The sequence below is a fragment of the Diadema setosum genome, chromosome 3 (genome assembly GCF_964275005.1).
Source record: "Diadema setosum chromosome 3, eeDiaSeto1, whole genome shotgun sequence".
In the NCBI taxonomy this organism is placed as follows: domain Eukaryota; kingdom Metazoa; phylum Echinodermata; class Echinoidea; order Diadematoida; family Diadematidae; genus Diadema; species Diadema setosum.
Genome location: NC_092687.1, coordinates 16,624,744 through 16,696,832, shown reverse-complemented (window position 1 = coordinate 16,696,832; position 72,089 = coordinate 16,624,744). Strand labels below are relative to the sequence as shown.

The 72,089-nt window shown below is 38.3% G+C and overlaps 2 protein-coding genes across 2 annotated transcripts; one reads left to right on the top strand and one right to left on the bottom strand.

Annotated features, from left to right (window-relative positions):
• Nucleotides 1-10,464: 10,464 nt before the first annotated feature.
• On the bottom strand, nucleotides 10,465-28,453 carry LOC140226227 (uncharacterized). The gene is made up of 7 exons (XM_072306716.1): nucleotides 28,322-28,453; nucleotides 27,597-27,698; nucleotides 24,925-25,156; nucleotides 22,561-22,709; nucleotides 20,606-20,698; nucleotides 19,629-19,781; nucleotides 10,465-13,266 (listed from the first exon to the last, which is right to left on the bottom strand). Exons 1-7 carry the CDS (start codon nucleotides 28,451-28,453, stop codon nucleotides 12,739-12,741), a joined length of 1,389 nt encoding a protein of 462 aa, XP_072162817.1. The 3' UTR covers nucleotides 10,465-12,738.
• A 7,824-nt stretch (nucleotides 28,454-36,277) lies between these two features.
• LOC140246652 (glucoside xylosyltransferase 1-like) lies at nucleotides 36,278-59,138 on the top strand. The gene is made up of 9 exons (XM_072325992.1): nucleotides 36,278-36,497; nucleotides 40,797-40,849; nucleotides 43,872-43,996; nucleotides 53,431-53,572; nucleotides 54,326-54,460; nucleotides 55,272-55,423; nucleotides 56,023-56,213; nucleotides 57,903-58,072; nucleotides 58,971-59,138. Exons 1-9 carry the CDS (start codon nucleotides 36,278-36,280, stop codon nucleotides 59,136-59,138), a joined length of 1,356 nt encoding a protein of 451 aa, XP_072182093.1.
• Nucleotides 59,139-72,089: the final 12,951 nt, after the last annotated feature.

The window sequence follows — 72,089 nt, the reverse complement described above, 5'->3', positions numbered from 1 at the left end:
CTTCCCCCCCCCCCCCCCCCCGGAGATATTTTCGACGCCCCTGATCTTCCCTGGGTATACCCATAGATGTATCTTGACTGAATTATCAGTCACTGTCGTTCCTCATGAATGATTCAGGAAATGGAGGGGGTTCAATTATGGCAATATAGTTTTGTTATTGTTTGTTTGTTTGTTTTCGTACATATTTTGCAGATGGTCCCAAGTTACTCTCGTCTTAGCATGTTTACATGTAGGCCTACACTATTTGACGTTGTCAACGTCTGAGCCATACCTTACAGTGTATGTCCATGTCCACGAGCGAGCGAAGCGAGCGAGCGCTTGAGAAAATTATGCATTCGATTTCCTACAAGATAGAATACTTCAGCTCTGTTACCTGTCTGAAGGCCGGCGTACAAACGTCATGCAATATGCCAAAATTGATACAATCACATTTCTGCTTCCTCCAAATTTTTTTCTTCAAAATTCAGGGGGGATGATTGTACAGGCCATCCCCCCCCCCCCTCCTCCATTTCAGGGGGAGATATATCCCCCCCATCCCCCCGGGATTTACGCCCATGTTAGAATCACATTCTCTAACCCCGTAAAATCTTCCACATGGGATTCATAACATTAATCAACCTTTTCAATTTGTAACTGCAGCTGACCTTTAACCCGGATGGCGGCCATATTGGATTCCACCAATATGGCGGCCCCTAGGGTTGTTAGTCTTGGCGCCCATCAAAAATCGAAAGAGTATGGTACAAGGGACCTATGAGCCAAATTTGGTGCTTTTGGAAGAATCTGAACCCAACAACCCATTTTGAGCCCTTACATATAGGCCCCCAACTACAGCCCTTTCCAAAGCCCTTTCCAAAGCCTTACTATTAATGTGCCGCTTGTTTTCTAAGAAGGGACGGCGACAAGCAATTACCATCATAAAGACATATCTTCCTTTGAGAGTGACGAGTCATGATGCAATGCCACATGAATCAATTGTCTTCCTATCTGTGAGGCAGCTTAAGTTTAAACACATACTTCAAATATTTCTGAGTGGCGGCATGAGACATTGGCTGCGTTTATCAAATTTCCCCTGTTTAAACGGCTTTCCAAAGCCCTTTCCAAAGCCCTTTAGAAACGGCTTCCAAAACAGTTGCGTTTATCAACTCTCTTCACGAACACGACAACTGGCCTGTCACTACACAGCTGCACTGCGCAATTCGACCCGAGGAGAAGGGGTCATAAGGCGTGCATTGTTCGTAACTGCAGTACAATGCTACAAAGCCGTTTCAAAATAGCGTTGCGTTTATCAACTTCAAAAGGCTGTTACAATCAAGTTTCTGAAAACCTGTTTAGGAAACCTGTTTGGAAAGCCAAAAATTTGCGGCTTTCGAAAAGGCTTTCCGAAAGGGCTTTCAAAACAGCTTTGCGTTTATCAACTCGTAAAAATTCCTTGAAAGCTGTTGGGAAAACCTGTTTCTGCCGAGAAAAGGAGTTGATAAACGCACCCTATGATGTATGAGTAGATGAAGCTGTCTTTATCAAATGCCCTAAGCTTTGTTTGTTTGCTCGTATGTTTCAAATTCAGTGTAGGCCTATATTCTGGGCTATCGGGTCAAAGGCCAAAGGTTAAAGTCAAGTGAAAATATTAGTTCAGGATTATAAAGAATGATTATGACCGTGGTGTGATATATTTTTGTCAAGAACACACAGATTTACAGTTTTGTACCTTCACACACATGCACAGACAGATCCAAAGACACACACACACACACACACACACACACACACACACACACGTATATAACCTTCAAGATTTTATACCATCATTTATAAACATGCATTTATTTGTATTTTTTTAAATTTTCTTATAAAGTTATTAATTGGCACATATTTGTACACCTGTAGGCCTATACATTATATATACCTTATTAATACAATATTGACTCGTACAGATTTGTTTTCAATATTTTCGGTTTTCTCTGAAAGAGAATAGTGGTTTGTCTTTGTGTCACTTTTTGTGATTGGTACAATGAATGATTGTAAAGGTATAGCGTATAGCTTGTTGGTATATAAGTATTCTACTGTTCTATGGGCATGATTTTGATTGTTGGTCCAATGAGTGTAGCCGCAGTATGTATAGCAGTGTTAATTACAGCTAATTTAATGTTGATACTTTGTATTAGTTGCTTGCTCGTCAGTCCATACACGCTATTACAGACACTGTGTCTACGTATATAGGGATGGTGTATTTATCAATACCATCAAGTCATTGAGTGTTCGTAATTTGGTTCACCCATCAAAGTATTTAGTCGGAAGTTTGACTGGTTTAATTCTACACAAATTATTGGCATAGTGAATGTGAATGGTTATTCGACTGCCAAGGGCTTTCCTTTCTAATAATTTATGTGTTTATAGAAGAAGATAAAAAGAAGAAAAGTGATTGCGCCAGTGTATTATACTGCCCTCTTATGGCACGTGCATGGGCAGTGTTTGAGAAGAAGTACAGAGCTCACACTTGTATTATAATGGAATGTTCCTGACCGCATCACAAAATCGTACCAAAGACACTAAAATAAATGAAGAAAAATCCCGAATATCAATCTATTAGTAGTGATCACTTTAAATCACTGTATCTTTAAACTGGCGACACCTTCATCATTATTTGCTAATCGTCTTTTTTTATTCATCTCTTATGTTGTAAATATATTTCAAAATTCAGGGAAACAAATCATGTGATTATAGAACTGAAAATGAATTTGTTACCGCTGGATTTTGCAGACACTTGATGCCTTGATCCAGAACCCGGGCATGCCAGGCAGATGCATTTTTCCCCATGGTAAAGAAGGGGATTCATAAGGCCTGAATCTGAAAGGAAACAAATTTGGTTATTATTTGAACAGTTCATTTTAAACTAGTACAGCTTTTCAACTGAATGCAGCTTGTGTTTAAATGTCTCTGACACTTTCGGCTCTATAATTTTCATGATTTATTTAGAGTCATGAGTTGTCATATAACATGTACAGTTGTATATGTTTTGGGGTGATCCAGAATTTTCCACTGGATATTGTTAAAAGATGTAAAAGATTGCCCGGTGACTCCATATTTTTTTCCAGGTAAAAATTAAAGTGTCTTAAATGGCTTTAGATTCCAGCCATTGCATGGGTTTTGCAGAGTTCTGACCACTAGTCGAAATCAGTTTTGTTTGATGAATACATGTAGAGGTGTTTTGAACCCTGTGAAGGAGCAGTTATCACTATTATTATCAGGGAGGTGAGACTCTCACCTCCCTGATATTATTCATCGTTAACTAGAATCGTGCCTGACTTGCAGCAATGAAAGTGCTGAATTGCTCACAATTGTGCATAAAATGCATGACGCATACATATAAATGTAACGAAACTGTCTAATGCTTGAACTTCAAAAACAATCATGAAATTAAGATTCTCTCTACATATAGATAAAAATGCATAAAAATGTATATAAAATTCCAATACGTTGCTAGCAAAAAAAAAAAAAAAATGCCTCTCGGTTCATTTCCAACATCTGTTGAGGTGCTTTGGGCATGTCTGAATATAATGTGTAAAAATGCGGGTATGTGTATGTGAATGAAATGCACACACACATGAAAATTATGGTGTTGCGTGCTTGCAGCAATGAAATTGCTGAATTGGTCCCATTTGTTCATGAAGGACATGACACACATAAAAATACTATAAAATTGCTGTCTATTATTATACTACAAATATATCACGTATACAACAACAGCTACTTCACTGCACAAACAGAATAAAATTACTTGAAATAATACATAAAATTAAATTCTTACTTACGAAGAAATTACCTCTTCGTGTATTGCGAGTGTTCTGTTAAAATGCTTGCAGATGCGTACAGAATACATTTTTCGTATATGCCTGTGAGCACGTGTATGTGCGTGTGCGTGTGTTTGTGTGTGCATGCATGCTTGTGTGCGTTTCTGTGTATAATGAGTGAGCATTGTGTGTGTATGTGTGTGTGTGGTGTTTATGTATTAATAAAGTTTCTGTCATGAGAGCTGTGACAGCTAGCTCATACAATATATCACCGAGACAAAGGAATTGACATCTACACTCTACACCATAAAATCGTATCAGTAATAATATACACTTTTAACTTTTAATGTGCCATTGTGGAAACCCCCCCCCCCCCGTGTGCCACATTATTCTGAGACACCAACGTAGTCATAAGTTGAGAAAATAATCCGTTTTTCATATCAATATAACATTTTTATAAATTTCTGTTATAAATTGTATACGAAGTTAGCAAGGTTGTAAAGAAAATTTCTGAGCTATGAATTGATATTAATTCTATGACAAATTTATAATTGATTTTCTTTCAAATGCCCGGTAGATACATTACTGACAATGTATGACTTTTGCACACAAAGCTGTGACAGAAATTTAGATTTTGCTGGCAAATCCAGTATGAATCATTGCTTGTAAGTCATTCACCACATAAAATGCAAGCTATAGAATGATATAGATATCTATTTTAGGCCATTTGTGTTGGGGTTTTTTTCTTTTACATAGAGATATAAACAATTCTTCTACATGGTATAATTTCATATTATTATGCAGATGACATCACTGTTTAATCCAATCTGGAACTGAAAATTTGAAGAACAATATTCAGTTTGAGTTAGATAAAGTTAGTAAATGGTTTAAAAGTGATAAGTTTATTGTCAGTTTTGATAAACCTAGTTTTGTTATGTTTATAATGAATTTAGTAAGGTCATTGATTTATTATCATCATTTTTATTACTGTTCTTATATAGCGCATAAGTATTATTACCTTTGGCAAAATCTTTGGGCGCTTTAAAGAAGAAAAAAAAGAAACAGGAAACTGTAATTATAGAAAATATGAAATGATGCATAAATCATTATCTACAATCACTATGTTACTTTTGAATAGATCTTCATGATTTTAAAGACGTTTTGAACTTATTAATGGAACTTGCATGTTTAATATCACTTGGGATACTGTTCCAGAGTTCTGGGGCGGCATGCCTGAAACTATTCACTACAGAATATTGAAATTTCACTTGATTCACATTGAATAGAAAGTGTTATATTTATTAGTGTTTATATTGATAAACATTTACAACGGAATACACATGCAGAATATGAAATGGTTAAAGTTTCGAGGTGTGACGGTATACTGAATAAATCAAAATATTATTTGCCATTACGTACTCACATTATTTTGTATAATTCATTGATATTACCTTATAAAATGTAATACATTGAGTAGTTGTTTGGGGAAATTGCAGTCAGTCGAAATTAGATACAATGATAAAGCTGAAGAAGAAAGCAGTTCATATTTGCACTGGTAGTGATTATTTTGCTCATTTCTCATATCTAAAAAGTTGAATGATTTGAATTTTCATACTCTTTTATATGATACAGCAATAATTGGATTTCTGCACTTCCAGAATCTCTTACCTCTTAATATTTTCTTGTAAATGACACCATCAATCATTATAATACTCGGAAGAGTAATTTATTTCACACGTTTATAGTTAACACTTTCGCTGAAAAATCTGTAAGTTTTAAACCGTCTTAATCCGTTGGTTGTTTTTTTTTTTTGGGGGGGGGGGAATTCTTTATCAAATGATATACGCTGTCAAAAATATTTAAAGATGCTGACAAAAATCTCTAAAAAAGTACTTTCTTGACAAAATCAATACTGAACCCTATTCCTTTTTCTGCACATTTTCATATGATTGATCACCCTTATGTCTCTGTTTCTGTTGTTTTGTTGTCTCAAAATCTTAAATCAAGCAGCGTGCCTCCGTATTCTAGTGCTCATAAATATCTTAAAGAACTTATTTCATACAAGGCCTCAAGGCTTTTCTCTGGTGCTATTTTTCATTTCCAGCAATTTTGTTTTTGCATTTTGTCATTTATGTCATTTTGATTTACTGAGACGTGTGTGTGTGTGTGTGTGTGTGTGCGTGTGCGTGTGTTTTGTAACATGTAAAATACATGACTTCCTCTTCAGAGCAAGCTCTATCGCATCTCTGCGCATCACTGCGTATATCCCTCAGTAGAAACAGTTCCGGTAGTCGCAAAGTATACAAGGTGATGCGACGGACAAAATTCGCGGTAATGCGAGGTGTCGAGGTGTCCCCTGTAAAAACACGCTCTTGGAGAGCATAACGGATCTCGATGTCGTTGTCGAGCTCATCGTGCTATTCATCTCGGCATCCCCTGGACTTGTTTACCGAGCTCATACTGCTCTCCATCTGCAGTATCTTCACCAGTTTCGCTCATCGATATCGCCGTTCTACAGGGTTTCACTGACGGACATCATCACTGTGGGCCATCGTTGACGGGACGCCTCGATCGTGTTGAAGCCTAGCTTATCTGCGATCTCTTACTCATGTGGCGGCTCCCGATTTTTCGGGGGCCTGGTAAATCCTCCTAAATGATTGCCTTATTTGGCCCAGTGGAATTTAATTGACCATTTTCAGATTTAACTAAGTGGATTATAAAGCCTGAATTCTTTATTTGGAATAGCTACAATCCAGACGCTAACTAGAAATGTCTCTATTGTGACCGGTATGCCTCCGCCATAATGCATGATTCTCCTAATAAGTCTATAGTACATGTGGACAATGTGTAATTACATTTTCACAAAATTAGCAAAATAATAAAATGACGTGTTCATCACAAAGGTGATCAAAGTTCACCTTTCTTGACATAGGTTTAATTGGATGATAGGTCTCTACTTGGAGAGCATGTATTGGGGGATTTAAACCGTTGAGGACGAGTCCCGAGTATACTCGGGCAGGTGTCTATGGGAAATCTGTGTTGTAGCAAAATCAGTCCGTCCTCAGTGGGTAAAGGACTTTAACTTGACTTTGACCCTTTCATAAGTTTATCCATTGAGTAATTTTCAAGGTATGGAGAAAAAGTGCAATTTCTGTATTGAATAGTAAATTTCTACCATTTTCATCTGGCCTTTGACCCTAAATTTCATAAGAAAATCACTGTCGGGCAGAACATGCATAAATATGTACTGAGTTCAGTGTTGCCAGATGGTGATTTCGGGAACCAAAAAGGGTGAAATTTGGTGATTTTTGAAGTTGTTTGGTGACAAAATTTTAGCCTGGTAACCAAATCAAAATTTGGTGATTTTTGGTAACTTTTTGGTGATTTTTAGACCCATAAAAAATAATCACACTAATTGAAAACGAAAATGCATTTTGCCCAAAGTTTTCCCCTTATTTCCTGCAGAAACATAACATGTGCCCCCCTTTTTTTTGGGGGGGGGGGGGGTCACAGCGACACACACAAACACTCATAGTCATATATCCATACACATCGTACACATTTTGCACTTAGTGTGTGTGACTACGGTGCGCCGAAAATTGCACCGAGACTCGCGCAGTGTTTGATAAAGGTTTATTGATATAATTTTGTCTTGAAATTGAAGCTTTACCAACGCTTTTCCAAATTTGGTGAATTTTGATGGGTTTTGGTGATTTTTTACAAGCCTTTTGGTGATTTTGCTCTGTTGGGACCTGGCAACGCTGACTGAGTTTCGAGATAACTTGAGCCACTTCCAATATATGGAGGAAGAAGTAAGTTCAGCACTTTCACTTGATCTTTGACCTTTTGACCTTTGACACTTAAAAAAAAAAAAACGCTTCCCAGAGAATCTCTATTTCTTTATCCACGCATACACCAAGTTAAAATAAAAATCCTGCTGGCATTGCATTATATGAGGGAAATAGTAAAATTCTGAAGTGTTGCCTTTGACCTTGGACCTCATGAACCCCAAATTTCCTAGATAATCACTGCCAGTAAGTACATGCATATATACTGTGTTCCATGAGGATATCGAACAATTTCCAAAATACAGAGAAAAGAAGTGAAATCTTAACATTTTACTTGACCTTCTTCTTCTTCTTCTTCTATAATCTTCAAAGGGCTATAAAATGTAGCCTATCACGAAGATGAATACAACTTGTGTGCACGATGAGAGGAGGGGTGTGGGCTTAATCACAGGATGTGATTTTGAGGTGGGTCATTAAGAGCTCCTTGAACTGCTCAGGTGAGACTGCACAAACTACAGAGCTTGGAAGTTTGTTCCACTCAGGTATGGATCTCTGGGCAAATGCAAATTTGTCGATGTTGCCCCTGGGGCGGTATGTTTGGAAGCACATGTCATGATTTTTCCTGGTTTTGGACGAGTTGATTGTGAAGAATGTATCTGGATGAATTGCAACAGAGTCGTTCATGATTCTGTACACCATAGTTAATCTGCTCACAGTACGTCGTGAAGATAGGCTGGGCCATTTCAACGTATTAATCATACTGGTCACACTGCTCGTTCTTCTATAATCAGCTGTGACAAAGCGAGCTGCCTGGCGTTGAATCCTTTCCAGTTTTTGGATGTCCGAGGCCATGTGTGGATCCCAGACACTACAGCAATATTCTAGATGGGGTCGTACAAGGGACTTATAAGCTGCCTCCCTGAATGACTGAGGGAAGAACCATGTGTTACGCCGGATGAAACCAAGCTGTTGATTAGCTTTCATGGAGATTGCTGAGATATGTGATGACCACTTGAAGTCATTAGATAACGTGACACCAAGATATTTAACAGACTCACACTTTTGAAGAGCAGTGTTATGGATGTAGTAGCTGCAATTCATTGTGGATCGGGAGGGGCAAAATCTTACTACGAAACACTTGCTGGGGTTAAATGACATCAGCCAGGTGTTTTCCCACTGCTGCAGTGCATCAAGATCTTTCTGTAGCATCCGGGAGTCTGTGCTACTGCTGACTTCCCGGTATAACATGCAGTCATCTGCGAAAAGTCTGGTTGTGGATGAGGTTACTTCAGGCAGGTCATTTATGTAGAGAAGGAAAAGTGTAGGGCCCAAAACGGTACCCTGGGGAACACCCGAGGTGACGGATGAGGCCCTGGATGTGGCACCTTCAATGACTACGGACTGCTGACGGCTGGAGAGAAAGTCTTGTATCCACAGGAGGTTTTGGTTTTGGATTCCGTAATGTCTGAGTTTGAGTATAAGGCGTTTGTGTGGAACCTTGTCAAAGGCCTTTGAGAAATCTAACATGATCATATCAACTTGCTTCTTCTTCCTGTATGAATTGGCAAGATCATGTGATGTGAGTAGCAATTGCGTCTCGCAGGAATGTTTTCTTCGAAATCCATGCTGACAGGAAGAAAGGGTGGAGTAGGTGTCGAGATGTTTCATCACTGAAGAAACAACAATATGTTCTAAGGTTTTACAGGCAATGCTGGTTAAGGAAATGGGTCTGTAATTTTTAGCCTTCGTCCTATCCCCTTTCTTGAAGACCGGAACAACATGGGCCTTCTTCCAATCCTTGGGCAGCTCGCCCGATTTTAGTGATTGGTTGTAGATGTGGGTGAGAATAGGGCTGACTTCAGCGGCTACCTCCTTCAGAAGGATGGCTGGGATATTATCAGGGCCAGTTGATTTACTGGGGTCCAATCCTCTGAGGAGTTTTTTGACACCACTTGCTTTTGACCATTGACCTCATGACCCCAAACTTTCGCCAGAGAATCTTAATTGGGTAATACATGTACTGTATACACTAAATTTCATTCTTCAGGCATTGCATACATATGGGGGGAAATGGTGAAAATTGTCCTTGATCTTTTGACATTTTACCCTGAGCATTTGCACCCAAAAGTTGTGGGGCACAACTTCACCCCCTAATACACATATGCATGCCAAGTTTCATTAGGACACCTCAAAAGTTTTTTTTAGTTACGCTTTCCACAAAATTCATTATGGACGGACAGGACGGACGGAAGTACGGACGGAAGGACAGACGGAAGGATGGACAACCCAAAAACATAATGCCTCCGGCACCACTTCGTGGCGCAGGCATAAAAATTGGTGGCCCAACATCTATTTTTGGTGGCCGCGGGTCACCAATACAAAATGTAAAGTATTGTTCATTCATACAAGTACATACATACACACAGATTCGGAGGTAGAGGCACCATGGGTAGAGCAGTGATATTATTTGAGAGGGATGGTGATAGGTGGCTCATGATCATCCCAAACCCCCAGCTCATCCCTAGTGACTAGCAACAATCAGCAAGCAGTATCAACCACGCACATGGCGTCATTCAAAAAGGAGGGATCATCGCAAACTGGACTACTGTAAAAGTGGAAATTTTCACGGTGTTGAAATTTTTGCACATTTCACGCAACCAGAAACTAGCGTGAAAATAAAAGCACACAAATATTTTTGCTTGGCATATGTTCCTGTGCGTGATGATTTGACTCCGCGGATTTAAAAACACGCAAAACTTTTCTTATCCGGCCAAGCGCAAAAAATATCCACTTTTACAGTATCATATCAGTTCAGATAAAGTCTCCTCTTGCTGTAACCACAATGGTCCCAAACACTGGCGTTCCTGTCACACAGATTGATCGATTTGACAAATAGAACAATTACCATAACTATCTTTATTATGACAAAATACTTGCACACATGCACCTTAAGACACATACGATATACTGTAACAACAAAATTTAGCCTTTTGGAGCATCTCAAAGCGGTCCACTTTGGCTCGGTTCAGTTCGGTACATACACTGTAGGAGCATTCGAGCACTCCTCTGGCCTGGTGGAGGTTTGGTACGTTTCAGTTCACTTTAAGAGAGTGCTCGAAGACACCCGGAAGTCACTTACAACATGCATGACATATGAGTTCGCCCGAGGAAAGAAAGATTACAACAACCAGAAGGCCTTTCTCTCATGAAGTACTGTCCAGTGGAATCTCGTTATAATGAGGTCAGATATAACAAAACCCATTTCTAACAAGGTGACTTTGCAAAAGGCCCAAACTCTGTATACAATGTACTTGTATTTACTGCCTCTGCCTAGGAATGAGGAGGCTAAAAGGATTGTATAGTTTTGGTTGAGACTGTACTTCAGGTTTCTAACATTTTTTCGTGAGATAATGGGAAATCCCTTATAAAATCATGTGAAAGAGAATGTAATTCCAAGAGGAATTCAACGTTTATCTAATGAAAATTGGCTTTGAAATGGCTGAGATATCCAAATTAGAGCGATCCTAATGAAATAACGATCGCTTTGTTTTACTTTGTTTTGGATGTCTAAGCCAATCCAAAACCGATTTATATCAAATAAACTTTGAATCCCTCTTAGAATGGCATAAGTAATAAGTAATATTCATAAGTAATTCTTGGTATCTCGCAAAAATGTTAGAAGCCCAATCCTTATCTCTACCAATACTATACAATCCCTTTAAGTCTTCATCGCCGTTGGTTTGTCCGTTTGCAAAATAAATCAAAAAGTTGTGCACGGATTAAAATGAAACTGGCATAAAAAGTCCATATTGACACAAGGAACACCTTACTCAATTTTGGTAGTGATCCGGGAATTTTTATGGACTTTTAAAGGATTTTTCATCTTTTGGCATTTAAGGTCAACGAACTTGGGGTTCAAGCTGTGCATACTGGAGGTTTACATAGTACATGTACGCGCACTAAAGCACATGCTCAGCTCTGGCAAGGCAAGGCGCCATGCAGTGCAATGGTGTAAACAAAATGGTTCTATTTTGGGAAACTGCATGGGTGGACTTGATTTGCTGGCTTGGTGGAGGTCCGTGCTCTCCGAGCGCTTTTCTAGTTTATTTGTTTTTTTCTTTGACACAATGAAACATGTGGTTTCAGAATTATGTTTGTTTTATTTTAAGGTCCTCATAATAACAAGAGTGCCCTGTACATGCTGTTATACATTTAATACAATGATGCATGGATTGACTTCGTCTGGTAATGGTGAGGGGGTTTATCTAGATTTCAGGTGAACTGAACTGCAAGAAATACACTTCTGGGCTGCAATGAACTCCTTGACATTTAAGACATCAAGTCACATCTTACCAATAAGGGCTAGAATAACCACCTGAGATGGGTTCATATGAATCTATCTTTGTTTCAAGGATTGACAGCAGTTTTTTAACAAAATGAGACACAAAATTCTCCTTTTTTTTAACACGACCACATTTAACCACTCCGTTTTTCTTTTCTTTCCCTTCTTGCTCAACCCCTTTGGTGCCAGGGACTCTGAACAGTGTGTACACTGCTATGGAATTTTCTGTGCCAAGCAGCACTCAGAGCACTCAAAGGGTCAATGCTCATAACCGACTCTCTACAAAATTATCCATACACCCAAATTGTTCCACAAGCAACTGCATGTGCCGTCAAAAAATACAAAATTTGATCGGACGTACGATAAGAACATAGCATGCTCTGGGCTGGCAAACTCTTTTGTTATACACTACATGGGTCCCCAAATGGTATCAGTGAAGTCAATATCAAGTGAGCTTAGTCTTGATTGCTATGTGTGCGCACGTCTTCAATCAAATTCTATAGCAAAGCATGCGCACTACTGCGCCGCAAAAAGTAAATTGAACAAATCAATAAATGCAATTTTGATACAAAAAAAAAAAAAAAAAGATATTGAGAGAAGAAACTCTAATTTTTCAATCAGAGTTAATTTTCTGGTCAGCATAAGACCAATAAACATGAATTCAGGCCACAAATGCAGACACTTTTGTCTGCATTTTGGGAACTTGATATGCCAGGTTCCCGTATATGAGATGATGCCACGGGAATGGGTTAAAATGTCCATAGTATACTTTGCCTACCAAAGAGGGATGAGGTTCTTGTAAAAAGAGGGTTAAAGGTGTTCATCGCTTGAGCGCTTTCTTCTTCATCATGTGCAACCTCTTCATCGCGGAAGCCGTGCTGATCTGTGGGAGAGCCTTGTTGCCGCCGCCGACAGTGCTGCCGGACATGGGCGCGGTCGACCCCGCCCCCTTGCCGGACGACAAGGCAGAGGAGGAGGAAGAGGAGGTGGAGGAAGATGATGATGACGATGAAGAGGTGGAGGAGGAGGTAGAGGAGGTGGAGGAACCGGAGGGAGTGACAGAGGTGGAGCGCTGGAGTCCTCCGGATTTGGTGCCACGCCCGCTCATGGCGGTCGACGCCCCGGAGGAGCTGAAGCTGCGGCCAGTGATGGAGGAGGGCACCACCTTGTGGCCCCCGCTGCCGGTCAGGATGCGGCTGACACCGGTGGGATTGGCCTTGGAGGAGGACGTGGTGGCAGAGGAGGAGGAGGATGAGGAGGAAGTATGCTGGCGGCCGGTGAGGTTGGCCGCATAGTTCGCCAGTCCCCCAAAGGGCATCTGTTTGCTGGTAGTGGATGTTGGGGATGGCTAGATTGAAAAAAAAAAATGAAAAATGAAAAAATAAAAATTGGTACTGGAACAAAACAAGCACATGGTATAGCATAACTGACATCTTCCGTAGCTTGGAACAAGCCTAACCCGTAGCCTTTGAAACAGTAAGGTAACAAGGTTGTGGCATTGTTTTGTTTTGTTTTGTTTTTTTGTTTTGTTTGTTTTTTGTTTGTTTGGTTTTTTTATGCCTCCGTCACGAAGTGGTGCCGGAGGCATTATGTTTTCGGGTTGTCCGTCCGTCCGTCCGTCCGTCCTTCCGTCCATCCGTCCGTCCGTCCTTCCGTCCGTCCTTCCGTCCGTCCGTAATGAATTTTGTGGACAAGGTAACTATCAAAACCCGTTGAGGTATCCTAATGAAACTTGGCATGTATGTGTATTAGGGGGTGAAGTTGTGCCTATCAACTTTCGGGTGCACATGCTCAAGGTCAAAGGTCAAAAGGTCAAGGTCAAATACATAAGATTTCACTATTTCAACCATATCTATTGAATGCCTGAAGATATTTTCTTGAAACTTAGTGTATACATGTATTACCCAATTAAGATTCTCTGGTAAAAGTTTGGGTCATGAGGTCAAAGGTCAAAGGTCAAAAGGTCAGGGTCAAATACATAAAATTTCACTATTTCCACCATATCTATTGAATGCCTGAAGATATTTTCTTGAAACTTAGTGTATACATGTATTAGGGCAATTCCGTATGGGAAGGGCAAAAACAGCAAAATTCAAAGTTAAGTAAATGCTCAGAAATTTCAGTTTCCCGTACAGATGGATTGTTGTATTTACGGAAACAAAAAACCCTTTTCTAATAACTTTCCTCGTTTTTGTTGTACACACTTTTAAAGTTGGAAGACTATTTATTGTATTTATCTAAAATTTTACAATATTAAATGAAAATCTAAAATGAAACAACTTAAATATCTCTCTGCTTTATCCATACTTCCACATCTTTCTTCCTATGCTTCAACAATCACATGTAATGAAGCATTCAGTCACTCTCATTATGATATTTTTTGGAGAAAGTTTCAAAATCTACTGACAAATTGACGTAATTCCGTTACCATAAAATTGAAAAAAGTTTTCTCCTGAACAAACTAATCACTGATTTTTTCTCCCCTTGTAAATTTTTTCTCTACATGTGACTCCCTGAAAAGTCACAAAACATTTTGTGAAATATCTCCTTCAGTTCTTCTGTAATTGTGGTAACGGAATTACATGGTAACGGAATTACACGCACATCTAATATGGAAGAGAATGACATATCCTACTTTCGTGCCAATATGTATGTGAACTGTTCATGAAATAGCTTCAGGGCATTATTATTGAGCTTAATAGTGTTAATGATTGGCAGTAAAGGAGTGAAACTGTATGGTATGATACACTGACATGACTCAGCATACAGTGTAGCTGGATGCCTCTGACAGTGAGTCCTGACATCAGGGTACACGCTTGACAAGACTTCTTGTGCTGAAAGTCTCCTCCCTTCTTTCACCTTTTCGCATGTACAAGAACTACATGTGTACATGGAGACTGTGCTAACTGATAATTTTATAAGGTTTGCTACAGATACTCATTCTCAAATGTTCAAAATCATACTGAATTCTGAGATATCAATGTATATTTTCTTGCTTCAAAGTCTCATGGTTTCATACAAAATCTAAGTATAGTGATGAGGGACTATTGAATGGGTGTGATGCAGCATAAATTGAACAAAGGTTACAAAGAAGAGGAAGGACATAAAATTTCTTTAAAAGGAAAAGAGAGCACTGCTACTGACAGAGAGAAATGAACAGCATAATTTTTTTGAGCAAAGATCAAGAATTTAAGAGAAGGATCATACACAATGTGATAGAAGTCATTAATTGACACGGGATGCCCACTGAATAACCTTTGATCTTTCTGTATGCTAAAGGCTCTATTATCACCAAGTAGATAGTCTGACCTGTTATTGAACATGTCCTGTTTTCATCCTCAAGTCCTTTATCTTTAATGGTAAGTGTATGACTATGACCTTCTTTCATCTGTTTCTTAGATCTTTCCTCCACTATTTTGATTTTCATGCCCATTTGATACAGAGCATCTGCTACCCTTTGAAATTTGTTCTTTAATCCTTTCTTTTTCGAAGGAATAAAGACAAAAACACCATTTGTGATGAACATTTACCCAGTCAGTAATTGTGATACAGCTCTATATTAAAAATGTAACATTTAGGCCTAGACTTTCCCATCCTAAGAAGATTTTAAATATTAAAGTCAATAGGCTTCTACTTCTACCTTTACTCTTCATCTTACCATTTGCTGTACAATCCAGTTTCCTTTAATACAAGTGGCATTACAGTGTATTTTATAATTTGCCTTCAGGCAGTCAAAATACAACTTACTGTAAAAGAGAAGATGCACACTTCTTGTGAGTAAATTAATGGCAACACTCAGGATGAGAAAATAGACGAAGTCAAAGAAGAAAGACAAGACAGGAAACTTGTAGGAAATTTATAGGCCTGGTCATGATTATTTTTCTGAAGACGTCATTTGGAAATTTTGTGTGGTCAGAAGTAAATACTAACATTATTCACAGGTTGATTAATCTAACTCTAACACAGTGAGCTGCAGATGGATAAAAGAGGCCCTCTTACCTTTCTATGAAATACATTGTAACAGAATTTGGTGGACTCTAATTGTTGTAAAAGTTGTAGTTTGTTAAAGTTATTTTGCTGTTTTCTATTTCCTTTTAGTTTAGTTCATTTTATTTTTGTGGGCTTAAGTAGGACTAATACACTGTAAGGGAATTATCAAATTATGCACTACATTATATGCCAGGGGGCAACTTCAGCTATTAGCAAAATGTCACAAGTTTTTAGTGATTAATATATGCCACAACATATATCTATAGATAATAATGATTAAGCACTGGTGCAGTACCATAATCATATAAGAAAATGTTCTTTTCTATTTATGATTGAATTGTAATTTGTTATATATGTCATTGAACCACAACTGCATCTTTTCACTTAACAAATTAAAAGTTTCAAGCATCTTTAGTGTTCATCCTTAATATTAAACATTGTGTTCAATGATGGGGCTGCACACTGTGCTCTTGCACGGTAAATTGGCACTTTATGATTTAGATTTAAATTCATTGTCAATCCGGACAGTTTTTTATTATTTTCTTATGCATGTGCACATAATATATATGTACAATACTTGTAAGTAATTCACACATATTGTCAATTATTGGCATATTTAGGAAGAAGAAAACAGAGAAATCTGTCTTGCATGATATCAACAAAAGAAATACAAGAAAATTTGAGTATTGTTGACTGGATTTACAGAATTGTACTTGTGTAGGGCTATTCTAGCGTAATTCCGTTACCATGTGTCTTAGATGTCATTTACCTGCAGAGTGTGAAATTCTTAACTTGAAAGTAGACAAATTTTGATGGATGTGGTACTTAGAAGTTACGCGATCTTGATTGACATAGTTACGACTTCAAATCACGGTCGTTAGCCTGAACATTTTATGTTTTTTGACAATAAAAACTCATTTGGCACCTATACACTTGTACCAGTTCAAGGTCAAAGGCTAGAGAGTACTTATTTAGTGGTTATATTATAGCTAAAGGCATACACAATCTTTATCAAGACATTTCAGAATACATGAGTACCAAGAATGTATATTTTTTCCAGTGTATTTCAGAAGGCGTAATTCCGTTACCATTTGTGTAATTCCGTTACCACTGACTTTATAGGGAAAAAGCCTGCTGCTTTGAAAATGTGATGAAATATTTGAAAAACAATACAACTGAATTGAAGTCAATACAATCAAAGATGAAATCAGACAACAACCTACAGTGTATGTGTTATAGATTTCAGAGAAACAACTCCCAAAGTCAGAGTTGAAGTTGTGACAAAATTTTCTGGTAATTCCGTTACCATCGCACATAGACCTCCTTTGTAACCAACCAAGTGAGAACATTTAACAAATTTGTATTTGGGGTGACAGTGTGAGTACCTCTGCATCTTTTAAATGTATCAAGAGAAGGCAAAGTAATCAATCTTGTATACAGGGTGAAAGAATATGAGCCAAAATTCTCTGATTTGTAATTCCGTTACCGCGGAATTGCCCATTACCCAATTAAGATTCTCTGGTGAAAGTTTGGGTCATGAGGTCAAAGGTCAAAGGTCAAAAGGTCAAGTAAAAATATTAAAACTTTTTTTTTCTCCATACCTTGGAAAATTGTTCAAGGTATCTTCATGGAACATAGTATATACATATACTGACTGGAAGTGATTATCTTGAGAATGTAGGGTTCATGGGGTCAAAGATCAGGGGTCAAAGGTCAAGTGCAACACTTCAAAATTTTACTATTTCCCTCCTATCATGCAATGCCAGCAGGGTTATTTTTTTTTTACACTTGGTGTATGCATACATGTGTAACCTAATAGAAATTCTCTGGAAAGTTTTTTTTTTCTTCTTTTTTTTGCCTCAAAGGTCAAAAGGTCAAAGATCAAGTGAAAGTGCTGAACTAACTTTTTCCCCCATATCTCGGAAGTGGCTCAAGTTATCTTGAAACTTAGTACATATTATGCATGTTCTACCTGAAAGTGATCATCTTATGAATTTTAGGGTCAAGGGCCAGATGAAAATGGTAACAATTTACTATTCAATTCAGAAATTGCACTTTTTCTCCACACCTGTACCTTGAAAATTACTCAATGCCTAAATGTATGAATGGGTCAAAGTCGAGTTAAAGTCCTTAAATCCCTAGATACATGCTCTCCTATTCATCCAATTAACCCTAAAAAGACTGGGCTATTTTGGTAGCTCGAAAGACTGGGGGGGGGGGGGGGGGCCTAAAGGGCCCCCCCCCCCCTTAAGATCTCGGCCGTGGATCGCGCGATTGCCGCGGAAATTTGCACAATGGTAGTGTGCGATGTAATCTACAAGGTCGTATATTTAAATTTTACAAAATAGTCTTCTTTTATTTTATTTTGATTAATTATGCTAATTTATGCGAGAAATCAGACTCTTTGATCTAAATCAGTAAATAAAGCTCCAAAAGTGCTCATTTTTGGTCTAATTATTCTTTGTGGCATTCTTAGCAAATGTACTTAAAAAAAAACTCGGTATCAAAATCAATTTCTTATTTATTTTATTGTTTTATGAATTTCTTATGTATTTCTTTGTTTTTTCGACCTTTTGTTTTTGTTGTTTTTTTTAACAAAATTTGTGGCAGACACTTTTTGAAGCATAATACTCCTAAAACAAATTAATTTTAGCCATTGAGAGTAAAAATAAGCATATTTATATGAACCATGTGAAAAAACTCAAGTTGCATTGACTTTGTACACAAAATCACATTTTTGAGCCATTTTCGGCCTCACGTGCATACCATGTACAAAAAGTTATGTAACTTCAGAACCGTACCCCCGGGCGTCACAAATTTGGTGTCAAAATGTGCGGGAAACTCGAAAGAAAAAAGTCATAGAGCATCGCGGCGAGAGCATTGCGCGTTGCAGAGTTATCACGCGAAATGTTGAGGGGGGGGGGCCTTTTAGGCCCCCCCCCCCCCCAGTCTTTTTAGGGTTAAACCTAGGTCAAGGAAGGTGAACATTCAACACATTTGTGACAAACTTGTCATTTCAATATTTTGCCAATTTTGTGAAAATGTAATCACACATTGTCCACATGTACTATCTAGACCTATTGGGAAAATCATGCATTATGGCGGAGGCATACCAGTCGCCAAAGCGACATTTCTAGTTTTTTTTTACTATTTTTTTTTTTTCAAGCGCCAAAGTACAGAGGACTGCAACCGCCCTCCCCCAGCCCCAGGTCCACAACCCGTTACTGGTGATGAGTCTGATATGTCACCGGGTCTGTCATGTCGATGGGAATGTCTGTCATATTTCACCTGAAGCACAGCATTGCTGGTGGAATATGATCAATGTAGAATGATTGTTGTAGGTCAAAAGTCTTGGACAGACATGGTTACTAATGTTTTTATCATCAGCATATTCCACTTTTACAAAAGCGTGTGTGCACGGGGCTGCAGCAGACAATGCAGTGGAGTGTGTGCATTGTATTTGCGGTATACAGTGCGCTCCCGCTATAACGAACACAGTTATACCCAACAAAATTCTGGTTACAACGAAGTAAAAATTCAGGCTACAACATTATCCACTCTCAGTCATTTTATTGTTTATTTGTTTGGTTATAACGAAATTTTGATAAAACTACAGTCAACTGCCGGTCCCCAGGACTTTGTTATAGCAACAGTCCACTGTATCTCTTTTAGATTTGAAATGGAAGTGAATAAGTTGAACGAAAAGAAACAAATATGTACCTTTGGATCCATCCTCCGGAACAGATTCAACGAGTCCTTGTCCTGATCACGACCGGTGGACGATGAATAGGAGGATGAAGAGGAGGAAGAGGAGGAGGAGGAGGAGCCTGTGGTGATGAGGGACTCTGGAAGAGCACTGGGTTTCTTGGAGGCCTGCAGGGTGAAGGGCAATGCAGTATGGGGGGCAGAGAAGACATAATTCGGATGAAAGCACCAAAACTATGACATTTCATTTGGTGGTTGAAGAATTCATGGTGCACCACATATTTTTTTCTTGGGTATGCATGTGGCCAAGGGATTGGGAAGGCCCTTTTCAGCACCACATACATGCCCACAGAAGAATATGTGATGCACTGTGAAACCTTCTTTTACCCAACAGAAATTTTCACCACACTCAATGAATGTATAACCCTCAATGATAAACAAACCAACAAACAAACAAACACCACAACAATGCAAAAACCTGGCTCATCATCTGCTATTATCTCTTGAATGCTTGGATTACCTACCGATATCTTCTTGTCTTAAGTTTTGCTAACAAGATTCTAATTTTTATCAGACTACATGTCACATACATAAAATTTGACTTGGTCCAGTTTTTTCATTAATTGCATGCTTTCTTTCATAAATGGCAAAAGCATGTCTATAATACTCTAATAATGGAATATTTCATGGTGTGGAATGGCGCATGTGTGTGTGACTTTACACTCCACTGATCAAATGCAAAAATGCAACACACTACCACTTTGGGATACTCAAAATATATACACTACAAACAAAATGTCAACATGTACATTTGCTATCGTGAATTCTCAAGCGTGTGAAGTTTACACTTTACAATTCAGGTTTTAACAGTGCAAAATGATCAAATAACCATGCAAAAGCTTCCTCTTATGGAGAACAGCATCATCATAATGCTCATTTGTCAATAATCGCAACGTCTCTGATTTAAAGGGAACATTCAAAGCTAGGCTCACCAGCTTCTTCATGTTGGATTTACACTTGGCACAGTACCAGACCTGACGAGGGTCATTGGGATCCGAGTTGGTCACTGGCGGACTGTGGCACCTCTGTGGGCAAAAGATAAATGGATAAAAAGAGATAGTGATGATGGTCATAATGCTAATGATCATTCAATTTCATATAATTCCGTAACACAAAAGGTGATACATACTATGAAGTATACAAGCAAAGAATTAATAAAGTACAAAATACAGTACAGTACAAAATGACGATGAAAATGATAATAATCATGATCATTATACCAGCAACTCGATAATGATAATATCACCAACAATACAAACAATAACATTGCTAATAGCAACACAAGTAACTGCACAGTTATTGTTTCTATACAAAGTAAAGTAGTCATTGCAGAGTATGCACCTAGATTACACTTCATTACTACAAAGATTGCCACACCCTTACTCACCCCAAACTGGCAGTGAGCTGGAATTCACCAAATAGATATCTTGTAACTTTGACAGTTACAATGAAGAGTTTGCTAAATTGTGAAAGTGTGGCTGAAATGATAGGTAGAGTACAATATACTTGTTCAATTATGAGATGTTTGTAGTGGCTATGTGTAAGCTGATTTCCTTCAAAGCGATTCTGTCATTTACAAGTGGAGCACATCCATGCCTGACAGATTTGTTTTACTACCTAGAGTGCCAAACCTATTCTGCATTCCCTCTGTAGTTACTCATTGGTTGAGTTTTGCCCTACACATCTCCCTGAGTTAGTATCCTTCAATAAGAGATTCCATCATTTAAGCAATTGGAGCTTATCCAAGACTGTTAGGTTTTATTTACTACCAAAAGTGCCACGCCCATCCCGCATCCCCTGCACATCTCACCCAGTGGAAGAGGCTTCTTTCAATAAGAGATTCCATCATATTTAACCCTAACTAGGCCGGGGGGGGGGGGGGGGGGGGGGGCCTCTGAGGCCCCCCCCTCGACGTTCCGCGCGATGTATCGCTAACGTGAAAAGCTATCGCCGCGACGTTTCATGACTTTTTTCTGTCAAGTCTCCCGCATCTTTTGACACCAAATTTGCGATGCCCGGGCGCGCGGTTCCGAAGTTTCGCATAAATATGTACATGCATGTCAGACCAAAAATTGCTCAAAAACGTGAATTCGTGTACAATTTCAATGGAAACTGTGCTTACAGTCAAATTTCATAAAAGCATGATTATTTTGGGGTTTTATTGATTAAAATCAACTAATAATATATTTTCTCGTTCAGAACAATGTCGAGGACAAGTTTCATCGAAAAAACAATGAAAAACATAAAGTCGAAAAAACAAAGAAATACATAAGAAATTTAAAAAACAATAAAATACTTAGGAAATTTTTTTGGATGGCTCAATTTTTTTCTCTTATATTTGCTTAGGACACTAAAAAGAATATTTACACAAAAAAAATGTGCCCATTTCGGGCTTTATTTAGTGATTTATACCAAATTGTCTGATAATTCATGCATCATTATGCATAAATTAGCATAATTTAGCATAAATTACAATTTTTCAAAAATCTAACTTCGTAGTACTTTAGATTACATCATAGGCAATGTGTGTGCCAATTTTCGTCGCGATCGCGCGGTCGACGGCCGAGATCTGGAGGGGGGGCCTGGGAGGCCCCCCCCCCCCCCCCCCGGCTCTATGATCTACCTAAATAGCCCGGCCTAGTTAGGGTTAAGCAATTGGAGCTTATCCAAGACTGTCAGGTTTGATTTACTACCAAAAGTGCCACGCCCATCCTGCATCCCCTGCACATCTCACCCAGTGGAAGAGGCTTGCCACACACCTGTTGGGTGAGTTAGTATCCTTCAAAGGGATTCCATCATTAAAGTAACTGGAGCCAGCCATGACAGGTAGGTTTGATTTACTACCAACAGTGCCACGCCCATCCCGCATCCCGTGCTCGCATCTTACCTGGTGGTAGAGGTTGTGGCACTCCTGGCATTCGACCAGCTGGTTTCCAGCCGAGATTCCCATCTCCTTGCACACCACACAGGCCAAGTCCAGCCACATCTCCTCCGCATCTCCGCTTCCCGGTTTCTCATCCTCCTCGGCAAATTTTCCTAGCGACAAAATTCAGAATGACCGTGTGAGCCAATGTACACGATTGTTGACTGCTTTGTTTCTTTTGTTGCCGATGGAAGGAGGGGCAGGGAAGGGAATGCTGCAATGCCTTTTCACATTGTAAGTGCAGCATGAGCCCTGCTGAATAATATACAAATGATGCACAGGACAGAGTGGATCGGTGAGAATTGGATGCGCAAGTTTAACTTTGGAACTGTTTAAACCCATGAGCGCAGCGATTGGGTTTTAGACTGTTCCAAAGTTAAACGAGAGCATCCAATTCTCATTGATCCACGAAATAGGCCTGTGCATCATTTGTGTTATAAAATGGGCCCGTAAATTCATTAAATACAACCATTTTCCCCACCATGCGTCCGGTACACCTACAAAACTGTACAAGACTTGAGCCATGCATTCGGATTTTACCGGACGCATGGCCATGCTGTCGGATTTTACCGGATGCATGGCTCAGTGTGGATAAGTAAAAATCAATGCATGATAATTGACCAATCAGATTCCAGAGATTCTAACGCCCATTTTATAATTAAATTTTGATGAATGATACTCTTTAACATTCGACCCTAACCACTACATTAAACCTGAAAGTGAGCCACCAGTGACTTTTCTGTCACTAGTCACAATTCATCCACAGTAGGAATTCACTTTGCGAACCTACAAAAATTCATGACACAAGTTTTTTGTATCAACTGAATCTAAGAATGTGAGAATGACCTGATAGCCTTTGAACCTACATTCAATAAAGCCATAAGACAAGTTTTGTAAATCGTTACTTGACATTTCTGTGCATGTGCAAACATTTCAACAAAATTCAAAACAATCTTTTCTGCATCATTTCAAAACTCATTAAGTATCTCCAACATTAAAGGGACATTCCAGACGATTTTCATAATTTCGCATCATGTAGTACATAAATCGACAACTCCATGTATAGTCATAGATCTATTGAATTTATTGTAGTTCTTGAGCAGAGAAACAATACTTTGAAAAACCTTAAACAAATTACACTGAACAAGGATGGTGACATAGGAGGTTCACATATTTCAGAAATGTAGCAATGTAATTTAATTACAATATTATACCGCTTGCTCGCGAGTTCACCTGTGTATAATCTATGCATGCCTTCTTCTTTTGTTCTGCTTCCTTGAGCCCGAACTCATGCATTCTTATGGTGACTCTGCCATGTCATCATCCTTGTTCATTGCAATTGGTTCTACATTTTGAAAATATTCTTATTCTTCGTTCCAATTAGGACAAATTCTGAAACTCTGCACGTGTCCTCAGTAGACCTAATTTATGGTTGTTCGAATGTAAAAATCTGAAAATCATCCAGAGGTCTCCTTTAATGTTGATATACATTTTTGTCATACATCGAGTGCAGGACAAAATGGCATCACCAAAGTTGTTTTTTGTACACTCTTTGAGCTGAAGTGTTCCAAAACTAATAGACTTTGACCTTCATCCATACTAAAAACTTGGACTAAAAAATGCACCCTGACACTGATCACTTCTAGAAAAATGATCTAATTAGTTCGTTGCTAAACGAAATGTTTCAACAGCTACATGTATGACATAAAGATGCAAAGTATTGTATACACCATATGTACAGCTAGTATAATTTTTTCATGAATTGAGATTTCCCGACAATTTCATGAGTGGTTAAATTTGCGATCATGGAGTCCAGCGATGGCCGGAGATTTTGGGAAGTTTGCATACCCAGTAACACAGTAGGCGAGTCACGAATTTGGCCTACTGGATTGTATCATTAAGCACCTTGTTTGTTTACTGTGCATTACATACCATTATATTTATGTGGGCCCATCGCAATTCGTGTCCGGAGTAGAGTTGATATTTTCAAGTGTTGTTTAATTCAAAAATAGCACCCGACTCTCAAATTCACAAAATTAAATACCCCACGAAATACTGTAAAAGTGGATATTTTCGTGCGACTAATTTTTCGTGCTCGGCTGGGTAAGAAGAGTGTCACATGTTTTTGATTCCGCGGAATCAAGACATCAAGTACTGGCACATTACGGCAAGCAAAAATATTTGTGGGCTTTTATTTTTGTGCTAGTTTTGGGTTTTGGAAAGATTTCAACATCACGAAAATTTCCACTTTTACAGTATGTGGCTTATACAGTAGGCCCTTGTTGTTCTTGTTGTTTCTAAAAGCACACCCCGCAAGCTTCGTCTTACCTTCTTCCTCCTCTTCAATGTCTTGTTCCCTCTTCTCATCTTTGTCTTCTACTGGCTCATCTTCTGTATCGTCGTCATCGTCATCAACGTCGTGGTCACTGTCGTCTTCGTCGTCGTCGATGAGAGGTCGCCGGGGTTGTATCCGTGAGGGCCTCACCACCTCCTCGTCCACCTTGGACTTCTTGGCAGCGACGCCGTGGTCAGCCGATGACAGGGCGGCCCCAAAACTCGACTACAAAAAGATTGGAACCGAGATTGAATTAAAATACTAGTATACAAACAGTAAATGTGACCCGCGACAACGGTTTCAGGCAAAAGTCGCAAAAGCAAATTCCCTCCTAAGCGGGGTACAAAGATCTTTACCATTATTTTTGTCGATTTGGGTTTTTTGCAGAAATCGAATCTTTGATATGTTTTCTACATGTACACTAAATTTCATAGCATAAAACTAGGTTTTTCCTATCGAAAATTGAATTTTAAGCACCCTATGTTGGATCGCACTCGTCAGTTTCGAGCTTCTTTCGAACGCCGCGCCAATATCCCCAGCGTTGCTACGGCGCAGGGTCTCGCATGCGATTGGCTGGTGCGTCGCACAAATTTACATAATTCGGCCTTCGGAGACACCAGTTGCAGCGTTTTGGGAATGCTTTGTCCACGCGTGCATAATTACATGCTCCATTGTTCTTGCTATAGTGGTTTATACGCTCGCTCTGTAGTGCGTGCTCTTCGTTTGGCTTTCTATCCAAACTGTCCTACCGCATTGTTCGACAACGGAAGAGAAACAAAAATCATATAGCACGACATAATCGTGTGAAAAAAAAAATAGTTTACTTGTACATGTAGTAAGAATTATGACAGCAGACTGACTCAAGGGAAGGATGATGAGAGGAAAGGAGAGGTCACATGTAACCAGATATATTCAAATACTACACATCAAGATCGCACCAAACTAACGAGTCGTACGTGTTTATTTGTTTGTTTTGATATAATCAACACCACCGAACAAGGCAACTTTATTATGCACGGCTTGTAAAAGAAAAACAAACAGGAATCGTGACCCTTGCCAGCACTGGCATTTTTCCGCCTTCAAAAGGGTCGCCAATGATAAAGTCAAATCAACAACAATGAAAACGCGATTTGTAAATGTGTGGATTCGCCACCCGCTCCTGTTACATGCACATGGTCATGGCGTGTGGATGCCATTGCGTAATGCGTGCACCATACACAATGTACACCATACGTGCAATTATCGTATCCGCCATCTTGAAAGACGTACTGGTATTGCACAAACCCGAGCGAACCGCATTGTTTTTCGGCTCCATACGCTGAGCTACTAGGAAGGGTGCCCGGGAAATTTGACTCTCTCAGTGAGCCAATCAGAAGGCGATGTGGTTGCTAGAGGTGGAGCTTAACATCGATTGGCACCATCGTACGGATGGGTGATTCTCACCTCGCATCGCCGCTCGGACATTGTCTTTGAGTAAGAGGTGAAACTTCAAAGCCCGTTTTCTCGCAATTTTGTCAGGCTAACAAATTAAAAAGTGCATTTTATTTCGCTTTCCATGCCCACTTATGGTGCCGAAGAATACAAGTGTTTTATATCAATGCAAAGCTTAGGAAATGGGCAATGTGATTCAGTGAAAAAATGAATTTTCAAAATGCCCGACTTTTGCCTGAAACCGTTGTCGCGGGTCACAAATGGTCACAAATGTAATGGTACAGTGCACATGGTACATGGTTACAATGAAATTCTTGTCACAACAAGGTAAAAATTCAGGTCCCATAATTATCATAGCCCTCTGTATATCTTTACGCACTTTAAAGGCATTATTTACCACTTGCAGATGAAACAAAAATCCAGCTTTAGTGCTTCAAACTATTTCTAAAATGTGAGTCAGGGATAGAAACAACCAATGTAAAAATATTAGGATAATCAATGTCAAGTATTGCTAAATATACAAAATGTGAACGATAGTTACAATAAAAATGTTTCTAGAATAAACCATCTACAGTTACGGTTTACTGAGAAAAATTGTGATATCTCCATTTATCTTAGGTTTTATTGTAAAATTTTCATAATAAATAGTAGGATGTTTTGTGATACAACTGACCTACACATATCATATGATATGTATAAAAAAATGTCATAACTCAAACATTTTGAAAATCACTACTCCCAATGGTAAACTGTACTTTAAATGTTCGGCTGCGACAAAGCTGTAATACAACGAAAGAATACCGCCTGTCACAAAGACTTCGTTATAATAGGAGTGCACTGTACAAATATTTCACGATATAAAAGATGATGCATTTGATTCAAGGTGGTGAATAAAGAGTGTCACCTTACATTGAGTGCAAAATCCTGTTCCGTTGCACAAGAAAAGACTGCGCACTATCTGTTTTACACAACACTTGGGATAGAGTACAGACATGGACACCAATAATTGTCATGGGAGGTGAATGGTTGTATTATCCTACAGTCATACGAGGAAACAACCATCGCCGGGTGAATATTTGAAAGTAAATTAGTAGGGCCTACTTGAGAGAAAGCTTGTAACTGATTAGCATGGCATAGAATAAATCCCCTGCCATTTTGCAAGACTTTGCTACGAGAAATTTGACAGCGTGAGCTGTTTTTCTGGGAAATATCGACATGGATAGGGTGTGGCTACCTTTTCAACCGATCGCTTGACTGGCGCCCTTTTGGCAGCCGCCTCAGACTTGTCAGACTTTGCTCCGGTGACGACCTTGGGAGATGCCGGCTTGCTGGAAAACTGTGAAGAGAGAGAAACAAGTGTCATGGTAACCACAAGAATCCAGCTCCCTGATTGGCTGTTGCTATGAGAGTTGCCACTATAGAAGCATGTTCATGGCATCCCTCTGGTCTTGCAGAGGCAAAGCTCCTTGCCCCTCAGGTAGGACAGAAAATGGAGGTCCCCTGTTGATGCACGTATGACTAGAGTAACAACCCACACACGTAAAAAGATCCTACTTCTTTCCATTCATTGCAAAGAGCAGTTTGCATACAATAAGTCACTGTAACATAGTGAAGTGGTTCACCTACCCCATACATAAACAAATGGACTCAATGGAAGACCAGCTGAATATGTGTAGGCTATCCAGTCACCTTGTCAGATGGAAAATAAAGACAAATAAACAATTTCGAGTTACTCAGAGATTGATATCACAGGGATGCCAACCTCATAAACAGTTTTCCAGTATTCCGAGTCCTAAAGAGGCAATTTTCTGGTGGAAAAGCAGTACTTTTCACCTTTCCTGCAATAGACAGGTGTAGCAATACGATTATGGGAAAAACAGTATTTTCCTTGAAACCTGGACAATAATTTGGGCACAAAATACTGCAAAAAGTAACAGCTAATATCTCTGAAGTCACTACCAGTACCTTTCCAGTTGCTTTGCCCAGCACGTCATCCAGGAGACCTTTCAAGAGGTCAGTGGAGTCCTTGTTCTTTGACCGGAGAAGAGCGAGGGCCTTCACGAACAGAGGGTCTAGCTCCAGATTAGCCATCTGCATGAGATATCATTTACAAAAAAAGGCAAAAAAGATCATGGAGAAATTAAATGTTTTCCCAGATAAAATATTTTAGGAATGACTGAAGGGAGAGAAACTCGAGTTTCATGCCTTTATAATATATATTATAGAACCTAGCTAAAATCACATAATTTGCAAGATAAATTATACAATCTTTCAGAGCAGAGTAGGGTCCATTTCTTATGGAATATTTCTCACCTTCTTGGAGCCTGAATACGACACAAACAACCACTGCACTAGAACTGGATTGTATGTGTAAGTAGATTCAGTCGGGGGAAAAAAAAAACAGGCAGTAGGGTAAAACGCCCAGTATTCGGTCATTTAAGCTTTTCTGCCATATATTTTAAAGTAAATTAATGTACATTATATCTACAGCAATGTATGTGAAATATATCAAATTTCTTTAATCTCAATTTTCATTTTGTTAAATATCTCACAGAATTGCACAAAATCCAAAAATATATCACCTTGAAAACCCCCCAGAATACGGTCACCGCAACCAGTCTTCGGTCACGCGATGTGCGCGTTCAAAGTCAATGCGTGTTCATGCTGGGATCACGGCAGCTGAAAAATGCGCCACGCACTACCTTATTGGCACAAAATTGCATCAGGGACGTGGCGGCGCCCGTTGGTGACCGAATACTGGGGAATCGGCACTTGCATTCAACCCTTGTACATACATTGAGTCACTGCATCGGCACGTACGGAAATTTTATTTTTCTTCTGCATTTTTGATGATACCACCACACTCCGAGCTTACGATAAGCAAAATATCCCGCAAGAGAATGGTGTATTTCTCAATTTTTAGCGCTTTTTCGGCGACCCGTACTCTTAAAACTGGGCTTAATCCACGCGCGCTTTTGGAAAGTCGTGCAGATTCTGCAATTTTGATGGTGAAATTTGGGATTTTGGATGGATTTTAGGAGGGGGGTACAGGAGTTTCCTGTTGTGAATGAGTGTGCAAGTATGTGAATTGATTGCATGTGTTGTGACCGTATAACTTACTGGCTGGTGATTAGTGATAAGTGACTGAGTACCGGTAGGTGACCGAATACTGGAGCACTGGTACTCTTACCCTAAATTTAATTTAGAACTAGATCTAGAGCGTCTACAATTAGATTCTACAAGATCTATTTCTATGTAGGTCTAGAACGTCTACTAGTACTAGATTTTACTACTCTAGACGCTAGACGTCCAACGTTAGACTAGCTGAAATCAAAACTGACTTTGGGCAAACTTTATTTAGGCCTAAATCACATGTAAATTTACCATGATGGTAGGCCTAGACCTACATTGTACATAGCTTGGATAACATACCTTGGATGTGGGCGTAAAGTTAAACACAACTTATTTGCCCCTCAGTGTCGTCATTAGATGACATTAATAACTTTTTGTTGGGCGCTGTGCAGAAATTGTATTACATGGACAAAGAAATATCCCATCGGGGCTGTATTTGTTCTTGTCATAACTCCAGGACCTCTCTAAATTAAACTTGAAACTGTTTACAGATGGGCTGTCAACTACAAATGGTGGCAACTTATTCCACTCACTAATACTCTTTGAGAGAAAGAGCACTGTCTCACTTTAGACTTTACATGTTTCTTCAGTATCTTGAATTTGTGACCATGTGTCGCGTCCTTCCTCCAGATGAGAACTCAAAAAACTCTGAAGACTTCATATCATCAATCTCATTCACAATCTTAAAAATCTGTATCATATCGGCTCTATGCCGTCTGTATGCCAATGAAGGCAATTCAAGTGTTTAAGTCTTGCTTCATAACTCAAAGGTCTGAGTGGACGTATCATTCTAGTAGCTCTACGCTGTACATTCTCTACTTTTACAACATTCTTCTTCCAATGTGGATGCCACACTGAAGAACAATATTCTACAGTGGGTCTTACAATAGACTTGTACAGTTGAATAAACCCTTTCTCATTAAAAGTAGAAAATGTACGGTTAATAATTACAATCTTACGATTTGCTGCAGTACAGATTGTGTCCACATGATGAGTAAAATCTAACTTCTTGTCATAATTTACTCCAAGATCTTTTACATAAGTAGCTACTGGGATGGGGGGGGGGGGGGGGGTTTGTATCATCCATTGTATAACTGACACATGGGTTATTCCTTCCATAATGAATAACTTTACACTTTTCCTGGTTAAAAGGAAGCTGCCACTTTTTTGACCATTCCATCACTTTGGTTAGATCAGCTTGCAGATTCAGTACCCCATCATTATCGTATATCTGTGAGTACAACTTGATATCATCTGCAAAAAGCTTAACTTCACATCTGCCACTTAATAACATGTCAAAAAGGTCGTTTACATACAACAGAAACAGAATCGGGCCTACAATTGTAGAACGCTACCCTGTGGGACTCCACTAGAAACCGCAGTTTGTGAAGATAAAACACCATTGACCACCACTCGTTGTGATCTTTCACTTAAAGGTACTAGCCCACATTTGCAAGCCCACGAAAATCAAAACTGCATAAAACAGGTCCAATATGACTTCAAGTACAAGTTATAAAAGTAACACACCTCACATGCTGCTCTTTGTCTATACCATTCGATAAAAGAGAGAAAATCATCGTTTTAAAATCAATTTTCAAACCGGGTCAACCCGACCCAAAATCGAATTACGAGCGCGGGCTATAGCTACGTACATGTAACTTACACGGTTGACATACATGTATCGCATGCATGTAGTGCGTACGCGGCGAGCGTTAATATACGCATGCATACAGTGCATTTTCATTTATTTTAATGAAAGTAATGGACTAATTGGAAACGAAATTTTGCACAGGTGTTACTGCAATCATACCCAAACTCCATGCTAACTATGAGACCAATTGCTGCAGGTTTACAAATGTGGGCTAATACCTTTAAAAAAAGACTTAATCCACTTCAAAAGATTTCCAGCGATTCCGTACGCTTCTACAATGTACTTTCCTTATCAATCGTTCACGAGGTACACTGTCAAACGCCTTACTGTAATCTAAATATCAACAATCAATATTTCCACCATTGTCTAACACTTTTGTCCACGTTTCTGTCACAGATAATAGTTGTGCACCACAACTTCTTCCTTTCCTAATTAACCATATTGCTCCTCTGTAAATAACAGATTTGAGTCCATGTATCGTACAATTTTGTCTCTAACGATGGTTTCCATTAACTTGCAAATATTATTAGTCAAACTCACCGGCCGACAATTATTTGGTTTCTTCTTATCTTCTTGCTTGTAAATTGGAGAAACATTAGCATTCTTCCATGCCTTTCAAAGTTCACCTTTTGACATTGACATAGGTTCTAACGTTAGTAAATAAATCTGCAAGTGGTTTCGAAACGCAATCTACAACAATTTCTTTCAAAATATGATTCTGCACATTATCTGGACCGGGGGATTTTGTTTGGTCCAGTTTCAATATAGCTTCTTTCACAAGTTGTTCTGTAAAAATGACTGTATCTAAATGAACATCATGAATCCTGGGATCCAGAACTGGAACATTTGATAAGTCTTCGTGATCGTGTGTAAAAAGAGAGGCAAAAAAGTTGTTCAGTGTTTCTGCCTTTTCTCCATCTGGTTTCTCCAGAATGCTTAAAAAGGGTTTAAATTTGGTTTTGCTTTGCACATACCTCCAAAAACTCTTGGGGTTACAGCTCAATTCAGATTGACAGATATCAGTTTGCATTCAAAGTCCCTTTTTGCTCCAGATACCACTCTAAGTCATGCTAGTACTACATGTAGTTACTCTTAGCTTGTAGATAAGCATCAGCATTTTTTAATCATTGCACATTCCTTGCACCTTGGCACAGCACAGGCTACAGCTACTCAGTACAGTTTACCCATGTTTTATATATCTACTTAGGGCCTACACAGGAGCAGAATTCTATGGCATACACCATGGATGGAGGATGTATGATGGGCTCAAGCATCTATGATCTACCAACACGCAAGACACACGGCGGCACACTCAGCCAGCCAGGCCATGGCAGTAAATTACAAGTACGTTGTACTACTGTCCAGTAGGCCTACTGAAAAGACACAAAAATCTATATACGGGACCAGGCAGTAAACTTATATTGGTAACTTGGGGAACGGCATTTATATCCTCAACATCCATACTCTACAGTCTCTTCACTCTTGATAATAAAGTTTCTTTCCGAGTAAAGCAGGATACTTACCTCTTCATTAAATTTACAGGAACGGGAAAAGAGAAATATGGATACGGATAGTTAGCCAAGAACAGCAGAATGTGCGCACAACAAGCTGAAAAAAAAAAAAAGATTGCAACTGTTCGTACGTCGTCCATAGATGGCGCTGTAATTTTATTTAATTTTATTTTATTTTTTGACAAGCCCTTGAAGCTCTATTTAAAGCTGTTGAAATCCTTGCATCTGATTGGCTGAGATCATTGCCAGAAAAAATATCTGACAAAACGCTAGATGAAACAGCACTTTGAATGAAAGTAAACAAATCATGCTTGTTTTGTTTTGTTTTACTGGTTGGTCCTACCTACTAGGGCCTAATCGCTTCTTCTTCTTCTTCTTTTATCAGCACTATAGAATGTTGATAAACATCACAAATTCTATAATAAATGTATCATTTTCCATTTATAAGTCTATATTGTGGGGAAAATATCTCGCCCAAAGACACTGCCAACTATGCAGAATTCGAACGCGTGACTCTTTCAAATTCACACAGCGCACGCACGCGAAAATATTCGGGTATTCAAATTCAGAATCCGACAGATTAAAGGAGACCTCCGGATGATTTTCAAATTTTTACATTTGAACATATATAAATTAGTTATACTGGGTACAGAGTTGGAGGATTTGTAATGATTGGGATGAAAAATAAGAACGTTTTCGAAGTTTATAAAAAATTGCAATGAACAAGGATGATGACATGGCAGCCTCATCATAAGAATGCATGAGATGTGGCTCAAGGAAGCAGCACAAAAGAAGAAGGCATGCATAGATTACACACAGGTGAGCTTGCAAGCATGCGGTATTGTAATGGAATGACACTGCTACATTTCTGAGATATGTGAGGCTCCTATGTCATCATCTTTGTTCAGTGTAATTTGTTTAAGGTTTTTGAAAGTACTGTTTCTCTGCTCAAGAACCACAATAAATTCTACAAATCTATACATGAAGCTGTTGATTTATGTACTACACATCATGATGTGAAATTATGAAAATCGTCCGGAATGCCCCTTTAAATGGGCATTCTATTTCGTTTTCGTCAAATCAAATTCACGCTCGGGCGTTCAGTTTCCAAATGTGAGCATTGCATTTCCTACTCGTGCATTCAAATTCATGCGATAGCCATGTGATAGTCCCGATAAGCTTGTTTGGAGCGTTCAATTTCATTTTTAGGCGATCAAGTTCCCACTTCGTGCAATCAATTTAACGAGGAAAACGGAGTAGACTTTTTTTAAGAAAGGAGAAAGGGCATACACAGCCAATGAAGGGTTGCATACAGTGAAGGCCTAATTATGATTCTTTAAAGATTCTACATTGTTCTCTGTTCATGTATTCTTTGATTTTAATCTTAAAAAAAAAATTGTAACATCCAATCAGCAGTGCATCCAAACAACGCATCAATTTAAAGGGATGGTACAGTATTGGTGGAGATGAGAATTGGGCTTTTAACTTTTTGCGAGATACCAAGAAAACACTTATTAAACAATACAGAGCATACCATTTTAAGAGGAATTCAAAGTTTATTTGATGAAAATCGGGTTTGGAATGACTGAAACATCCAAAAAACAAAGTAAAACAAAGCGATCATAATAAAGTGTGGGTCCCACACTTATTAGAATTGCTCTGTTTTGGATATCTCAGCCATTTCAAAACCAATTTTCATCAAATAGAAGTTGTATTCCTTATAGAATTACATGCTCTTTTACATTTCATAAGAGGTTTCTCATTATCTCACCCAAAAAATGTTATTAAACCTGAAATTAGGTCTCAACCAAAACTATACGATCCCTTTAAAGACAAACTGACACACAATAACCTCACAAAGTCACGTAAAAGTAAACCAATGAAATAGTAATAAACAAAAAACAAGACGTATACAATGTTAATGTTATCAGTTTCAATGTAGTCGAAATTGTTTGTTTTTTCCCGAAGGTGTCAACCAACCTTCCGTATTATGCTCGTCTGTAGGCCTATACAGTGCCTAATGTTTTTGTTTGTTTGTTTGTTTGTTTGTTCGTTTCATTTTGGATAGCCCATATTATTCAGCTGCAATTGTAGTTACTGGTCTTCCATGGGGTCCAGTTGGATGCAAGGTGGGACCACTTCATCGGGTCAAATAAAATTAATGAAGTGGGATCTTTTCGTGCATGAGTTGTGACTCTGCCACACGTGGGACCGCCATTCTACGTAGTCAGGGGCCGCGGAACCGGGGGTGGGGGGAGGGGGGGGGGCTGCAGCCCCCCCCCCCCCCACACACACACACACACTTTTGGCTCGTTTTCCCCGCTCATTTTTTGGGGGGATAATTTCCCAAATATTCCATCAAATATGCGTACACGAGATATCTCAATTTCAACTTTATAAAGGCAAAAGCTCCCTCGTACGGGAAGGGTGGGGATAGCACTCCCCCACGCTTTCTCCCTGTTCTCCCCGCCACGTGTACCAAAACGTTCAGCTGCAATCAGAAAATACAAAATCTCCCTCATGTAGGAGAGAGAATAGGGCTTATCCCCTCACACATCATCCTGCTATGTCTCCTTCCACAGACTTGCACTTCTCTGATTGACAAATTTCCATATTCCAACAGGAAATGTGCGACAGATTGTTGAATTTCAGTTCTAAAAATGAAATACACATATTTATAATGCAAGAGAAAGTTATCTTTCTGATAACCCAGGACGTGTAGCTCCAATCTCTTATTGCAGGCTATAACTGCTGGAATTGCTGATAAGTTATTGCGAATTCCTTATAAGAATACCCTCTAAAGTCATTCCATATCCAGAGTCATCATTTACTTCACTTATTTGTGTGTATGAGCGAGCGAAAGCGAGCCAGCGCCTGAAGAAACATGCTCTTTTCATGTGTTTTGAATACATATTTTTACGCAATCTTCCCGAAAAATATAAATTCTAGGCGGAAAACCTCCTATCTTTCTTGTCGGCGCAATGTTTGTTACATGTTAACAGTTTTCCTCACATTGATTATGGAATGACGGTGTGAAACGACAAATTACTGGCGGCAACATCAGGAGAATTGTATATCAATTAAATGCGAGCGAGCGGAGCGAGCGAGCTTGAAAACTTTGACATTTTACCGTCCAAAAACTGCCGTTTGTAGCTATATTTTTCGTTTTTTTTTTTGGTCCCAGCGGATGGGGGGGGGGGGACGTACCCCCCATGCCCCCCCCCCCCTCCCGTAGTTGCGCCACTGCTCCTCTACGTGTAAAAGATAACGACCGTGATCGCGGTTCTTCATCATTGCTTTAAGGATGAGTTTATACACTGAAGACATTAGGCCTCTGTGTGCGAAACCATCTATCGGTAGTTGACGTTTCATGATTATACCAGGTGACTCACCTCCCTGATTATACGTAGGCCTATACTTGAATACTGCGAACCTTTTCCAACGCGATCAGAACATAGCGCTCAATTTTCAGCGGTAACTCGAATCGAGACAGAAAGATCCGTCTGTCCGGAGGTCTCTTTTATATTTTGCTGTCCTACGGAGGGGATCCGTGAAGCCAGCTTAGACGCAGTCTTCGCGGAACATTCCCCGACGGACAGACCGATCTTTCGGTCAACTTAAATGCCGCACCACCTCGCCCTGTTTACTCCAGCTCTCTACATCGTACTTGGCGAAATTTTGCCCAGCAGATTGCTGAAGATGGTAGTGAAATTCAAGCCGCTGCTTTTATTGGCATCACTAGTGGGTCTGATCGCCCTGTACGGCTACACACAACGGGAGAGTAGCCCGAGTGACCGCGAGGCAGAGGTGGCGAGAGCCGCTCAACTTTCTTTGCAGGGAGGTATGGACGTTCCCTTTGCTGCTATAATGAGCGAAAAATAACCCAAATTCAATCGACGGGAGAAGGCGGGGCGTAAAGTAGCCGTAGATAAACAGCAAGAAAAAGTTCATGAAAGAAAGAGTGGATATGCAGATAGTTATAAAACAAACATACAGGGGCGGATCCAGGAATTCCGTAAAAAAAGGGGCGTCTTTGTGAAATTAAAGTGGGCGCACGCGCCCCCATTTTATTCCTTTTGTTTGAACAAAAATTACAGCGGGAGGGGGGGGGGGCGCCATTATGCGCCTCCGCCTGGATCCGCCACTGCATAATCATGGAAACATCTGAACATGGGAGCTTTATGCTATTGCATGACTTCTTGATTGTATGTTCGGTTTGTATGAAATTCCCTTGATTGTTGTTCTGATTTTACTTTTTTTTTCAACCTTATCTGTGCCAATGAGGTTAATGTGCACACATTTCACATAATTTGTGCTACCACATAATTATATTTCTTTGAATGTCTCCTTTGTTATTATGAGATCAACTTGAAGAGTTTGTTTGCAAAAACCGATAAGTTCATATTTGTCAAATGGAGATATTTGCCATTAAAGGTCAAGAAAAATAAAGAGAATGATAAGAAAATTTTTGCTTCTTTTGACCATAACTTAAAAAATGTACCTTTATATGTAGTGACCAAAATATCATTAAAAAAGGTATTATTTTGTACTTTATGACAGAGACCGTACTTCAAAATCGTCAAAAAAGGACTTATCGGTTTTTGCAAACAAACTCTTCACTTAGTCTCGTAAAGTAACCCTAAATATCATTTAGGGTTACTTTCCCTACTTTAGGGTTACTTCCAGCCCTCAACTGTCTGAGGGCTGGAAGGGGCGGGGATTTATAGGAGCTAAGCTATTCCACGACTTAACACGTTATATCTGTTTTCGTGTGAAAGGCAATAAAGCCTACAAAAGCATACAGTTATCATTACCAACATCTTTCCAGGCCAATGTATATATAAGGTTCAGGGGATCTTATTCAGACTGCGATAACGAATATGATTATTTCTGGAAATAGGAATATACTGCTATTCTAGCTTGAGCTGTAATGGGGGGGGGGGGTCATGACTCATGAATGTCATTTTTGCTCTTTTTTTCACGTTTCCTGCTGAGCTTATTTGTTAGGGAGGGAAGAAGAAGAAAAAAGGTCTCGCTTCATGAGAGATGATAAGGTTGACAATTAGCCATTATGCGCTGTACCTTTAAAAATCGTCGAGAAGAGAATGTAAACACATATACGTGCGGAATTTTTTCCCCATATTTCCTGCTGAGCTTACTCGTTAGTGGGGAGGGAAAGAAGAAAAAAAAAGTCTTGCTTCATGAGAGAATGGTGTGTACAGTTCTGGTCGAGGTGGGGATTTAGCTTTTAACGTTTTGCGAGATACTCAGAAACCACTCTATGAGATGTCAAAGAGCATGCAGTTCTAAGGGGTATCAAAAGTTTATTCGATGAAAATCGGTTTTGAAATGGCTGATATATCCAAAAACAAGGTGAAACAAAGAGATCCTAATAAAGTTGTGGCATGTCGCCTTTTATAATTAGCACTTTTTGGGATATCTCAGCCATTTGAGAACCAATTTTCATCAAATAAACGTTGAATCCTTCTTAAAATTACATGCTCTTTCATATTTCATAAGAGGCTTTTCATTATCTCACTTAGGAATGTTCAAAACATGAATCCCCACCTCAACCAGTACTGTCCCTTTTAAGGTTGACAATGGGAATGATAGGGATGAAAGATTATACGCTCTTTACCACAACGTATACTTCTTAAGGTGGAGGTGGGTTGGAGTGAATTGTAGAGCGCCAACCGTATTGGTCTGTAGTTTGCAGGCACAAACCCTTACAGGGCAAAACAAAAAACAAAAAAAAAAAAAAAAAAACCAATGCTTAGTTTCATTATTATGACATGATAGCAGCAAGACATCTAATAATCATCCACTCGTGTAGAATGACGCAGAAGCTTTAAAAAAAAATTAAAAGGCATCTTGGTGAGTCTGTAATCTGCTGCGTCTGCATCTTGGTACAGTCTGTAAAATAATATGTCAATCTAATGTGAAAAACAAACTCAGGGAGTCAACCTGCAATACAGCCTCACATTTCCCTACATTACACCAACTTTGATCAAGGTAATTCCATTATTCATTAAATGTGATGGTCTGGGTGGAGAGGGAAAAATAGGAAACAGCAACATTGCAAGATTGATGCATTTATGCCAAGACGATATAGACGGGAACTGATTCCATGTAAAATCCCTAAACGTATGTATAGGCCTACTTTGATTTTCGATTTTCCCATATTATGCAATATTTCATGCAGCAGTGCAAAATGTAGGAAATGCTTTAAAAATTGCCCCGTTATAAAACGGCCATCTCTTGCAGTTTATTGGGACTTTTCCGAAAGTTCGGAAATCAATTCGATATGAAACTTTTGTTTCGATGGATTTACATATTTTGTGATTTTGCACCTCTTTGATTTACATGAGGTTAATTCTAGTACTTCCAAATGTCTGTGTAGCCTAATTGGGTACAAGAGACTATATTAATTATTATGTTTACATGCACTGACATTTTATCGTACACTGGGCATCCCAACAGGGTTGGCCACTCAGTTCATTCATGTTTAATGTTTAACGCTATTTAAAAGAAATGGGGAAATGGGAGAGTTGGATTAAGTTGCTAAGCTGTTATTTCCCAATACTATAGGAATGATGGAATCACGAAGGGAGTTTGAGTGCTACTATAACAGAACAGAATTGTAAATGTGCGGAACATAGGCCTATACGTTTCATCACTTCAAGCACGTGTTCACTTATTACTCCCATATTGCTGAACTTCTTTTTTTCTTGCCCTCTGTTGAAATACAGAACAGTTTTGTTATATAGCTGCCTCCATAATTTTTTTTTTTTTTTTTTTTTTTTTTTGCTACATAGCTCTAATATTTTGTGACCCGAGTGAGGTCACTGTATATGTTTCATTACTTCACGTGTTCGGGTATCAGTCCAATTATTATCTCCTTTTTTTTTTTTCTTTTTTTTTCCTCTTGCCATGCCTTCTGACTTTGTGTTGAAATACAGGAAAGTTTCATTAGCAGCTATACCAGATTTTTTTTTTTTTTTTGCTGTATTAAATTTGTAGCTCTGATATTTTTGTTTCCAAGCTATAGATAGTTGTGCTGCCGCGGGGGGGGGGGGGGATTTGAAGATTACATTACAGTCGATATTCTTTACAACAAGGCTATTGCCCTATTTTACCTCAAGCACCGAGTTGCTTGTAAATTAAGTACGCAAACCGGTTAACCTGAACACATACAAAAGGATCCTTGTAGGGAAAACGCCTCACGAACGAAGCTCATTTTCTTACAAGATTGTAACATGGATGCATGGGGGATCTTGCTTTCTCAGTTATCGAACCAAAACTTGGAACCACCTAGGCCTATAACTATTCAGTTACGTCAACTGTCATCAACAGAAACCTTCAAAACCAATGTGAAAACGTATTCAGTTTGTTCCTATGGGATTACATGACTATAATCTGTAAAGGTCAGTCACTGACCTTTACAGATTATAGTCATGTAATCCCATAGGAACAAACTGAATACGTTTTCACATTGGTTTTGAAGGTTTCTGTTAAAAGCATGGAGGTAACTCCATGGTAAAAGCATGGAGGTAACTCCATGGTAAAAGCGTCATCCTTATCAGGTATCTTTTGCTTGTCGGTTTGCTGTTTTCTTCCTTGCTTTCATGCTTTCATGCTTAGTATGCCTATCCATGTATTTTTCATGAAAAGCCACAAGCACCGAAAGGTGGACCTGTGCGCTATACAAAAAAGTAACTGTTGATTGATATTAGTGCCTCGGGGCCACGTTGCATTACGATGTAACGTTTTAGTATGTGTTTACGGAACCTTTACAACCTTTACAGATGGCCCGTTTACACCGAACACAGTAACGACACCGGTCCCGTTTTTAGCTATGGTGCGCCAAAAGGAACCATACTGGTTTTGTTACAATATCACTTCCCCGCTAATAATTTCATGACAAAATTAATCTTCAACTGGTGATTTTGTTGGTCTTGATTTTGATATATAAATAACATTTTGGTTGATTTTGTACCGAAATACTTTAACAGAACCAGACATGATTCCTTTTGGAGCACCATAGCAAACGGGACCGTTGCCGTTACCGCGCTCGGTGTAAACGCGCCCTTATACCCTATTATATCCTCCACCTCTCTCTCTCTTCCTCATGACACGTAAGGTGCCAGGCAGGTTGTACCACCAGCTCCAATACAACGGGAGGAACCCGATAAGGTGAGACCAGGGGGATTGTTATTACACACGTGTATGACACCACCTTCACTAACTCGATTTAGGACCCATGCTCGCTACAGGGAGATAGGCCTACTATGTTATGGCAGTGTTTGTGATGCCGCGGTCATCCCACGAAACCGACACCCACGAGCGAGTAGTACAGCCCACAAGTTCGATATTGAAAAGAAAAAAAAAGTCCATGGGTAATACAGCCCATGAATTCGATATTAGATACAAACTGGTCACGAGTTCGACATTACAACATGGGGCTTAAAGGCATATTATTTACCATTTGCAGATGGAACAAAATCGAGCATTATATAGTGCTTCAAAATAGTTCTAAAATGTGAGATAGGGCTAGAAACAACTAATGTAAAAAATTTGAACCAGTATATTCAATATTGAATATGGTAAGATATACAAAATGTGAACAATAGTTATAATAGATATAATTTCCAAACTTAACCGTCTACAGTTATGGTTTATTGAGAGAAATAGTGATATCCCGTTATAAGTGTTATATGGCAGGATGTTTTATGGTACAACAGACCTACACAATGTCTTATCTTGACAATTTTTAAAATCACTGTTCCCAAAGGTAAACAGGACCTTTAATGTATTGGTCTCGTGGGCCTTGTTTTCTTAGTGCCGAACTCGTGGTCTGTATGACTCGTGGGCTGTATGACTCGTCAGCTGCATGATTTGTGGGTGTCAAACTCATGACGTGCAGCTGTGGTGTCTCTGATGTGCGATGGTTGGATAAATAGATATGAAATATAAAGCACTTGATTGGTTGTGTATGTATGTAATTTGTATAAGCGCTTTGAGAACCTATTTTTAAGCTGAACTGCGCTATATAAAAACATATTACTATTGTTATATTATTATTATTGTTATTATTATTAGTATTATTATTATTATTATTATTATTATTATTATCATTATGATTATTAATAATTTTATTATTGTTCTCAAATTATTATCATTATTATTATTATTATCATTATTATTATTATCATTATTATTATTATTATTATTATTATTATTAACATTATCATTATCATTATCAGTATTACTACCACTACTACTACTACTACTATTACTATTACTAGTGATCGCTGAGTACATAGGGAGGGATAAAATGCCATTGATTAATGCATGTCACCTGTTGGCTGTGCATGATACAATTTTGATTATCAACTTTTTAACACATTAACAATATGATTGGATTCTTATATAGCTCAATCCTTTGTTATATCCTTATTAGTAATCATGAGATAGCACATTTTTCACAAGAAATGTATAACATTTCTCTGTTAATTCTTTACCCATGGCATTACGTCAATGACAACATGAAACAAAACAAAATGTTATTCATGCGTAAATGCTATTCCATGTAACAATAAGACCAAAAGACAATAAAAGACATGACTTAAGTTGCAACAATGTAAGCCTACGATCTCTATCTTTAAATCCCCCAAAATCGATAAAAGCTGAAATAATGGAGGTTAATGAAGAATCTTCTGTCAAATCCAAATTCAAATAAAATGACAGAAGAGGCAATATAAACAAAAATGGTATAGGAATTTGAATTGATTTCTCAAATTAGGAAAATTGTAAATCATATTTGGCTCTTGAATTTGTCTCCTGAATATTTTTTTCTTAAATTATTAAATCAAAAGAATGAAATACAGATATTCTGACAGTTCATTTAATCATTTTTGTGCTCTTACTCCCTATGCTATTTGAAGTTTGATTTGACAGAGATATGATAGTCTGATATTTCATTCATGCCTCTCATTGTGTTAAACTGGTCTTTTGTTACCATTGTTATCCTCTGGTGCATATCCAGATGAAAGACAACATGTCAATTTTTGCAAATTTTACTTTGTGCCTTGGACTGCAGAAACAAATGCATATATGAATATAAGAACGACCGAAGTCCATGGAAGACCATTTCGAGTAAACTTAAAAAAACTTCATATCTTTTTTATTTGTCCAATAATATTTTATTTAACTGTGATTGGAAGGCAACATTGTATATACAAATTAGAACATATATTATTATGAAAATTAACATTTACATTAATTGTGGAGAGGCCATTTTGTGTAATGGACTTGGGTCGTTCTTTGAATCATATACATGATATTCTGCTATAGAGATGAGAGAAGGATGAGAGAGGGCGCTATAATATGAATGTAAGAATGACCCAAGTCCTTCATTCTTACATTCATTAAGATTTAACTCATTTATTTCAGGCACTTCCGGGGGTAATTAGTATTAATCATTTATACACAAGATGAGGCCATGCATAAGCTGCAATTTCCCATGTCAAACTGAATTTGGCCAAAAATTGGACTTGGGCCGTTCTTATATTCAGGTCTTCAAATGTGTTCACTCATGCATATAATTTCCCTTTATATTGACCTACTAGATTCATAGCCAATTAAATTATCTTTAATATGGTATATAATACATTGATTTTCATCAAAATCCTCTATGAAAAATAATGATATGAACTCGAAAAAGTGTTACCTTTTCCCTCTTTGCTCAGTGTATTTGTCCGTCTGTAAGTGCTTTCCAGGGAATGACAGCATTCGTAATTCTTCCCGATTGTCCCTGTAACTCGTGACGTTTTCCTTTCTTGTTTGTTTCCTTAAACAGAGAAAATTTTTCGTTGTTACGATTTGCTGTGTGACTCATGACCATGTTCTCCCGCAGTGCAGCCACATCAGCAAAATTTGGTAATATGGTACCGTCGTACCAAAATTTGGTGCAGTCCTGTTACCAAATAAAGTGAAATGTCTATGTTCTTTTCGGAAAATGAAATGAAATTTGAATTGAATTGAATTGAATTGAATTGAATTGAATTGAATTGAATTGAATTGAATTGAATTGAACTGAATTGAATTGAATATGCACCAGCATTTCAGTGTTGTTAACTTTAAACTTTTAATTGGCTATTTATGGTAGACAGTGTGTCTATTTTTGGTGGATGGACTCTTGATACCTCTCTACCAGTGTCCACAGGATAAACAAAAGACACCAGCTCCAAACATTTCACAGCAGGTGGACAAAGGTCATGGAAACCCACAGGAAGTTCAGAGGGCAGGGGATTCTGGGAAGGCGCCAGGAGCTGACTCAGTGTAAGCTATATGGGAAATGCACAATGGCATTATAGTGAATATATGGTAATATAATTTTATCATGTACGTCTCTCGATCGGCAGGAATGCATGACAATTTTTTTGAAATCTTTTTGTTATTTCTATTTTGGGTTGTTTTACAAAAACTACTGTCTCTCCTGACTCTACCCAAATATCTTCAAAGGAGTCTTGCGTATCAGCATATAGCTTGCTGTAGTTTTTATAGCACCTTGAAGGTTCTTGCATCGTCTACACCGAATCGCTGAATGAAGCGGTAAATTTCACATTATTTTTTTTCCAAGGAGTTGCATAATCTAGTCGCGAATTTCTAGAGATGCTCTTGCAAAGTATTTGATAAAAAGATCATCTTGTAGGATGCATGATCTTAAGTTATTCTACTGGCCAACAGATTCTTGGAGCAACCAAACAAATTAAACACGCAAAGAGAAATTGCATTGGTGCAAACGTTCTAGCTTTTTAAGGACTGGTTTTGATGAAGTAATCAATGTTGCTTTTGGGGGCTTTTTTTTTTTAACCACGCAAGCATGAATTCCCCGCGACGATTGAATTCATTTCGGTTACTGTCAGCACACCACTAATGTGATATAATCTTTCAAATCAGACTTCTGTATGTTTGATTTTAAACATTTAGTTCTTGATTTCAGTTCTTGATTTCAACCTAAATATAATAGGTTGAAATCAAGCACTGGTAAAACGCTGCCATCAGAAACCAGTGAAAGTATTGTAACGAAAGGATTTCCCACATCTGATGAGCATGCAGGAAACTTCCGCTATCAGTTAGTGTGTATAACCGCAAAGCATGCCACCACACACAGCATGCAGTTCAGTCGGACACTCAGGTGAGAGAACAGCTCGTAAGTAGAGGGGACACAATGTCTTCCGGACATGACAGCAAGTTTATTGATAATCCCAACTCGCATGAGTGTTACAGCTCAGAACAGAATCTCTTGGCCGAATCTCTAGAGTTTTGTGTAACAGAGTCGATATTTATACCCTTCAGCTGTTTACATCTCCTTGTTTAACCCTATAAAGCCCAAGCTATTTTGACCCTTTACATGCCCAAGGGGGCACATTGTGCCCCTCATAACTTCTGTAATGTATCACCATCATAAGGCATATGGGTAGAGAAACTCATACTCTACGTGATGCAATATTTGAAAATTTTCAAGGTCACCCACTGAGGGCGCCGTAAACCAAAATATGAAGAAATACATAGTAAATATGATAATATCATGTTTTTTCTTTATATTTCATTATCCCGAGTATATATCGTCGGTCGCATTACGAACCGGCGAATGTTCGAATTTGGGTCAATTTTTCAAAATTCACTTTTTTCCATTTTTTGAATGTCCATACCAAACTCTATCTATCCCCAAAATATCAAATCGCAAAATTCACGAAAACACCTATTTTTGGTAATGACGAATTTTCAAAATGTCCAAATGCTGCAATTTGTGACATTACGAACCGGCAAATGTTTGTATACGCCGGTTCGTAAAATCCCTGCTCAGACGGTAACACACGTGAGGTATGTGGGGCGAATCGAGGAGCTTGCGAGGCCGCGAGCGAGGGCTCGTCATCACCATCAGTCCCATGCACTCGGAATTGTGCTGGTATGTAACTACTAGGTGCATTTTGTTGCTCATTTGTTATTTAATCTTCTGTTTAAAAACAAAAGTAATGATAATCGGGGCAGGTTAATGTGTAATCATAAAATATTACATCAGAGAAGTAGAATTGCGCGACAATATCATGTAAAAGTAGCTTGCATGTGTATTTCATTTCCTTTTAGATCCTACACCTAGCCACCACAGGGGTCCTTGATTATTCTTGGTCAGAGATAAAGCAATCCTCCCATACAACCCTGATGCATTTTTTTAAAACTAAAGCATAGTAGAATCTATAAACTGAAAAAAAAAAATATCGTGTAGCAATTGCAAATAACCAGGTAGAACTGTAAATAGGCCCTAAGTAATAAATGATTATCATTGTTTTCAATAAAGATTCATTTTGTCGCATTAAAAAAAAAAAATAGTATTTAGGCCCTAAGTAAGAGTGAGATTGCATGATGAGACTGTTTAGCGTTTAACAGTGTTAAGTGTTATAGTTACATAGCTTCCTTAAGCATGCAAGAAAAGGCCTTTACTGTCTAACTATAGATCCATAAAATCATAAACAGTAAATTTATAGGCTCTAGATCGAGGTTGTATTCACCGGTACGGTACTGTATGGTACTTATTTTGATTACCGGTACAGATATCAATGAACTTTCAGAAAAATTAAACGAAGTTGATTACCGGTACCGGTACTCACAGTTTTTTTAACACTCATGTACAAGTATAAGCCTATATCCAAGGATTTTATTCTATGTAAGTTGTCCTATTTGTGCCCTGATAACACAGACATGATTTTCCTTATTTATATCTTGGGGATATTTCTAGGAGCAGCAGGCCACTACAAGCAGGAGCCGAGTCCCCACAAACAAAGGCAGCACCGCTATCATTACAACTGTAGCAGCTAGCATCCAAGGAACATCAGCAGCACCTCTCGGCGCAGCAGCAGCATTAGCAGAGCCTGTAAAGTGCAACTGTAGCAGCTGAACTTCTCCATACAATTGTAGTCGCGAAGCCTCTACATACTACAGTAGGCCTACTGACAGTACTATTGCAACAGAGCGTCTACGTATGCTACCGTAAAACTCTACATTTGTAGCAGCATGATCCTAACGTACAACCGTAGCAGCTGAGCCTTTCAGACTGTAGCAGCAGAGCCTCTACGTACAGCCACAGAGAGTAGTGGTGATGAGGATGTTTTTCCCTCTGCCTATATAATGGTAAGTTTGATTCATAACAAGTGATTATGGTACCGGTACTTGTGGACCATAAAGTGTACCGGGAACCAGGTATTCACAAACATTTCTCTGTTTACATAATATGTAGGTGAATGGAATAGGTCATTTATTACTTACAGTGGAACAGATGATTGGACAATACCATGTCATTTGACTGAAATCACTGTTTTGATATCTGGAATGTACCGGTAATGTACCTTTACTGTAATGTTGATCTTATCTAACTCTACTGTCAAGTATCTTATGTAGATATTAACCTTGTGAGGACAGGCTGATGTTGATATTACAAGCTCTTCCCTAGACACCTGCTTGAGCATACTTGGGGCAAGTTTCTAATGGCCTTACTGTAATTATTTCATACATGTATATCAATGTTGACTGCTACTCAATGTAGTAAAAGAGAAAAAAGAAACAAGCACTTCTGTGTATAAGATTGTTAGGTTTTTATGTGAAAGACATCACATTTCTAATCAAAGAATGTGTAGCAGTTATCATTATTTACCTTTGCCAACCCCAAGGTGTAAAAGCTGGACCAATAGCACCTGAATTACTATGTCCTTCAGAGATCAGCAGACTTTGATGACAATTTGCATTTCAAATAGGTACGTGTATGCTGGCTGTAGCTATTTTCATTTTGTCTCACAAAATGTCGTAGTTGATTGCCTGTAAAGAATTTCCTTTTGTTATTTGTTTTTTCTTCTGAAATTGTGCTTTAGCTCTAAGAAATACTCTTCTTCACATTTTTCAAACTTGCAGGTACTTGTAATGTTTTATCACATAGTGTATGAAACAACTGTCAAATTTCTCACTGAAATTGTCCATACAATTTTTTGTGTGTTTTTGAACCACCATAGGCATAAATGTTCTTGTCAAGTGGAAGAGGGATGGTTCTATGAATCCTGTCAGCTCAAGTGACCTCTATCATGCTCAACGGACCAAACCGAAGCAAGGTTCCTGCGTACATATGAGAAGTGAAAATGGCTGGTGGAAAGGGAGGGTGCTTCAAGTCTTCAACATGCCCATGGATGGACGTAGGATGTCAGATGATGAGAGCATTCCTCTTTCTGCCTGAGGTAATTTGAATACATAGTTACTGATTTGTTCTACATCAATAAGTTTATCAAGATATATTATGTCTTTTTTCATTTTAAAATATGTAGAGATTTTTATGCATAGTATCATGTAGGTACAATGTACTTTCATTGCATTGCCATTTCAATATAAATGTTCAATTCTGTGTAATGAATAAAACGAATGTTGTAATTATATTGCAGTTTGTAATGACTGTAAGATGCTGAAGACTGTTAGCTTTCCACTTCCTTCCTTTAAAAGTCTGATATTGATTATTTTGCTTACAATGTATTATTTCAACATCTCTTCTCAGTCCCAAAACAAAATCAATTACTGATAATTTGCTTTATGTGCATGTAATACACTGTAGATTCTAGTGTCCATGATAGATGTTTGCAAGTACATGTATATCTAGTATAAATCTTGTTGATTCTACCCTCAGGATTGTAACATAATTTATTCATCGATGACTGCTTAAAACTTCCCCAGCAGTATCGTTACCTGCGACAGCAGTAGCAGAGCCTCAACGTCAATTTGTAACAGCTGAATCCCCAGAAACATCAGCAGCACCGCTTGAAGCAGCAGCAGCAGCAGCAGCAGCAGCAGCGGAGCCTGTACATACAGCCCTAGCAGCTGAGCCTCTACGTACGACAGCAGTGGTAGAGCCTCTACTTACAACTGTAGCAACTGAGCCTCTACTTACCACTGTAGCAGCAGAGCCTCTATTTGCAACTTTAGCATCTGCACTTCCAGGAACATCAGCAACACTGCTAGAAGCAGCAGCAGCAACAGAAGCAGAGCCTCTACAAACAAATGTGGTGTCCGCATTCTAAGAAACAACGCAGCAATGTTACCTTTGAAACTGAAGGTAATTCAACTGGAGTTGAGAAGTTCAGGGCATTGTATAACTGCTGTTTGTATTTTTTGCATTATCTGTCTGTGTGGTGTAAATTCCTAAAAAAGCAATTATGAGCCAAAACTTAAGTTTCCAATAACAAATGTAAAATAATCTAAACATGTGATAAATACTTTGATTATCTTTTTTTTTCTTTTATCCTTCACTCTTGTAAAAAAAAAGTTTGTGGCAGGCAACCTGTAAAATTTAAAGAAAATAGTTTGTCTTCTGCAAACAATAGTTAAAAAAAACAGTAAATGAAGTACAGTAACAATTATTCAACCAGACTTGGCAGTTTCATCAAATTATATATTTGTTTTCCTTGCATTAGGTGTACCTGATTTCAATTTGAAAGCAGACTAAGTCCTCCACTCCTTTAATTTTCTTATTTCAGATTACAAAGAATACTGAACCTTGCTGGATGATGGAAAACTGTTAAATCTCGAGAAAGCAATGTCCCTGTCAGACATTGAAGAACCAATTTTGATGGTAACCGGACACAGTCCAAAGCAATAGAAAAATGTTTGTGAAGTGTAATGGAAGTCCAGCATATTCATATGCTGTATGTATTTTGTAGTGCCCTCTATCTAGTGTTGTGGGTATACATCTGGTTGTATTTACATTATTATATCTAGTGCACTAACTGTTGACCAACTTTTCTAAAATAAAGACCATTTAGGCAAACTACATGTTTCTTGTAAGGAAAGGAAAGGGAATTATTGGTGAATTTCTTGCTCATAATGCCTTGTACAAATATAGACTTGTTGCATGATCAAGTTTGTAATACTTTCTGGTAATTGTTTTATCTTCAGTGTTACATATTTTCTACATGCTTTCAATAATTTCAACACAGTTTCACATAAATTGACCAATTTTGATCACTTCGGGAGGACTTTATTCAAATATAAAAGAAACAATAGAAATAAAGTGTAGTGTTCCAGTATGTATTCCATTTATTGTCTCTTCATTGCAAGTTTGGAAACTACTGCCATTCAGGCTTTTGAGGGAGTGGAAGATAGATGTCAGTGCAAAGCCAGAAGATTTTCATGTGGAAGAATCTGTAGGTACTGATATCAGTTCTATTCCTGATAGATCTTCAGTTGTCATGAAAAAATTCATGGAATCTAAAACAGAATTGTCAAAGAAAAGCTGAACAGTGGGGAAGCCTACAAAAAGTCAGAAATATTTGTAGATGGTAGAACACATTTTAACTATAAAAGATGTGATTCAACACGTAACCATAAATCTTTCGGCTATGATTGCCTCAGTGAAAATGACAGAATGTCTATCAGACAATATTATCATGCCTTGAAAATTCTGGTCCTAGAAAGAGAATGGCTAGCCAGACATGTTATTAACACTTTGTCATGTTGCCCCCATCCTAAGGACAGCAAAAAGAGACAAATGACGTACACTACTCTCCTCCCATCAGTCCAGTAGTTGGCAGACTGTTAAAGTTTGTAGACTCGTGTTTATAAACACATTGGGTTTCACTTTCATTAATTCAACCCTGGGCAAAATTACCTTGTGAAGTGTGAGGAGAATGGTACACTTGATCATGTTATTGCACTATTTGTGACTAACATGCGTACTACTCTAATACATTTGTGAAGTCGAAGAAATGCAGAACTTCTCACCAATTTACAGGTCAGATTACCTCGTGAAGTGTTGGGAGAATTTTGTATTTTGTATGTTATTGCACCACTTTTATAGTGGTCAGAACACAATTCTGAAATGCAACAAATGCCTAACTTCTCATCGATTTCCAAGTGAGATTACATTGTGAAGTATCATGGAGAATGTCACATTTATTTTGTATTAATTGTAATATAATGTATTGTAATAATAGTGTACAATGTAATTATTGTGAGCTGTCGAAAATGGAAAAAAAAAATCACTAATTTACAGGTTATATCTGGAAGTTTGAGGAGAATGCTTTTTTTGTAGTTACTGTATGTAATTATGAACACACATGTGGTATAGTGCATTTTGAATTGATAGAATGCAGAATTTTTCACAAACTTGGGGACTGGTGAATAGAAAACAAACAAAAGAAAAGAACAAGAGAACAGAAAAAAAAAGGAGTTAGAGAGACACAGATACCTAGAATTTGGAGAACGAGGTGATTATGACTGCTTTGTAAGAGGGTATGTGTGTATGTGTTCGAGTGTGTGTACTGGTATGTGCGTGTATAGTGTGTGTTTGTGTTTACTGGGAGTAATTATATTCTCTCAATATTGATAATGAATTTACACTTTTTTACAGACAGTGACTACCAGGCACACTTTTAGTACTCATCCAGTAATCAATAAAAACCCATTGCACAGTTTGATAACATTACTGGCATCAACAATTAATGTGTAAAGAAAGTAGGTTGTGTGTGTGGGTTCAAGTGTGTTTACTGGTTTTGGTATGTGCGTGTATAGTGTGTGTTTGTGTATGTTTGTGTTTGTATGGGTGTAATTATATTCTCTCAATAGGCCTATACTGATACTGGTAATGAATTTAACACTTTATTTATAGATAGTGACAGGGCTGCCAACATTTGAAACTAGTTGAGAGTGAGACCCCCATTGGCCAATGCTATGATTTAGGAGGCAAAATGAGTGAGATCAATAGAAATGCATGCAAATGAAATCAAGTATTAGAGCGAGAAAGGACCAAAATGAGTGAGTCTTACTCTCAATGAGTGAGAGTTGGCAGCCCTGCAGTGACTACCAGGCACACTTTAGAACGGTGCTCATCCAATCAAAAACCCATTGCACAGTTTGATAACATTACTCGCATCAACAATTAATGTGTAAAAGTACAGGTAGGTTGTATAGTTTGAGAAAATAACTGTGGTGTTTGTTACACTTTCCTAATATCCATGATTATGATACAATTAACATGAATGAACATAATGAACATGAATGAATCACAATCCCACTACCTAGAGCGGCAAATGTATACATTACACTGTGCGCGTACCACCTAAGCGTGTGGAATGTGTTATGATACGCGCCATTTTATGTTACATTTGCCGGTTCGTAATGCGCACTCGCTGCGTCCACACGTGTTGAGCATGGGTTTTACGAACCGGCAAATGTAAACATTTGCCGGTTCGTAATGCCCGCTCTTTAGTACACGATATACGTAAAACGCTGAAATGGGGGGTTTTACGAACCGGCAAACGCACTTTGCATCACTACCACAGAGCCCCAGGTGTGGCTACAAAGTAATATTTAGTATCAAACAAAGCAGAAAATTCCGCTTTCATCACTCTCGTAATATTATCATCAATGTGTGGTTATAAGACACGTTTTTATACGTTTAAAGAAGTCCCGATTCTTTAAACGTGATTATCTCGTAATCGTGTTTCCGCGCAAATTCGAACATTCGCCGGTTCGTAATGCGACCGACGATATGTTTCTATTTTATACCGCAATCATTTTTATATTTGCCACAAAGAAAAAGCAAGTCAACCTTCACTAGATACATTATGGTTGAAAATTTTCAAGGCCAACACATGGGGCGCTATTCATTACAGTATGAAGAAATATACGAGACCTATGCCATAAGTTTGATGTTTAATTGATGTATTGTTTAGGAGGTACATTTGGCATCACATTTTATATTTCCACAATATTAGAATTTTTAGTTTGCAGATTGATAATATGATGGACAAATGATACTACAGGCAAAATTTCAGTGAAAATGACCCAAAATAAAAAGGTAGTCTTTGGAAAATGCTCTATTTTCAATGATTTCTATTATATCTATTTTTGATGCCTATGTCATATAGAAAATAAAGAAAATAATAAGAAGACCATTTCAGTGTACTTCACAACCATGATTACTTCACATTTTGGTCTTTTAGCTAATTACAGGCAATAAAAGCCCCATTTCCCCATTTCGTCCATTACTATAATTATGTTGAACTGAAATTGGAACAGAAAAACATGTAAAATCTGTATGCTTGTCAGTTTATGGTTTCCATGGCAACCAGCAATATCGTATACAGCAAAGTTATACATTAAAAAAAATGCTAATGTTCGCAATAAAATTTTAGGAAAAGTCGCCAATTTTCGTTGAAATCGGGTAAAGGGCGTAGGAGTGGCAACTTTGGTAGGCGCCTCCCCCCCCCCCCCCCCTTGGGCTTTATGGGGTTAACATGTGGTATATATCCCTGGACCTTGCCTGCAGTGGGCGGCACGCGACCAAGCCTCAAGAGAGTAAAGATAATTGGCCACAGGGCTTGGACTAAGAACTTAGTCCTTGACCTAATTCGCTGAGGGCAAGTAAATTTGAGGGCATGGACAGATCAGGTCAGTGGAGCGAGGACAGTGGTCCCGAAGTAAAAGATAACAGAAGCGACAGTTCCGAAGACGGAAGGGATTTGGAAGGGAGAGAGGTACTCTTGTACTTCAGTAAATAGAATAGCAGATGGGGGAAGGCCAAAGCGAGATCAAGACCGTTACATATTCCAAAGCATTACATAACTATGATAACCTACTCGTTGCATGGCCTAGATAGCCTAACTCACAAGACGTTAGCAGTTATTTGTGATACTGCCATTCACATTATTTCTTCTTTTTTTTTCTGTCGCTTACTTCAGCATTAACCTTTCGGTGGTGTGCTGTGGAGACAGGACTAATGAGACACTAGTGATGTTGAAGACGGCGACTTTTCTCACGCGGAGGCCGTTACACTTCCACATCTTTGCTGAGGATGAGCTCCAGCCGGGCATCGCTGCACGGGTATGATGAATGCAGGGTCAAAGGTCACGTGCAAAATACTGTGTTAGACTTTCACAGGCAAAGGCGTAGCAAATTTCCATTTTGATTTGGGGGGAGGGGGAGGGTGGTATAGTAACTTCTTCATTAATTGATGTATATGGTGCGTGGGAGCACTAACTGTGCTACGAGGGACATGGCTTAGGTTTTTACTCATTTTTTTTTTTCAACCGACAAAGTTGAACTGTGAGTCACATGGTAAGTCATACTGCGTATACAAATCAAAAGCGTAAGACTAAGCCAGCCCAGAAAGGCCTATTAATATGTTGATATTTGTTCTCGAATATCTTGGAATTAATTTACATGGTGAACACTATTGGAGCTCAACATCTTTCAAGATCCCTATTTTAAAATATCACCGACTTTGAATGTCACACATACAGGTCAGTAAAGTTCATGCAGTGCAACCCCGTTATAACGAACACGGTCATGACAAATTCTCGTTACAACCAAGTAAAATTTATGTCCCAATGTATACATGTACAACCATTATCTATCTTCATATCAAAAAAAAAAAAAAATACTGCCTATTTCGTTACAACGAAACTCCCATGTAACAAAAGAAAACAGCCGGTCCCGACGATTAACAGGAGATGCCTATTAATAGGGGTTTCTACCGTGTTAACAATACATGTATGTGGCCAAAGTTTGCTTACATCATGATGGTGGATAGAAAGAGTAGCTATAAGCAAGATTTCTTGCTGATTGTATTTTCAGCTGAATGCCTGGCCAACTGCCTACCGACGCAAGTTGACCTTTGACCTCTACAGTATTTCTTTCCCATCGGGCGAAGATCAGCAGGAATGGAAAAAGGTCTTTAAGATGTGTGCTACTCAGAGACTATTCTTACCGGTGAGCGAGGTGAAAGGTCAAGAGTCAAAGTTCAAAGTTAATGAGCTCTTCCCTCACATAGACATTGATGCCTTCCACGCGGTTCACCGCGAAATTCTGTTTCTGTGTGAAACCCAAAATGACCCACTTTCTTTGAGATGATCGCGGATATAAGGAGGATTAGTTAATCCCTCTTATGTTTCGATTACTGAATAGTCTCCAGATAGCTTTGCCAGTCATAAACTCGATAAAGCCCAGTAAGGCTTTTTCTGCGGTGTATATTCTCAGAGCTAGTGCTAATCAAAAGCAAAAAAAAAAAAAAAAAAAAAAAAATGAGTCAATCCCACTTGGGGATTCAATTCTATTCTATTCTATTCAAATTTATCCTCGTTTTTTGACAATATCATAATATTCATCTCACTTTCTTTAGTGACAGAAATCATGTAAACAAAGCAATGTGGAAGAACAGAGTAAACGAAAATAATTGAAAACTTACAGTAATGATGCATTGTAATGGGACTGAAGTAATATAAGTGAAATATCAGGAAGCATTGTGCGAAAAACGGAGGAAACCACTGAAAAGATAATGCTTGTAGAGTCATGTGGGGCCCTCGTGCGTGGAAAAAATACAAACATTGCTAAACATGGCATCAAAACCACATAAAAAAACTTCGAAACGAAACAAAAACTTTCGACAACAAAAAATTAATTGATTGATGGCGTTTAATCTCCCGGTACAAAGCATGTAAGATTCTGGAGTATTGCTATATAGGTATCAAGTGAGTTTATTGATCGTTTATTATTTGCATGTAATTTTCTTTTTCAACCACAGGATCTCCTGGTCGATGTGGATTCCCTGCTCTACGCCGACACCGACGTCCTGTTCATCCGCCCCGTGGACGAAATCTACGACTTCTTCAGGCAGTTCAACTCCACGCAACTGGCCGCGATGTCCCCGGAATACGAGGTCAAAAATATAGGATGGTAAGTAGAGCAAAATGCCACTCTGAAAGCTTACTCTTGATCCATCAGAACGATAGATAGTCCGTGTAAAATTAGGTTTACGCTGTCAGCATGTGATAAACTTGAGAAAAACTGGATGGTTCGACTGTAATTCCATTGACACTTAACCCATTTCATTTCATATCATTTCCAACAAAAATAATACAGTACAATATGACATTTGCATATTATCAAAAATGTAGAGTTCGATATGACTTTTGCATGTTGACGCAAAATCAGTGCAGTTCATCTTAGTTTATTTTACAATAAGATATACAACAAAACATAGTTTAAAGACATGAATACTGAATCACATCAAGTAAAATATGTCGGAAATGGAGAGAACCGCTAACATGCCTTTTTACAATGCAGTTCCCCTCATGAGCAGTATAGTAATGGTCAAACGAAACGACAAGACAAATTGCCTGAGAAAGAAAAGAACATAAAAGAAATTATAGCACACAATCACACACACAGACAGAAACGAAGCCGCTCTCTTACATAAGCGTTGAAAAAATACATGCATATTGCATTGATACCCATGGTATTACCAACTTTGCCGCCTTTCACCCTTTTTCCAGGTACAATCGCTTTGCCCGTCACCCGTACTACGGTGAGACGGGCATGAACTCCGGAGTGATGCTGATGAACCTGACGCGGATGAGGAGCTTTGGCTGGACCAAGAAGATCGTACCATACTACCACGAGTACAAGCTCAAGATCACGTGGGGAGACCAAGATCTACTCAATATCCTCTTTCACTTCTATCCTCGTAAGATAATCTCTATATAATAACTTATCTCTTCATATTATAGGCCTAGTCAGTCTGCTTGTGACATGTGTGAGCTGGCAAATATTCTGTGGGTATTCTATATAAGGCAATACCGTGCAGTCCCGTTATGACGAAGTCCTCGGGACCGTCAGTTTTGTTTCGTTATATCACTACAAATTTCTTTATAACCGAACAAATGCAGTATATAGCAGTGATCAAAACACACGTATATTATATCAATATATCATGCTCATAATTGTCATATGAAGAGTTTGTTTGCAAAAACCGATAAGTCCATATTTGCCAAATGGAGATATTTGCGATTAAAGGTCAAGAAAAATAAAGAGAATAATAAGAAAATGTTTGCTTCTTTTGACCATAACTTCAAAAATATACCTTTATATGTAGTGACCAGTATATCATTTAAAAGGTATTATTTTGTACTTTATGACAGAAATCGTACTTCAAAATCTTCAAAAATGGATTTATCGGTTTTTGCAAACAAACCCTTCATATTATGTTGTTTTATAGTAAAATCTCATCACACGCGCAAAAGCATTTTGCTAAATACGATGCTATCTCTCCAATTTCGTTTAAATGTTACCTTATTTTGAGCGATAACATTAAGCTGTTTCTACTTTCACGATTAGTTTGAACAACAATAACAACAACAACAAAGTATGAAAAGTGATGGTTTAAGATTTGGTTGCAGTTCGGTTTCAGTTCGTGATTCCAAAGGTTCGTTACTCCGAAGGTTTGTTATTTCGAAGGTTTCGTTTTACCGAGGATTAGCTATTCCTAAAGTTCGTAATTACGAGAGTGTAATAAAGTTTGTTATTCCGAAGGTTCGTTCTTCTGAACGTTCGTCTTTCGAAAGTTTGTAATTCCATTAATGAAATAAGGTTCGCTATTTCGAATGTTTGTGGATACGAAAATGAAATAAGGTTCACCGTTGCAAAGCATTGTTTATCCGAAACCGAAAAAGGTCAAGTAATCGGAAGGGTTGTTTATTCGAAAATGATAAGGTTTGTGATTCCGAAGGTTTATGTTTAGTCAGCTTCATCTTTTTTGCTTTCAGATTCAGGTGCCTAAATCTAAATCTAAAAAAAAAAAAGAAAAAAAAGACGAACAAAAATACGCAGGGCAGACGTCGGAAAACTGAACTGAAAACCACCAGTGAATAAAGATAGAGGTTACTGAATCCATCAAATCCCATTTGTGTCACCATGAGCATATGACAACCCCTTAGTAGTTTTAATTATCCGTGAAGTCAAGTGCGAATAGATTACTGGCTGCTGATTGAAAAAAAAAAAAAACACTTTTCAAGTTAAAGGCATTATTTACCATTTGCAGATGAAAGAAAGACCCAACTTTGGTGCTTACAAATAGTTCTAAAGGTGAGTTAAGGATAGAAACAACCAACATGAGAAATTTTGATCAGTATAATCAACATTAATCATTGAAAATGTGAACAAAAGTTGTTTCTGAACTAAACCGTCTACAGTTAGGGTTTATTGCGATTTTTTTTTTTTTTATATATGTTGATGTTTTGTGATATGCATCAAAATGATATAACTCGAACCTTTTTTTAATCACTGCTCCCAATGGTAAACAATATCTTTAAGCTGTAAGTCTTGGCATGTTAAGGGTTCATTGTGCTCAAATTTGTTCGTTTCTTAATTACTCCAGAGGGAATATTTCCATACCCATGTGAGTGGAACTACCGTTCCGACCACTGCGCCTACAAAAACTGCCACCGAGCAAGCCAGCAGGGCATTGCCGTTCTCCATGGCAGCAGGGGAGTATACCACAGCGAGAAGACGCCAGCCTTTCGTGCCATCTACGAGACTTTTCGAGATGTGAGTCGAGACGGATGGTATCTCTAATAGTGAACTCACTTTATTTATCATAATCATCACTAGCAGCAGCAGGATCGTCATCATCATTCTTATCATGTTCACCATTATATTCTCATTCCCATTTCCATTACTATCATGATTATCAAAACTCTCATCATCACCACCACCAACATTACCATCATCATCACCGCAATCACCACCAATGAAACCTACCATGCCTACGGCTGATCATCACCACCATTAGTACCATCATCATCACCATTATCTCCCATTATCATCATCATTATCACCAACATCACCATCAGCAGGACTACCATCACCATCATTTATCAACACCAACATCATCATTGTCACCATCGCCATCATCACCATTACAGACGTCGTCATCATCATTAGCATCACCAACACCATTACCGGCATCATCGTCCTTATCATCACTATCACCATAGTTACTAGCATCACCACCATGATCATCGTCATCCTTATCAAAAACAGCACCATCCTCGCCAAGATCAGCACCATCATGATCATCACCACCACCACCATCCCGTCATCATCATCAGAACCATCACCACCATAACCACTGTCAACATTTTCATCATCCCCATTACCATTGGTTATTGCGCCTATAGGTAAGACACTTTGTAGACACTTTGTAACATTTGCGTGCCTATAGTCCTACAGAGTGAATTGAAGCTGTTTGTTCTGTGGTGGCCTGCTTACAAGCATTCTTTGATTCCACTACTGCCATATAAAGCAAATCATTATTGTGATTCAAAAGGTCACATATGCAGGGTTGACTCTGTCAGCATTTAATTCCAGAAGAGCTAAAGAGCTATACCAGATTTCCATTTCATATCATTGTATGAATGAGTGAATACCTATTTTCTTCCTGCAGTACACACTTGGGACTGACTTGACGAAAGACCTCATACAACCACTCGTAGCTAGATTCTCAGAGCCAGCCGTTAAAAACACCAACTGTGGCAAGACAGTCTTGCGTCCCATCATATCAACACTATTGAAGTACAAGGACCAGGTGACACTCATCAGTGAGATTGTATGACCAAGACTACAAGATGAGAGAGCGCGTATATTCCAACAGGAGCGGGTGACCACTGAAAACGCTGTCCAGTAAGACTAGCAAAGTGAACATGGCTGCGAGAAAAGGTGGCACTGGTTTGTACACGGCTAAAGAACATAGATGAGTGTGAAAATAATTCATTAGCATCTCGTCCGACTTGAACCAAATTGAATATTCATCAGTGTGCAACCCGGGCTCATAATTGGATACTGACACATGATTCAGCCGAGAGGAGGATTTCAGTTATAGGCCTATACACTCTGCATACCGCGTACATGTTAGAAGTTAAAATGAGTAAGGTAATGATGTCTTCACCTCACAAACTTTTTTCCAGAATTGACGAAAATGAAATCCTTTTGATATAAAACTGCATAGTAAATCACAATCAACTGATGTAAATTCTGATTTATCCAGGTAATTCAATAAAGGTACGAGAGTGCATCATTGCAATCTGGACTTATTATTTTAGTATAGACCTAGTATACTGTAGTGGCATGGGTTTGCTTTTTAAACCATGTCTACTACAGGCTCGTAGGTGGCCGAAGAGGGCGCTATATGCGCGTCAGCAGAGCGGGTTTATATGATTGGTCTGAATAAAGGCTATAAAAAGCGTCAAAAAAAAAAAGTTTATAGATATCAACCCGCTTTGGGGCGCGTCAGGCAGGCACGTTTCTATCATATAGCGTGGGAAAATTGGTTGGGTGGAATTTTGTGTCCCGGGCCCTTTCTCCGTTGTCATTCTCCATCTAGGTGGACCCTGCGATTATTTTTTAACTTACTGTTTTAATTCAAAGATAAAGATACAGACGTGCTCATCTTAATAGGGAGCGTCATTGGCTTGAGACAGGGGTCCCGACCGGGGAATTAAAGGAGACTTCCGGATGATTTTCAGATTTTTACATTTGAACAACTATGACTTAGTTGTATTGAAGACAGAGTTTCAGAATTTATTATAATCGGGATGAAAAATAAGAATATTTTCGAAATATATAACAAATTGCAATGAACAAGGATGAAGACATGGCAGAGTCACCATAAGAATGCATGAGTTAGGGCTCAAGGAAGCAGAACAAAAGAAGAAGGCATGCATAGATTATACACTGAGGAACTCGCAAGCAAGCGATATTGTAATAGAATTACACTGCTACATTTATTTTCTGAAATATGTGAGCCTCCTATGTCATTATCCTTGTCCAGTGTAATTCGTTTAAGGTTTTTCAAAGTATTGTTTCTCTGCTCAAGAACCACAATGAATTCCACAAATCTGTACATGGAGCTGTTGATTTATGTACTGCATGATGTGAAATTATGAAAATCATCTGGAATTCCCCTAACCTGTCTACGTCAACTCTTAGAACCCCTCCCCCCCCCCCTTAATAATATGGTGGTCCTGAAGGGACATCGGAAATCGTGAATATCGGCGCCGATGTTTGCGACTAAATCTACAATGTCGCATATTTTGTCGCAGATATCGGCGGCGATTTTCACAAGTCGTGAATTTTAATTATTTTCTCATTTTCATTATTCTTACCATTTTATGAATGTGTTTTAACTGAATCGTATCATCTAAATAGAACATAAGAGATTAGTATGTTCGTCATCATGCCGCAAAGTAGGCCTATACGAAATCTGTAGAACAAAGTATAAACATAACCATGATAATGTATTGTCAGAATTAAAACGCCTAGAGACATTGTACCAAAGTCGAACACATATCTTCATCAGTCTTCTACATATAATTATCAAGGACGACTTGGTTGTGGAACTCACTTCCCATCAACATAATTTCCTCTAGCTCCAAACATGGACAGATTTAAGAACTGTGTTCATTCGTATTCAATTAGTTTGTTGTAAGAGATTATTTATTTTGTATAATATGCATAGAGTGTGTTTGATTATGGTTTACAATTTGGTAATCTAGGGCCACCTCTCATAATATTGTGATGGTAACATCAGGCCCAAAAGACCAAATTAAAAAACAAACAAACAGCAAAGCTTACTGTAAGTTCATGTGCTTTTTTTTTCTAAAGTAATGCAGAACGGTAGAAGAGAAAACATGAAATGTATATACAAGAGAAATTTCAGACCACTATACAAAAGCTTTGACTGATCTTCAGTATTCTGATGTTTTAGACTCACCAATATCTTTTGATTATCCATTCATCTTGACCCTTACCATTTATGCTTTTAACCTTAACCCTTTCTTTTCCATGGACTTTAGACAAGCCTGAGTTCATAATGGTCAATTAGCATACCCTCTTTAAAAAGAAAGTGATTACATGTATTTGCTAATCGTAATCATTGCTATATATATTGAAAAAAAAATATATCAGAACATTTTCATAACTTACGTACCTTACTTATATCATATTCTCAATAAATTATCTATTATCAATCTATAGTATCTTTAGGATTGGTGATTGGGCCGAATGCATAAAACAAGCAATTGCTTGTAAGCAATTGCTTCAAGTAAAAGCACAAGCTCGTCTAGCAAAAGGTCTAGCTCAAGCAATTGCTTAAATCCATATGCATAACCTTTTGCTTATGCTAATACCTTTTGCTTGTCCCGCACAAGCAAATGCTTGCGTTTTCAACAAAAGGGATGTCACACCTGTGCGAACACAAGAACAGAGGCGAGTGTGGCAGCATGTATTTGAAAGGGCATGTCTGTGTGGAAACTTTCCTGACATAGCAGAAGAGCTATGAAATGCACACACAGACACATACACACACATCTATACACACACACACGTATTACTGGCTGATTCCTATCACTGCAGCTTACAGTAGCCTGGATCTGCCAGATCGCACGCGGAGAGAGGTATCCTTGCTCTCCACCGAAGTCAGACATCCTACCTGTTTTTCATCACATTTTGCTTGCTAACCACTGGAAATTCCTGTTGTTGAAATGAAAAAGTTTCTTACCCTACATATGAGTAATTTCTTGTAGATTTATACCACTCCTTCACAAGTGTGGTCTTTCTTTCATAATATGAAAAGGATACTTAAAAGGGTACGTTCCGGTTAAGCAAAAGCTCAAGCTCATTTTACAGAGCTTGGAAAATCGTAAGCAATTGCTAGCAAGAACTAGCAAAAGGTATGTTTTATGCATACGTGTTTAAGCAAATGCTTGGTCTCTAAGCAATTGCTTGCGAGCAGCAAGCAATAACAGTTGCTTGTGCTTGCTAGCAAAAGCTTCTGCTCGCAAGCAATTGCTTGTTTTTATGCGTACGGATTCGAGTAAAAGGCTAGCACAAGCAATTGCTAGCGTTTATGCTTTCGGCCCATTGAGAAGATGTTTCCTCTCAATTGCGGGGAAATGCTTGTATAATTGTCTTGTCCTCAGATATCGAATCTGTGTTTGTTTGTTTGTTTGTTTGTTTGTTTTATTGTTTGTTTGTTTCATTTCCATCTGAGAAGATGACTGGATAGCCCATATTCAGGTGCTTGTGGCTAGTCTTCCATGGGATCCAGTTGGATGTAAGGTGGGACCATTTCACTAGGTTAAACACCCTACTCTCTGCGATGAATAAATGAAGCGGGAGTCTTTTACGTGCATGAGTTGTGACTCTTTCACACACGGGACCTCCATTTTGTGTCCTATCCGAGGGACAGGGTGTTCTGCCTCTCGCTGTACAGTGGATGATTACACACAACATTGCACTGTGGGACCCGGGAATCGAACCGGGTCTTTTGGGTCGTGAGGCAGACGCGCTACCAACTGAGGTAACTCACAGCCCATGTGCTTTTTACCCCATAAAATGTTCTCCCATAAAAACAACATATAAAACTAAACATGTTCCATCACTGAATGAACACAACGTAATTTCAATATCTCCTCCACACGCAGATCAGTAGTTGACGACCAATCCCGAAAATGGAGAGATTTCTTTATCCATCTTGTGATTTTGATGGTAGTCGCGAAGACATTCTGTCGAGAATTCCTAGACATCTCTGCATTTTGCCAGGATGAGAAGGGGGAACGTCAAAGTTTCCATCATCAGGAGAAATATGAAGGAGTAATTGAAGCTGCCGAAGAGATTCGCAGCCAGACCTGGGAATGAGAGATTGCGCATTATTCATATTTTAATTTCCAGATTTCCAGATATAAACACACACACCCAAACACATACATGATGTGTGTGTGTGGGGGGGGGGGGTATAGCGTGATTTTGCCTTGGCCAAATGTACCTAATGGGTGCTGCATTATTTCATATAATCGTGATAGAAAGGACCAAGCGGACGTCGGTTCGTTCACTTACTACCTGTAAAGTCAATACCAAGCTTTCTCGCCAGGGCTTCGGAAATCAACATAGCAAAGAGCAACTGATGCGCAATACAATTTGAGCAATGCTTGATTTTTATTTTTATTTTGTGGTTTCTGTTTTGATGAAAGTTTTGTTTTGTTGCAACTCGGAAATACGTTTTATTACAGTGAGCGAGACTACAAATTTTATTTCCTATAGTGAGGCCCTACTATGACACGATTATCATTCACATCATAATGAGAGTGGGCATACTCGTTACTCACCCGCCAAGAAAGGTCCCAGCATACCAGACACGCCCATTGTAACGTCGTCCACGCATGCTATGACGTCAAACCACTCTTTCGTGACGCGTCTTTGAACTAAAATCATGGCGAGAAGCCCGCGAGAACTCACAAACATCGACGATATGGATGACGTCACCAGGATAACGAAAAACGTGCGAGGTCCATGATAGGTTAAAATGTCGCACAACAGAGAAAGTATGTTTAGGAAAGTCAAATGTCATGAAATTATGAAGTTTCATTCATTTTCGCGTAAAACCTCTAAATTGTCAAAGAGAACATGGTGGATACACAGATGAGCAAATCTGCAGCTGTAAACGCACCCGGGGATCGAACACTACTGCATCAAACTATTGAATGAAATTTTCTGCACGTGATGGACGAAAATGATGGCAGATTATGAAAAGAGAATTGAGCCTGAATCCCACCTGTGGCCGCGAGACATACAACTAGCTGGATGCTGTCACTGATGAAACTGGATGCCGATATGGCGATTGCTGGTAAGGCGGCACCAAAAATCAGCAGCCCTCTACGGCCGAAAGATGTGAACCTTCTGTAGATGTAGATGACGAATGGATCTGGAGTGACGAGTAGATACAAAAGCGTATAATTATGCAGTCATGATTGAAATATACAATTTTATCAATTACACGCAGAACTGGAAGGACCCTATCTGCGACAATCCTCAGAACTTTGTAGGACACATGTTAAAAGATGAGAATACTATGTAATGTCAAGGCAGCATAAAGCAAAGATCCACAGGTGTAATCGAAAGAAACTGCTCGTCAGAGATAATTTGCCTGTTTAGATAAGATATAAGCTGTAACATTTGAAAATCTAATACCTATATTTACAGAAACCAAACGGGTTTATGTGTGTGTGTGTGTGTGGGGGGGGGGGGGGTGGTTACAGTTCGTTGTTCCGAAGGTTCGTTACTCCGAAAATGGAATGAGGTTCATTCCGATAGTTCGCTGATCAGAAAGTGAAATGAGGTTCGTTTTTGTGAAGGTTTGTTAATCCGAAATGAAAAAAAAAATGTCCTAATTCCGAATATTACATTGTTAGATAAACAAACAATCGGAATAACGAATTTTATTCCAAATTATTACGAACCTTCGGAATAACGCCACAGATTCTTGGATTAACGAACCACATTCATTATCAGATTAACGAGTGTCTGGACATCTATGGAATTTATGTGTTTCGGAATAATAAACCTTCGGAATAACGAACCTTATTCCATTCTCGGATTAACAAACCTAGTGTGAATAACGAACGTCTTCGGGGAAGATATTCTCCCTTACACATTAGCGAGGAAGATATTGTATTTTTATAATTATTATTACCAGATTTCCTTTTATTTCATGTGTAAATGATAGTATAAGAATGCACCCTCGCTTTTTAGCTTTATTTTGTTTGCGGATTACACTACATGTAACTTCTAATAATAATGAATTATAATCTTGTTCAGATAGTAAATTTGGAATTGTAGAAAATATCATTTTGGCTTAAATGTAACAATTATCGCTGAAAATTGGCAAAACAAACTTTGGGTATCTACAAAGTACGTAACCTAATGTTGATCAGTGAATTATTTATGATATCAAGACTGAGGGTTTGTCATAAGATAAGAGTGGATTAAATGAAAATTTTATGAATAACAACTGTAATTATCACATCGTTACTTAGCTGTTGCATTTATAGTATACTCCAATGTCGTATGGGAAAGTTTTGGTATATCCAAATTGATTATGCAAACGAAGCTGTAAGAATTTATGCAAACTCCATAATTTTTAACAGATCCTGATTCATTTCAACGGTTTATGTTCTGAAATTGGATGGTATCTGTGTTTTGTCAAACATGTTTTTGAAGCATAGGAAAAAAAAATTGTTCCCACAGGTTTGTAATGATGATATTAATATTTATATTAATAATAATGATAATAATAATAATAACAATAATAATAATAATAATAATAACAATAATAATAATAATAATAATAATAATAAGGTCTTATTTACTCAGGGTAGCCTCTTCAGTGTTGCCACTGTTCTACCAGAGGGCCCATCTAATATCATTACCGTAGTACATTGCCAGGTACCCATTTATACACCTGGGTCGAGAGGGACATAGTAGGAAAAACATCTTGTCCAAGGACGTAAGCACTGGGCGGGATTCGAACTCGGGTCCTCCGATCGGGAGTCGGGAGTCTTATCCACTATGCCACAGTCTTTCATACAACAAAATATTTATATTATATTGGATGGCTATGAATGGGATACGAGGGAATATTGCACGAATCGAAGATGAGTGCAATATTGGCCCTAACGAGTGCAATATTTACTGGTATTCCATGAATCAAGGCCATCCAGTATAATTATTATTATCTATACAATCAAGTAGAGCAAGCATTTGTAAACTGCACAAAATTACCCGGCTTCTACTCGTCTGTGAAGTTGACTCGGCAGTCACATCCCAGCGCTGAAAAGGGGAAGCCCCTAAAACTGCGTACTATGAAACAAACAACTAGCATAGTAGTGGCATAGTAATGTAGACAAAAATTCTCAATGTTTAAATTATCGAATTTTTAAACAGGATCTTCATTTTGAAAAGTATTTTCGACATCTTAATGATTCACAGGCAAAAATTTTATGTAAATTCCGTTGCGCTAATCATAAACTGCCAATTGTTTCTGGAAGATACAATCAGATTCCGAGAAACGAAAGATTTTGTACCCATTGTAATGAAGAGAAAATTGGCGATGAATTTCACTACCTTTTTCAGTGTAGACTCTTTAATGAACAACGAAAGAAATACTTAAAAAAATATTAATGGAAATACCCAAACACTATGAAGATGGATCAATTATTTAATTGTCAAAAGAAAACAGTCCTTTCCAATTTAACCAAGTTTTGTAATTATATAATGACACATGTTTAGATTATTAGTATTTTTTATCCTTTTTGCAAATACTACATGCCTTTTTTACAGGCTGTGCCTTCTTTACAATTGATATATAACTTATTTGTCTTTTCACTCTCTCCTCCTTTTTTCTTCCATCTCTCTACTTCTTCTTCTTCTCGTTCCCGTCTCCATATTTCTTTCATTCTTGTTCACTTAGCGTATGAATTCATTTCCGTATGTCTTTGCGTTTTTCTTTTTTGTTTCTATTTTTCTTTTTTTTTTCTGAACCAAAAGTCACTCGTATATCTTTTGTTAATTCACCAGTCTTGTGTCCTTCTCACTCTCCCTCTTCACCTCCATATCCCTTCTCTCTCTCTCTCTCCTCTCTCTCTCTCTCGTCATATTTCCTTTTTTTTTTCTTTTTTTTTCTTTTTTTTACCATATATCGTGTATATATTGTATATTTCTGTACATTTTTTTTTTTTCTTTTCATCAATCGCTTTTCATTCTTTTTTTTTTTTTGGTTATAGTTGTTTTGTACACTTTTCAGAGTTATTTTCAATTATTATTTATTGATATTATAATGTCCTATATGTTTTTCATTGGACTCCGATACCCAGAGTTTGGGTTGTGAGTAAATAAACTTTCAAACTTTCAAACTTTCAAACTTTCAAACTTTCAAGCAAGATGCTTGCGCGCTTGTGAATTGTAACCAAAACGACGCGCACTAGTAGCAAGCGTTTGTGCATTCAGCAAGCGCTCGCGCAATAGACGAGACAGAATTGAATATGGTATGATCTTGAACGGCAAGTAACAACGATAGCCTATGGGGAATTAATACGTTGGCCTATGCGTTTCGTTCAATATGCTCTGATATTATATGACCTATATAGATACCAATGTGTGATTGGTCAAAATGCTGTCACGTGACCATGTTCACAAGGATGAGAAGCGTTATATTTCACAACATGACGTAAATTACGTACAATCATGGAATATAACAGCGACTACGTTAAACAAATGGCGTTATATCTGGAGGGGTGACGTAATCAAAAATCAATTGTTATGATGCGCGCAACATACGCAGAGACGCTTTGCACACACACACACATACTTACGAATGTAATCGTGACCGGTCGACCGACCACACGCACGGTACAATACCACTTACATTGTACGTTTACAGAATGCGCTAGCGGTATTAAATGAGCATCGCACTGACACACGCTAGAACACTGCAAGCACGAATTACGAAATTGCAACTGATTTGTTTTCGTCAAACTGGCATGGCAGCTTTGATGAGCAGCTGCCCTTCGCTTGTGAGAGAGAAAGAATTGTTGTCCTGATAGCTCCTACTCCAATCAATGTTAGACAGTCGTGACAGGAAAGCCAAAGGATTTCCCATTACATTACCAGAGCCTGAACTGAGTAAGTTTTTATGCTACTTGTACTAGCGCAGGACATGGACCAGGGCCAGGTCCGTATTCTAAACAGCTCTTGTATCAGTGACCGCAGGCAGAAGAGATTATGCCCTACATTATCAGAAAGTTCACATTCTCATACATCACCACAAACAAATGTTATGTCAACAAGCTTGCTTTACCCAGACCCAAAGCGGCATTTGGTCTAACAGTTAGTCTTCTACAATTTTTACATCTCTCATTACAAAATCTGGCTCTACCGCTAAGAAACTAGGCCCTACGTACATGTACGATTGATTAACGACTGTTCTAACGTTAGAAATTACTTTGTGATAAACAGGCAACGGTCGTACTCCACGGAAGAACGAATTCCCGGTAGGCCTACGTGAAAGCCATCGGAGTTAGATCTACATGTACGTATCAAAAGGTTACTTGTGGCTCGATTGAATACCACTGGCACTATATAGCGCACTGTTGTCATGCGGTACGCGCGTTCATGCAAAGGAGTAGTGTTTCTAGACCTAGTCGTTTTGCTTTAGTGAATATACAGCAGTTTATTTCTTGTACTGTAGGTCATATAATATAACAGATATTGACTTTTTCCTTCGGTAGGAATATAACATTTAATTTCCCTTGGGAGGTTATATTTTTGTCTCGGAATACTATATTTTTCCTCAGCGCTACGCGCTTCGGAAAAATATAATAATCCTCGACAAAAATATAACTTCCCGCGAGGATCTCAAATGTTATATTCCACCTCTGGTAAGTCAATATCTGTATAATATTGAACGGTAAAAATTGAGCGGACTACAATACGCGTTTTTAATGCGCCGCTAAAACGTTCTATATAGACTAGTCAATGTACCCGTGGAGTGCCAGAAATCCTCTATGGGGATTCCCCCACAAACGGTCAAGGTCACCGGGTCAATGGAGGTCAAATAACTGTTTTGCGCTACTCCTTGGTCCGATCTTGGCCAAACTTGCTGGAAGCTAAGTAGGCGTACACCTGGGAATCTCCATATGAGTAGGACTACATAGCGCCCTCTATCGGGTGTCTGATTATATTTCTGGGGGAATCCCCGTATAAGTAGGCCTACATAGCGCCCTCTATCGGGTGTTTGATAATTGCAGCTGACGAAGATTAGAAGTTATTCGACCTTTGACCCCAGTGACCTTGACTTTGTCAAAAATGAACCCCTCAAAGGCAATTTTGTGGTCAACCTGCATCCACCCACTAAGTTTGATGGAGATCGGACCAAGGACCTGGGAGGAGTAGAGGAACAAACAGACAGACAGACAGACAAACGTTGCTCGAGTTATAGTATGATGATAATCTTTTATATCACACCCGTTCCCGATATGACATTCATATTTAAACACTAAACAAAAAGTAAGTTCCCCCTAAAACAAATCTGTGTAATTTATGAATCAGAGGAAATCTGAATACATAATTATGTAGCTGTATTTCTCGGCTACCTTTCACGTGAAATTCAGTGGATATCACTTGGTCACGCTTGAGTGAGCATCACTTAAAGTCAAAATGGTCACTTTTTGAAGTTCACAAGGCCAATTTTGTAACTTTGATTTGGTGATATCGAAACAAATTTCAATTTTCCAGGATAAAAAGGCATGCAACGTATAATTTATGTGCTTCTTATCGTACCATGTGACTTGTGCACAAAATTTCACGGTTGAGTGAACACGGGGTAAAAATTACCAAAATGGCCGATTTGACATGTTTCTTGTGGTAATTTCTGTCAATTGAGATTGAATTCGTATGTTGAACAGTTTTTACACACAATTCGCGTAATTTCACGGTTGAATGAGCACATTAAAAACAAAGAAAAATAACAATTTAAATTGTTCAGTAAGAATTGCGATAATTTTGCGCACTGAAATCAAGTGTTTAATGCTTTTTGTATTGTGTTTAATGTCACTGTGCATACAGTAATCACCTGACATTTCAGTCACGCTTCAATGAGCATGTGGGGCTGGAAAACCCATTTTACCCTATATAATAAAAAAGTATTGTTTTTTATGTCTTAGTTGCAATGTTGAGAAATTACTCTGATTTCAATGAAAAAAAAAAACATTCAATAAAAAATTACATGGTGACATGCTTCAGTGTGCACATAAGATGAGCAAAGTGTGCGGGTCAAAACCATTTTTCGTGGCTGAAATTCCCATTAGATTTACATTTGTTTTGTTAATGAAGACGTATTCAGCGGTGTTAGCGGATAGAGCCTAAAAAGTGAGTGATCGCATAATAGTCAACCAACATTTTAAGCAACTATCATTACCATCACAATCATCAACACCACATGAACAACAAAGGCCACTATCTCACCACAATCAATATCTGTCTCCAAACTCTCAGTGCATATTTGCAGCACGGGAGGATATTGATGTTTGACAAAAGTGAAATTTGGTACCATGTCAATGACCAATTGCATTTATTTTCCCTTGAGTTAATGCATGACTACATGACGTCACAAAGATATCAAGAATTTAATGCCAAAATCAGTATTCAGTAGCGAGGACAAAGGCCCAGAGATTTAATTTGCATAATTTCTCATCTCTGCCCCAACAAGGGAATGTCCTCAAACTAAACGCAGACCAATTTCCCAGGAATACTTCAATATTTAATCAAAGGTAGCCATGGATTATAAGGGGGGTTTCCGGCCCCAGGTACCCTTTGACGTGTAAAATTTTGAAGGAATGCCAAGGATCACTGAGACATTATATCGGTCCTAAAACGCAATAATGAAATGTTTTTCAGTTGATTTTAAATGCAGAATATTAAAGCAACACCTACTGGATGATTTCAATAAGATAAATCATTGTTTCATAATGTGGTCATTCAACCATAAAATAAACCACACTGCATGCATAAGCCATTGTTAGCTTTCAAAAACATAAATTCCTCATCTTCACATGAACTTACCATGGGGATTATGGCCAAAATGCCAATTTTTCATTATGTAGGGTACAAAAAGGGTTTCCAGCCTCACGTGCTTATTGAAGCGTGACTGAAATGTCAGGTGGTCACTGATATGCGTGTGGGTATTAGCACAATATAAAAAAAGCGTCATACAGTTGATATTAGTGCGCAAGTTATCGCAATTCTTACTGCTTAATTTAAATTGTTATTTTTCTTTGTTTTAAGGTGCTCATTCAACCGTGAAATTACGTGAATTGTGTGTAAAAACTGTTCAACACACGAATTCAATCTCAATTGACAGAAATTACCACAAGAAACATGTCAAATCGGCCATTTTGGTAATTTTCACCCCGTGTTCACTCAACCGTGAAATTTTGTGCACAAGTCACATTGTACGATAAGAAGCACATAAATTATACGTTGCATGCCTTTTTATCCTGGAAAATTGAAATTTGTTCCGATATCACCAAATCAAAGTTGCAAAATTGGGCTTGTGAACTTCAAAAAGTGACCATTTTGACTTTAAGTCATGCTCACTCAAGCGTGACCAAGTGATATCCACTGAATTTCACATGAAAGGTAGCCGAGAAATACAGCTACATAATCATGTATTCAGATTTCCTCCAAGGTTCCTGATTCATAAATTAAAGAGGTTTGTTTTAGGGGGAACTTACTTTTTGTTTAGTGTTCATTAAAAAAGAACCATGTCGGCTCACAGAGATACTATGGATTTGCTGTATGATGCTCTCCCTAATATAATTTCAATTTCAATTCGTTGTTTTTTTTTTCTGGAAGTAAAGTACAGAAAATATAACAAAATATGATAAAACATTACATCCAACTTGGATATATACAAGAAAAGTACAAACATAGATGTTCATAGCTGTCGGTATGTCAGTTTCAATGAGGCAATTTACACTTTGTAATGCTTTAAAAAAATAAATAAATAAATGGTACTTATGATTCAAAAATATTCATGAATAAACACGAACATAAATATATAATATAGAATATAGTGAAATAGAGTATATTATTGACATTTACAACAAATTCGTATACTAATGCTTAATATCAACGTTTGGTTCCTTTAACTTTAGTCCTATTTATACACACATCT

Coding starts and splice junctions, on each gene's coding strand:
- LOC140246652 (XM_072325992.1), top strand. CDS start 36,278: ATGCCGCACCACCTCGCCCTGTTTACTCCAGCTCTCTACATCGTACTT. Junction 53,573..54,325: donor AGCCGGGCATCGCTGCACGG/GTATGATGAATG, acceptor TTGTATTTTCAG/CTGAATGCCTGGCCAACTGC. Junction 55,424..56,022: donor GAGGTCAAAAATATAGGATG/GTAAGTAGAGCA, acceptor CCCTTTTTCCAG/GTACAATCGCTTTGCCCGTC.
- LOC140226227 (XM_072306716.1), bottom strand. CDS start 28,453: ATGGCTAATCTGGAGCTAGACCCTCTGTTCGTGAAGGCCCTCGCTCTT. Junction 27,699..28,321: donor AAGCAACTGGAAAGGTACTG/GTAGTGACTTCA, acceptor CTCTCTTCACAG/TTTTCCAGCAAGCCGGCATC. Junction 19,782..20,605: donor AATCCAACATGAAGAAGCTG/GTGAGCCTAGCT, acceptor TTCACCCTGCAG/GCCTCCAAGAAACCCAGTGC.